Source organism: Staurois parvus, unplaced genomic scaffold (genome assembly GCF_062004578.1).
Source record: "Staurois parvus isolate SC_StPar_1 unplaced genomic scaffold, SC_StPar_1.0 ptg000538l, whole genome shotgun sequence".
Lineage (NCBI taxonomy): Eukaryota > Metazoa > Chordata > Amphibia > Anura > Ranidae > Staurois > Staurois parvus.
In genome coordinates, this window is record NW_028318334.1 from 4,113,304 (window position 1) to 4,185,392 (window position 72,089).

The following is a 72,089-nucleotide window of genomic DNA, read 5'->3' on the forward strand; positions in this document are numbered from 1 at the left end:
TCACCCAACACTACTTCACCCATTTGCCTCTTGTTATCCACCATTTTGCATTGTTTGATGTAATGTTTTACACCATTTCATCTTGTACGACGGTTTACAATTTGCCCCGTCTGCAAAATGGGAAGCAACATGTTATGTTGCGGTTTTAACTGTTTTATGACTGTACATGCTTTTTTTTTCTTTGTTCCCAAAAAACTATTTTTATAAGAAAAGGCAAAATATCAAAGATTGTGAAAAATGCTGTGATGACAAAAGGATAAAGAATGGATGCCTTCTACTTCAGGGTAGGTTTTATAATGCTCATAGTTAAATGTCTTAATGCCCAACTCCAGTTTAGTCTAATTTTTTTTAATGCATTAGTAACTTTAAAATGTTCACTTTTTTCTACCTTAGCATCCCTTTGAGCCCCGCTTAGCAATTCTGAAACAAGGCAGGGAGAAAATAATTCAGGCTCATCACTAAAATAAAGTGTCTACAAAAAAAAACAAAAAAAAAACAAAAAAAAAAAAAACACCATTGCAGTGTTGTGCCTATACCCTTGTCCTGCTCAGAAGATTGAGAACATATCCAAATTGCTGATCAGAATTTAGACACCAAGTAGTTAAAAGTGTAACCATTGATATCATTAGGGCCTGGTTCACACTATAGACATACAGTCCAGATGCGCATTTTTGGTGAGTTTTTTCCCCCGCTGAACTGTAAATAGGGACATGTGCATTCCAGTTGCAGAAAACAGGCTGACTTTTTCCTGCACAGAACTTTACTGGAACACACTGGAACTGCAAGCACTGATGTGAGGTACAACACTGACAACCATATAACCTACTTTGTGTTATGGATGTAGAAAAAAAAAACCCACACTGAAAAAAACAACGCATGTAGTGTGCACTGGCCCCTAAGGGCCAACTCTGAGCACAGACCAATTTTTATGATTAACACACTTGCTTTCTAAAGACATAGGTGTCATGAAAATGAGAAATAGTGACAAAGTGGCCTTAGTTGACAAGGATGTAGCCTTCAGGTGCTTTTTAGATGCATTTCCAATGGGACAAGAAAAAAAAAAAAAAAAGCAACATCTTTTCAAAAGAACAAACTGTACTGCTACGAGGTGGAGAAGACAGCAGTATGTAATGTGCAATGAGAGTCGGTGAGCATTTATATTTTCCCTTGCATCTATGGATTATGCGCAACAGTCTTGTATTATATTCCAATATGCTGCCCAAAGACTGTCCCTTTAAGGACATTAAGGGAACCCTCCTACAGAAGATCACTTTACAGCTTATGCTCTGACAGGGAAGGAAGACTGACCTAGAACAGACATGGACAGCTGGAAACCCACCACAGCCACAGGGCAGGTACAAGAGAAAGTGAACAGAGGCAAATATTTTCATATATTTAATATGATACACATTCTATATGCCTACAGAAAGGACTCTCCATAATAGACAGTGTTGGAAACACCAGAGACTTCACAACTCCACCTTTCAAAAAAAAAAAAAAAAAAAAAAAAAAAAAGCAAGCTGTTGTGCGACCATCATGGGCCCATTGTGTCCCATAAGAGGGGAAGAGCTCATGAACTCTATGTAAGATGGTGAAACTGGTAAAATCTGGTGGCTGGTATGCTGAACTTGTTCCATGACACTGCGTGATCAGTTGAGTAGTTATCCACACCTGGGACTAACCTGTGCACACTGCACTTGCAAGTCAGATGAACATGTAAAAGCCATTTTTCCATGGTAAAGTAGAGTGCAGATTACACTGCAAAAAGCTGTGCTGGATTTACTTTGATTTCAGGGGTCGAATAAACCCAGAGAGTGCACCACCTGAAGGGGAGCACAGAGGTATTTTAGATCAGTTTTCTTCCCATGAATTAACCAGCACTTTGATAACCATTGGAGATGCTCATATGGACTCTCGTGGGATCGATACACTACTACACAGAAAAAGTTGATAATTTTTTAAATTCATTACTTCAAATTGAGTGGTATGAAGTTTTTTTTTTTGTTTTTGTTTTTTTTTTTTTTTAATAGCATGGAGCTTAATTTGGCAGGTTTTTTCTCTAAAGACAACAACCTTAATGTTGATGTGAAGAATGTCCCATATCCCAGCCATTGCACTACCAATGACATAACCAAACATTTATGGAAAAGGCCAAATCTCAAACTAAAACATATGCTGGAGCAATGGCACCACCCCAGTCTTCTGTTGGTAGCAAAAGATGCCAGTGGGAAGAGAGCTGAAGTTTGACTGGGGGTGGGAGCGGTTTAATATATTTACAGGGTCATGTGTCATACAGAGTGCCATTGTATCTGTTCCCTATATTTTGTAGAATATCCAATTTTGGTACAGCCCTGTGTGCTGACCTTTGTAAATTTGTATCTACTTTGAGTCCAGATAAGGGTACAGACTCAAAAAGGTGGCATAAAAAGTTGTAACAACCTGAATATTTAAGTTTTTTTGGGACATGTCTACAAATACAGGACTGGACTCTTCAGTAGCTACAGTACTTTTAGTTGGTTTTTAGTTTATTTTCAAGCCCAGGGTAAAAGTTCATCTTTTAGGGACAGCTCTAGGACTGGCCATGCATTATGCCATTTTCTTTCCTACAATCATAATTCTCAGAGCACTATTTTATTCAGCCGACAGGGAGTTCCCCACAAACAGAATACAATGATCACTGCCACAGGCTATAGCTGCCAACAGTGATTGTTCTGAAGTCAAATGATATTTTATATAGTCAAGAAAAACCAGCCTGCCAATAAGTTCATCAAAATTCATCCACTTCCTGCTAAACTGGCCAAATTTCAAGCCTTCTATGGCTGGCTTATCTGAACAGTGGAACATGCATGCAAAGCTCCATAAATGCAGCCACTCGTAGTCTTTGTATACAGAGTGCAATAGGCTGAAAATGGAGAGAGGAAAAAAAAAAAAAAAAAACGACAACTGGGAGAAGCAGACACATTACCCTATAGGGGACATATTGTCCTATAACTTGAAGTGCCTAGGCAAGACTTAGTTTTAAAACAAAATTAAATAACCAGATATTTTAGTAAAACCCATTTAAATTTTTTATGCACTTTAGTTGCATTTACACATTAAAGTAGATGTTGAGATCGGTGCAAAATGTAAAAACACATTTTCTATTGGGTTTTTGAAAGTGCATTGCTCTACTGAATCTTGCTTCCTGTGGAACCTCGAACTGCAAGGTTTGCTTAAAGCTGCAAGATGCTTTCTCAAGCGTGTGGGGGTGTGGCAATAGAATGCCAATGAGACCAAGATTAAAAACTTGTTGAAAGAAGCCTGGTAAAAAAAAAAAAAAAAAAAAAGTGCCATTTGGTTAGGCATATTAACATAAGCATATAATAAGACCTGGAGCACCCAGGTTCTGTCAGGCTGAAGCAGTTTTTAGTAAGTTCTCATTAGATTAGGGGGAAGTATTAGAAATAAATAGCAAAGAAATGTGTAAATAGTATGTATATTAGAAATAAAAAATGTATTATGTCTATATCTTATGTCACAGAAAGTGAGAAAGTGGATACCAAAACATAATTGTATTGTTTCCCCTGTGTAAACCCCAATTTCCATCTGCAAGCCTCACTGTTGAATGAAAGGAGAATACATAGCGATTGACTGATACACATGGAAAAAAAAAACAAACGTTCTGTAAAACATGGCACTATGTTCAAATTGCACTTTTAATGGTTTTAGAATTTTAACAGCACACATTGGCACCGTCAACATTCCATACTAGAAGAAAATATTAGTGTCCTTTCTGAATCAAGAAAACAGTCGTACGCATTAAGCCTAGTTTTATTAAAAAGGTTCAGCAAGGTTATTAAAAAAACCAAAAAAACCAAACTTATTCGTGGCTCTTACAGCTCTGAAGGTGAAGAGACTCCCACCGTAGATGTGGAGGCGATGGATATAGAGGACCAAAGATAAAAGTCTATATTGTAATGCCTCATGTATAAACATCTCTTTACAATGCATATTTTCCTGAGCTTATCTACAACTCCATCTTTCCATGTCCTCACATCCACTTGAGCATAGAGAATGCAGGACTACACGAGAAGTTTCTTCCCCAACTCAGGCTCATGATCCAGAGGTGTGCCAGAGGGTTCTGGCTCTTGCTAAATCTATTTTTTTGCCCTGACAGGTAGGGCAAAATCAAGGGCTTGAGCTGGAAGTCCAAGACTGACAGACCATCCTTCATTGTCTTGAAATGCTAGCATTGCAGCATTTAGAGACCAGCAGTCATCCAAATTATGACCATTAGTATTGTACAAGTCAATAGAGTTTTACACAAAGCATTGTAATTCGTGTCAATTTACATAGACATCAGTTTCGTTATTCAACGGATACATCATTGGTTGAGGACCCGCAACACCATCTACTTTGACAGGCAATATACATCAGCATTATTAAAGGGGGTTGTCAGGACTTCGAAAGCCCAACAGATAGCTATAGTGGTCTTGGAAGGATGTGAGGATATATGGTTCAACACATTTTCAAAAGATGTAACATTTTGTTGAAAAGCTTTGAGAAAAGACAACTTGTCACTAGGGAAGGAGGCAAATGCATGATTGCCAATGACCCAGGTCAGCTTTATCAGAGCCAAGTAAAATATACTATTGTACTTTAGTATAAAAATTATTAAACTGCTCTAGGTTGATGTCTGTTAGTTAATGCTTTCAAATTGAGGGGCATCAAGGTTTTTTGTTCGTTATTTTTAGAGCGTGGCACATTGTCAGGAGAGAGTCTACTTTCCTTTAAGACAAAAACACCAAGAGCTACAGCAGGTTTTGCTGCAAAGAATGACCCACGCCCCTGCCACACCCCACAAGTAGCAGCGCAAGGAAGGTCAACCAATCACAGAAGAGGTCACATCTCAAGATTAAGCAGAGATACCGGAATGACGGCACCACCCCGTTGACAGGGTTCTGTCCATGGCAGAAGTTCTGGAAGATCTGGCATTTCTGCCAGTACTCTGCATGGCTGCAGAAGGACACATCAGCCAGTTTGGTGCCTGACGGTATTTATAAAAAGGAGGCTCATTACTTCCTCAAGTTGCTGGATGATCTCTAGCTCCCTGTGCCGTGTTCCCGTTTCCTGTGACTTTGACCAGTGATTTCTTGTTACCAACTCTGCTTGCTCCTGGACCCATCTACTCTGCCTTATTCCTGATCTTACCTCGGCCTGGCGTACGGCGATTCCCATCTGGTACCTAACCTTGGCTTGAACTGACTACCCAGTAAACATCTAAATCCTGGAGGGCTTGCATACCATGCACAGGTGCCTCCAGTCTGCAGACCTACCTCCATGCACCAGCTGTGCTTTTGAGTGGACCACCAACCAGCACTCCTACAGGCGAACTGTGCAACTTAACTTTGGGCCTGACTCCCACTGTCCCACTCTCAGTGGCATCCGCAACTTGGCAGCAAGGGAAGCCCTCTCTCCATTGGCCTCCATCACCAGATACGAGACCCCCGTTCTGCTGGTGGCCAAAGATGCAGTGAGGACAGAGCTGAAGTGCTACTAGAAGGTGGTGACAAAATGCATCTTCAGGGGAAGGGGCAGATAGACTGTCAGCTGAATTCCTATGTGCTTAACCAAAAGCACTCAAGAGGAGTTCTGCTCTCACATTTTAGGGTCATTTTTCCCCCTCTAAACTGCCCCCTCATTAGGTCCAATCAACTGTTACCCAAACATCCCATTTTCCCCCCCCACAACATTACTCCATCTTCCTGCGACTTTACTCTTGTCTGACATATCCTCCCAAAGTCTGCTCTTTACATTTTACCCCATCTACTTTCCCTTTTTACCCATTTCTCCTCTTCAAGTCTCCCTCATCTTGTTGCTTCTTTATTAAAATTCACATGCTAAAAAAACTAAAGAAAAAAACCCCCACACTTTAATTGTATCCCCCCCAAAACACACCACTGGGAGCTGTGTACCAGAGTGGAAATGAAGAAACGTCTATAGGACTTGCTAAAAAAAAAAAAAAAAAAAAAAAACCCACACGATCAACTGTGGATGTCCTTGCTCTACAGGCAGTCATCGATCAGCAGACAGTAACCACTGTACAGCCACTATTCATATTGTCAGGAGTGTTGCTTTTCCAAGGACATATGACCCAGGAAAGTGAATGAGAAACCTCAGAATTGCCCAATAGGATGATCTCCACCATGCTGGAAGTTTTAGCAAGATTTCTAATCACTGGACTATGCAAAGGAAGAAGCTCACACAAGACTTAAGGAAAGAGTGAAGGCAAAATAACTGATTAGGAAACCAAGAATCTGCACCCAGTGGTTGGTATGAGATCATGGAAAGGGATTGAGCAAAGAAAAACCCAAGATGGACTATTGTGCATAGAAAATGCAATGAGTCCCACCTCAAACAGAAGATGAACATGCAACTAGCCCATGGCCCCGGTCATGTAGACTTTAAAGGCAATGGAGAGAAACATTGAAAAGGCAGCATGGTTTATTCAATATTCCAGAAATGCATGTCAGGATTGCATAATGTGCTAAAAATAACCCAGGAAAACCAACTAGAGTGACAGACATTTTGCCAAGCCACTATTCCCCTTCCAAAGACTTCAGATTGACCACATCCAAAGCTCTATTTGTGTGAAAAAAAAAAAAAAAAAAAAGGATGTAAATTTCGTTTGGGTGCAGCATTGCATGACCGCACAATCAGTTGAATTAGTGCAGCACCAAGTAGCAAAAAGAGGCCTGGTCATTAAGGGGGGGGGGGGGGGTAAATCCTCAGGAGCTCAAAGTGGTTAATAAAGATCGTGTCGGGCCCATTCAGATACACACTGGCACTGTTTAATCTAAGGGATGCTTGTACAGACAGACAACGTACATACTGCTGGGAGCTGATAGCATGTAAATAATGTGAAACTCACTCTCTGAAGCAAGCTTACGGGGGGAGGACAGAAAAACTGGTTTAATATAGGTTAAGAGGGAACTTTGCACTCCAAGCAGGATGGACATTCTTGTGTATGGACACTCCCTATACATTGTTTTGTGGGAGGGGATTGACTTGGCCCCATGCGGGGGGGGGGGGGGGGTGTTTTGTAAGAAAAACAGGAGTCTGGTGTTAGACCCGGGCAGAGTGGATTCCAACTTTAACCTGGGAGTATCGTCAGATTTATTCCTGGATTACTGGAGCTCCATTTCCCCACATCTCAAAAGGGCTAAACCTTTGCATACCGGTTGGAGGCGCAGAAATCGTGGAGCTAAACTGCAGTCGCGGTAAGCGGAGAGCGCAATACGGTTTGAAGTTCGCACAGCTTTATGGGGGATTGATACGCATCCAACTGCGGGCACTCATGGTAAGGAAAATTAATTGAAAGCGAATTTCCAAGACATGTGGCGAGCCAGTGGATTCTAACGCGAATTCTGCGATAGCTAACCGAGTACGAGGGGGGAACGAGCTATCATGAACTAGCAAAAAGTATGCCAGCACATTTCAGGTCTCTACCGTTAAGAGGATTGCTTTTTTGTGTGTTCGTGTGGCTAATTTTGCTCTGTTAGCTAACGCGAATTCCGCTTAGCAAGGACCTAGCCCTAAAATTTTGATTTTTGGGTGAAAGACAAGGGTAAAAGCAGCAGAGGGGTGGGTTTGGTTGGCTGGATTTGGTCAAGTTTAAAAATCTTTCAACAAAAAAAAATTAAACGGGTATATGTTGTAGCTGGTTAAAAGTTTTTGCATAGTTTAGATAAGTATTTGCGAGTTGTAGGTACTGTGTTAGTTGCTTTACCTCCCTCCAGGTGAGGTAATTATTACAGTGCTGAAAGGTTTAGATTAATCGTTAACTGTTGTAAGACCTTTGTGTGCATATAGTCTGCAGTGTTTTGTCGGTACTACTACTCCCAGCAAGCATGCAGCGGGTCTTTTCAGTTACATGCGCATGTTAGTGTGATATGTCGGCTTTTCTATGTCTGCTCTGTGATTGTGCCAAATTGTGTTGTATATGTACTGTATATTGCTATGTAATTGCCCAGTGTATGCTTTGTCCAAAAGTCTGTTTTATGTAAGAGGTTAGAGGAAGTTTAGAGGCTAGAGTCGCAAGGGTTTTTGTATCAACGGCCATCTTGGTGACTACCATGTGTTTCTTTGTTGGTGGCCATCTTGGTGACTGCCACGTTTGTTTGCAGCCATCTTCTGGTTAGCACGTGTCTTTGTTAGCGGCCATTTTGTGAATGCCATGCGTTTCTCCGCCATTTTGTTTTTTTAATCACTCGTGAATGCAGTTTTGCGAATTTCGCTTTGAGTTTCAGTAATCTCTATGCAATTTTCTATATGCATTTCACCTACATTGTGTTTTAATCCAAATTTACACAGTTTTGCATTTTACTATTCCATTGTTATTTCCTTTTGGTTCAAGGGGGGGGGGGGCGTTTACCCACGAGGGCAGCACATCTAGCTCTGGGTACACTACCGCCTTTAATCAAAAGCTTTAAGTGGTTTGCTTTTAGCTTTAAAATTTGCGTATTGCCAGCCAATTTAAAGTGTTAAGTGAGTTTTTCCCTCACGTGTTCCACATTTAGTGAGCGCGGCGAAGTTTGGGTTTTTGTGCATAGATTTCTTGTATAGGGATTGTGTTTTTCTTGTTAAACGTAGTTCTTTTGTAAAGCGGGTTTGTTTTAAGTTGCTGCTTCGCATGTTTTGCGCCGAGTAGACTTTTCGCGTAAACGGCGTAGGCGGTTGCAGCGAAGATGACATGTGCAGCCGGATCATTTAGCTGCGCAGGTAGGAGCGAATTTTGCGTTGGCAACCAGGATTTATTTGGGCGCAGTTTTTCGGTTTACCTCTAATTGTTTTACTGCAAAACTTCCTGTGTTTTTTCATAAGGCCCCACTTTGTCCTTTTTAACGGTTTTTCTGGTTGAAAAGGGGTTTTTCTGTGTGTATTAGCAACGTTTTTTCCTTTACACGATTTTCCTAAAGGTCAGTTAGCAGGTTTCCGGGCAACCAGTGACCCATAAGTAACATCAAAGAACCCCTTTTGTTTTGACTTGTGTTAGCTACTGTGTGCAGGGAGAGAAGCCACTTTCATCATTGTGTGGTGTGGTGTGGCCTGCCAAACAGTGGGTGATGAGAACCACAAATTGCGCTGTGCAAGTGGGCGGTCCAGGGAAGTTAACGCTTAGCCTGGCTACCACAAATGCTTCGGGTGATCAGGATCACAAGTTGCACTGTGGGAGGTGTGCTCTCAGTCTGACCGCCACTTGATGCGCTTTGGGTGATCGATAAGAATCACATAAATTACGCTGTGCTGGGAAAGTGGTGGAATCAGGCCTCGGTAGGACCCCACCGAGTGCTCCAGGGGGTAAACAGGTACCCGGACGTGGGATATATACCAGTGACTAATCACGATGGGCAGTAGTCACCCTGAAGAGGGCTGGTTCCCCCTCTTCATGGACTGAGGACAGCTGCACAGCTGATGAGGGCGAGTTGGGGAATTTTACAGAACCCCTCAAAAAGATGGAATAAATGGTCGAAGGGTACCAGATGGGAAATTCCCCAGGAAGGTACATTTGACGCATGGAGGTGGGAAAAATTAATCTCTGAATTTGAACCACGGATGAAGGCGTCAGAACTAGACATTGCACAGCTATGGCTTTACAGGTCAATCCAATTAGGGAAGCAGGGCATACAGAAACTGGTGTCTGTCCGGAAGAACCAGGTGATTTATTCCCTGTGGAGGCCAGGTATACAACAGGAGGATCCGGTGTCAGAGGTGGAGGAAGCTCTTTCAGGGCTGACTAAGGCAGGCAGGATCAGGGTCTGCTGGGATTCCCAAACAACAGTGGCTGAGAAAAGTATAACTGCACCTGTCTCTTCTGCTAGTGACGTCACTCTTGACGTACCTTCCGTGTCTTCTATATCTATGCCTCAGCCTCTACCTCTCTCTTCTCCCTGCTTCACCCCAGCTCCTTCTGTTTCCAACTACGAAGTCTTCGCAACAGCCGATTTGCAGACTATCTGCGAATCAAGGGGTATAGACACCCGGTTAAGAAACAGGGCGGATTGTATCAAAGCGCTTCGAGCCACTGATCAGACTCCTGCCCCCCAGCTATACCCTGATCTGAGGGACCTCAAACCTGAAGGTGCAGTAAGCGAAGTGGTTAATCCAAGCCCACCGATTAAGCTGGACCAGCCCTTGCACTCTTCCCGGACCGAGACCTATCCAGTCAGGGTACAGCAATTTGAAGGTCCTCCCAATGCACAGGGGGAGCGGACCCTAGGGGAACAGGTAGTTTGGCATGTCCCCTTTCAACCCGGCAGAGATCCGCACTATTCTGACTGAGCTCCCGGACTATTGGGTCAATCCGAGAGGATTGGCTCGAATGTTTGGACAAAACCAGTTCAGCTATGGTATGAGCGGGTCGGATTGTGCGCAGATCCTGCGGGCAAAAGGTGGGCATGAAAGTGGCCAGTGCAGTGATTGCAGGGTGCTCTATAACCACTCATGAAGAGATGACTTCAGGGGGCAAAGAGTTTTGTGCACAGCTAGAAGGCAAAGCTTCCAGAAATGTATGGTGCTAACTACTACGGACATGATGAAGCTCACTCAGGGTCCTAATGAGGAAAGCGCCTGCTTCTGGTGCAGTCTCAAGCAGACTGCACTGGATGCGGATCTGGAAGTTGGACCTGATGCTCCAACTGAAGGGGTAAAGGTGACCGCGACGCACATTCTGTTGCGGGCCAAATTTTTGGAAGGCATCAATACTAAAATTCAGGAAAGGCTGGTTCTGGCCCGACCCGAATATGAGATGTCTATCCCTGCTATCCTTTCCACTCTTGCAGCAATAGAGAGGGAAATGGATAGGAAAAAAACAGGACAAGGCAAAAGTTCTTGTATACCAGACCCCACACGAAAAACCAAGGGATCTGGGTCACAGGAAGGATAGGCCCCCTCCCAGGTGTTTCCAGTGCCACCAAACAGGGTATGAGGAGGAGCTGTCCCCAATTATCTAAAGGTCTGTGGCAGTTCATTCCTGATGAGTCCTCCACCCCTGTCACCACCATGGTAAGTAACTCATGACGTTGGCAAATCTGTGTCGGCCCAGGTCCATCTTTTTCTCGAGGAATTAAAATATCCCCTCCCTTGCCTCATCGACACCAGTGCAGCCAGAACGGTCTTGCGAAAAGAGGACATCCAAGGCAAGGTACCCCTCAGGGGAAAGTACACCGACGGTAGGTCTCACATGTCAAACTGTCTCTACAGTCCACCAAACCACTCCGTTGCAGGTTAGGTCCGCACACTGAGGCTGTCAGGTCAGTGCTGGTCTCAGATGACGTCCCCATCAATCTTTTGGGAGCAGACATCTTGACAGACATTCAAGCTGTCATTGAGTTCACCCCATCGGGTGTTGTGGCGAGTAGTGCCCTGTCGGAAGACTGCACATTGTCGGCCCTACCTTATCTCACCGAGGCTACATATTGTCTGAAGTTGGACGTATTGGCTGAAGTTGACCACAAAGTTTGGGCGGTTAATAAATATGATGTGGGTCTCCTGCCGGTACCTCCAACTACAGTCAACATCAGGCCAGGAAGCGTAATACCACGACTACCACAAGACCCTTTAAGTGTAGCCCAAATGGACAGCCTAAAAACCCAGATTGACCATTATCTACAGATAAAGGTCCTCACCACAACCCTGTGTAACCCCATTATTCCCAGTAGCCAAAAATACAGCACCAGGTCAACCGACCACCTACCAGCTGGTACATGACATGAAAGCAGTAAACAAAATCAGTGATGCCCCTTTGGTGCCCAACCCACATACCCTGCTGGTGACCGTACCACCCAATGCTAAATTTTTTACCGTCATTGATCTGTCAAACGCGTTTTTCCTCGGTACCCCTGACCCCCAGTGCCAGTACCTTTTTGCCTTCTCCTTCCAGGGCTGACAACTTACCTGGACCAGTCTCCCCCAGGGGGCGGTAACCAGCCCCTAGGAGTACAGCTGCAAGCTGAAAATCGTGTTAGATCAGTGCACCCCAATGAATCCAGAGGTGGTGTTACAGTATGTCGATTACTTGCTACTTTGCTGTCCCACTAAAGAGGATTGTTATCAGCATACTGTTTCATTACTCAAACATCTGGCGTCAATGGGCAACAAGGCCAGCAAGGAAAAACTGCAACTCTGCCAGGAGAAAGTCTTGGGGCATTGTATTTCTCAGGGCACCAGGCACCTAACAACGCAAAGAGTGCAGACACTGCAAGACCTAAAGAGACCCAAAAACCACCGTCAGCTGAGAGCCTTAACTACTGCAGAGATTGGGTCCCCAACATCTTGGCCAAACTTGGACCTCTGTACGAGCTGACATCCAAAACACCGTTTCAAATATCAGACGACTGGTCAACTCTTCAAGATTTGACCCAGGAACTCTAGAGCACCAGCCCTAGGTCTACCCAACTATGACCAACCTTTCTACCTTTTCTGTCACGAAAGTCAGGGCCATGCAACTGGAGTACTAACCCAACTTCACAGAACCAGGTACCGCCCCATCATGTACCTATCGACTGCTCTGGACCCAGTCATCAAAGGGTCCCCGGGTTGTGTGAGGGCAGTGACTGCTTGTGCTGTCCTTGTCCAAAGTGGGTGACATTGTTTGGGATTCACCTCTCACTCTACACTCGGTGCAAGAGATCCTAAAATCAGGTCCAAACTAAATATCTCTGCAGCAAGATTGACCAAATACGAGGTAGCCCTCCTAACCTCACTATCAAACGATGCACTATTCTTAACCCAGCTTCCCTTCTTCCTGTGTTGGAAGACGAGAAGGGGGGGGGGGGGGTTGGAGGACAGGAATGACTGTGCTAAAATCTTGCAACCCGACTAATGCTAACCCCTCTTCTGCTAACATGTCTTTTTCCACTACTAACCTCTCTTCCAAAAGGACACGACTGCATTTCTTTGATGGAACTGGAGTCAGCAGCGATCAGCCCGATGGACACGCCACTACTGGAAGCGAAAAATCTTTGTCGATGGGTCCAGGTACTACACCCAAGACTGTAAGCCACACACTGATTACGCGGTCACGACGGAAAGTGACATTGTGGAAAAGGGCTCTTTGAACGCACATATGTCAGCTCAGGAAGCTGAGCTATGGGCACTGGCCAGGGCATGCGAGTTGAATGAAGGTCAGAGGATTAATGTTCATACGGATTCGAGGTATGCGTTTGGTATTGCACATGGCTTTGGTCCCATCTGGAAAGCGAGGGGATTCCTCACCAGTTCAGGTAAACCGGTGAAGCATGCAGAACTGATTGACAGGTTATTCATTGCTTTTGGCCTGCCACGGGAGATAGCTGTTCTTAAGGTGAAGGCTCATACTACTGAGACTAGTGTGGAGGCATGTGGAAACGCTTTGGCAGATCGGTCCGTAAAGGCCGGTGCACTGGTTCAGGAAAGGGGGGTTCTGATGCTTGTCATTCCTTGAGGTTTCGTTAGAAGAGTTTAAAAAGCTGCAATCGCAGGCGGGTTTGCAGGAGAAGGCTAGAGGGACAGCAGCGGGAGCCTCCCAAGGGTCGAATGACATTTGGTGCCTGAACAAAAGATGGTGTTTGCCAAAGTCCCTTTTCCCCATGATGGCCCACTTGGCTCATTACCCTGGGCACCAATCTAAGACGGCTATGTGTGCATTGGTAGACGAGCATAGGATTGCACCTGGGTTCAGTACTGCTGCAGCTACATTTGCAGCTTCTTGCCTAGTTTGTGCCCTACACAACCCTGGTAGAACGGTAGTAACGCCCCAAAGGCACTCACCAAAACCCGAGCGCTCCTTCCAACGCATCCAGATCAATTACATCTTGTTACCAAAGCGTGGGCCGTACGAATACACCTTGGTCTGTGTAGATGTTTTAGGCTGGCCTGAGGCGTGGCCCATTACGTGTACCAATGCTAGTACCACGTCGAAGAAAATCCTGTCTGAGGTTGTGTGCCGCTGGGGTCTACCTGAAACCATCAAGTCCGATAGGGGGTCACACTTCACTGGACAGATCTTTGCAGAGGTATGTAAAGCACTTCACATCAACCAAGGGCTACACACCCCGTATCACCCAGAGTGTAGCGGTAAGGTTGAACGTCTCAACGGAATCCTTAAAAACAGGATCTCCAAAATCATGGCTGATAACCAAAAACCTTGGCCTGAGTGTCTCCCCATTGCCCTCTATTCCATCCGGAATGCCCATCAGCAACCACATGGGCTGTCACCCTACGAGGTGTTTGAGGAAAGTACAACCCTGTTTTGGCAAGTCCCCCAAACAGTTGTCTTTGCATTCACAGCTTACGTGCAATCTCTGCAACGGTAGCTGCAGAAGATACACCATTGGGTTCGCGAATGGCTCCCTGATCCAAATGCAATAACAGGTGTTCTTTCTATTGAGCAAGGTGATTGGGTCGTCCTAAAGAAACAAAGAACCGGACTTGAGCCACGATTCACCGGACCATACCAAGTCCAGCTGACACCTACCTCACTTAAGCTCGAGGGACGAGACAACTGGGTGCACACAAGCCACTGCAAGAAGCTTTTCAGCTACACCAGAGAATGAGGGGTGTCATTTTACTTTGTACGTCTTACGTGTGTGAACGGAGGAAAAGACAGCAGATACCCCAACCTTTTATTTAAAACGCATCTGCGATTAGCCAGAGCCGCCAACAAAACCAACTGTTGGGTATGCTCTAAGCCCCCACCCAGTCACACGTCCGCAACGGCCGCTGTTCATGCCCTATATGACATCCGTGTCGGCATGAAAAAGCAAGGGACCCCTGGTTGGCCCCCACGTAGACATTTGTCTGTAGAACTTAGACACATTTTTAGCAGGTAACATCAGTTTCAGTACCAATATTAGCTCTAGCTCCTGTAGGGCCCTCAAAAGTCCATTATGGGTAACTGGACAGCTAGGCAGCCCTAAGGTGTGCTTTAACATCAGCTTTGGTTAAGGTAACAAGTTTGTTGAGACTACCACCTGCGAGAGAAGTATAACTATCAGACTAACCAGACTTCCCTTCTGAGTAACCACACTGACCGACCAGACCACGTTTGTTGGAAGGACGGATGTGATGTGCAGACTGAGGGAACAATGCCCCAGTATGTGCAACTGTTACTCAGTGCCAGAGGCTGAACAAAGAACTCTTCCTGCTCTGCTAGGTCCATACTATTTTCTGTGTGGTTCGGCAGCCTATAGATTATTTCCCCAGAACGCGAAAGGTTCGTGTGCCCTCATAAAGCTTGTCCCCGCATCCTATGTAGTGATGGATCATGAAGAGTTGATGGTCCACAAGAAGGTAGGGATGGCAGGGAGCTGTTCTGAGGGCAATCAGGCATGGGCTTTGTTCCCCTCATGGACAGGTTGGGGAATAGAACTTATGAAGCGCCTGAACAATTTTTCTGTTATCGTGGATAGTATGTTTAATGAGACCGTAGAGGCGGTCAGAGAAATTCCCCAAGAACAAAACGGCAGATGGGAATTTTAGTGCTTCAGGAGAAGACGGCCCTTGATTACCTTTTAGCCGCCAAAAGGGGGGTTCTGCGAGTTCATCGGAGAGGATTGTTGTACCTGGATAGAAGACACTGATGACAAGGTCCAGGTCCATATGGACAAAGTTAGTGAACTACAGGGAAAAGCTATAGCTAGTGAGGGTTGGAATCCGTTCAAGGGTTTGGGAGGATTGGGAGATTTCCTGTTCCACTTCCTGCAACCAAGATCCGATGGAGGAGTGTATGTCCTGATGCTTCTTTTTCCTTTGCCTCTTGTATGCCGCGGTGAGATGTTCCTGTTGCCTCATCAACCGTGTAAGCCAAGCTCGGGCAGACGACCACATCTCCATGCCCGCTCCTGGGATCCCACTCCAACCACTGATCGGAGGAAGACCTCACCAACCAGCCACCTTCTCTGCAGGTTATGTCCTGGCTTCCCTCTAATTTATCTCCCTGAAAACCATGTTCTCCAAGACCTCCAAGCAAGCTTAAAGCCTCATCGTTGTTTGTGTATAAAGCTGCAAGATTGGTTTGTTCCGCCTTTTGGAAACCAGTCTGGGTCGAGACCAGCCTTGTGTGGCCCCGTTTGCAGGGGCAATTTGAGAATCTGCTGCTGGATCTCCCTGTACCACCGTGGGATCACAAGCCGTGTTTATACCAGAAGTCTGGTTCCATTTGCCGGAAGTTTGAAAAAGTTCTGTTTGTGGTTTTTGCAAGAGCCTTCCTGTAATGAAGGCACCAACACTCTTGAGGATCATTGCTTCAATCAAGCCTGTCTGCATCGAATCTTCTTGTTTCAGGTACCCCGTGGAGCTTTATTCTCAGGGACAACTACAGGAACTCTGGTCTAAGACCAACTCTAAGGTTTTGAGACTACACATATCAAGCTGAAGATAAAGAAGGGACACAAGGAGAATATGATAAAACAGGAGGTTATGTCATGGAGATTTTCTATTACAGGTTATCCTTTAAATGTGTCATATTAGTGTTATTCATATGTCTTGTGTGGCTTAATTAAAGCTCTGAAGGCTGCAATTAGGCCATGCAAATTTACAATGTATACATTACAGTACTCGGCTCGGTAATGGATGAGATGGAAGATCTGCGCTTATAGACCGGCGTGTATGCCGCCACGGCATTCAATGCAAATGCCACCGGCGGTAGGCCGCGGGTCTGTATTCACATATCAGCAGCATAGTACCACATGGACTTCATATGGCCAGGCAGTGCGAACTCCGCATGTAGGCTCATGTACATCTCTACAAGCCGCTACCGACCTGAACTGTATCTGGATGGATGTTTTAATAAAGATCGTATCGGGCCCATTCAGATACAGACTGGCACTGTTTAACCTTTGAATACTGGTTGGAGGCGCAGGAATCGTTGAGCTAAGCTGCAGTCGTGGTAAGCGGAGGGCGCAATACGGTTTCAGCGAAGTTCGCACAGCTTTAAGGGGGATTGATGCGCATCCAACTGCGGGCACTCACGGTAAGGAAAATTCATTGAGAGCAAATTTCCAAGATAATGTGTTATAAAGAAAATCATTTCTAGTCTAGAATATAGTTTGTTAACCAATTAGTTAGGAATAGTGTGTGATCGTATATTCTCAATTATAGCCGATTATGTTTATGCATTTGTGATCACTGTCCTTGAGTTGAAGGTTGAACCTGTAAAAAGAATGGAGTTATGTGAACCTATAGTATGGGAAGATAACAGTCTAAAGTAAGTTACGTTATCTGTAAAACACTTCAGTTGACAGAAAAACCACACTAAGAACCATATATATGTTTAGAACACTTACAAATATGACTAATACACATTTAGCTCACACTGAATTAGAAAATCTGTATAGTGGGCAGACTTCTTTGGTCTCTTTGACAGTATACAAGGAGGCACTCAAGTCACAGACATACATTGTAAGAAATCAAATTTATAATTCGGCACTTATATCGATGGCAAGCTTGCAAATTATTTGGTTTTTATGATTAATCATTAATATTAATATGGGTGAATGGTCTTGACAAATGGTAGTATTAAAATTCTTCAGATATAGCTGAGACTGAAAAATATGAATAAGTTAAGCTGAGACAGTAAAATAAGACAGGAGTTAGCTGAACTAGTTATCCAGCTGAAGGCTGAGTATTCTATATTTAGGCACAGCTGGTTAAGTCTAATAAAATTAGAAAGGCAGTAGGAGTGACTCAGACTATTAATGTATTTTTTATAGCATCTGTGTGTATTTAGTATAGGTTTCTAATATTGAGATATAGATATATATATATAAATTAATGATTATACATTGATATGTTGTAAAGATATGTTCTTAAGTTATATCATTTAAATATGAATAGCTGAGGTTACATCAGCTTAGAGTATATGTACATCAGCATACATATGTTCCTGTCCATCAAAAATACATTGTGAGTGTCGTTCCCTCCCTTCTATGCCATACAAGGTATTAAGAATCTCTCGCTACGACACTCATTCTGCATAAAAGGTCCATAAGGGACAGGACGGGAGCTCACACACGCTAACACTGACTCTTTCATACATAACACACGCACACACGTATGAGAAGCTGGAACAGGTGCTTGCTGCAAGACAAGAGCGTCACTTCCATCTATTTCCAGTTTCTTCCCAAAGTCTAGTGAAGGACAAGATGGACGTTGCACATGGTCAGACAGTTATGAAAAATAGTGACTTTAAACTTCTGTTTGATATTTCTACAGTAGTTTTATCTACATGGAACTGTTCATGATACGCTTTACATTGTTATTGTAAGCCATTGTGTGATTAAATAAGTTTTTTTTTTTTTTTTTATTCTACCGGCTCTTTCAGTCATAATAGCCTCAAGACATTAAAAGTAGTAATATATGTGTCTACAATCCACCACACACTGAAGCTGACAGACATTTTTGTTTAAGGCCTACAAGCCTTGATACTTACATTTATTTTCTTCCCCGACAAGACTGAAATACTTTCAATTTACCATTTCACAATAGAACAGGCAAGAAGCTTGATATTTTTCTAAAGCTTATCAGGTCTATAAGCTACAACTTGTTATATTTTAGTTTATATTTTGTATTCATTTTATGTTGCCAAGTGTGAAATAAGTCAGTTTTAGATCAGCCTGGTACTAGAACACTTTACCTCAAATGCCTAAGAAGGACACTTAAACGTAAGTGCCACAATATTTAATATCTTGGCTAAGCCAGCCTCTGCCACAGTTTCTTCGGTTTTCCCATTTCCTTGATAAGGGGCAGAGAACAGTTCTGCAACTGATCAAGTCTGGGAAACACAGTAAAGAACCTAGAGACAAGGTGTTTGTTTCATCAGACGTGGACAAGAGGTCCAGTGACTGAGCTGGCTGTAAAAAAGAAAATCTGATTATGGCGAGTAAAAAAAAGTCATGGATTTTTCTGAGAAACTAGCTATAGAAAGCAAGTTAGAGTTTAAAGGATAGTTTCTTTATATCCTGATGGACATTTATGGCAATACATGTACAATGAATATTTACAGGTCAGTATTCAGATAGATAAATCTGAATTTACTGTAAACAAACCGCATAAAAAAATAACTTAAAGTTGGTAAGAATATTCAACAAAATGATTTTGAATGTTGACTTACCTGCTAAAAAATGTACACTAAAGCAGACAGAATGCAACACTGTACAGAATACAGCAATGTCCCACGATTCTGAATTGTCCAAACTGAAATTGTGTCATTACATAGAGAACCTTGAGGAACAAATTGACTCCAGAACAGAGCTTTTGGCAAGATTCCAAAAGTACAGTAAACGGGTTGCTGTAACAAAAAGTGACACAAAAAGACTGATTCTAAAAAGTCAAAGCCCCAAGCTTCCTGCATTCCTGAAATAGGGGAGGCTGAAGCAGATGACGAAACAGAAGTCAGAAAGAAACTACTAGACCGTGCAGCTAAATTAAAATTACAAATACATGATCAATTACAATTTTAAAAGACATCCCAGCATATGACTCAAAGACAGATGCTTCTTATAACATGGATATCTTCAAGTCTTACAGATAGTTATCACCTTACGGTGAAACAGCATAACCGCATCTATTATCTTTGGCTCCCTGCACATTTTGCCAGACGACTTGTAAATCACCTGTTGAAGGTCAGGAGATGCATAGTGACGCATCAGACATTACAACAATTGTTATGTACCACTGGTGAGGAAGTAACTTCTTTAGAAGTGCTAGACCCATTACAGACAAGTTAGAGAGAACCCTTTTGAATTTAAAAATTAAATTCTCAAAGGTCATGCAAAATGGTCTTGGTGTAGATGATCAAAACTATACAGGTATGATAAAAGCATTTGTAAAAAAAGTAAATAAATTGATCTGTCAATAGCTATTGTGCAAGATAAAAATTGACGGAAGCTTGTTCTTTCATTGATAAAAATTAGAGCCATCAAGTCTAAGATGCTCTAATTAAAAATGACACTTTAAATAGGAAAGGTCAGACTACAGGCAAGACGGGAATGATTTCCCTTAGTAAAGCGACAGGTGCAAGCAAGTGAGCCAATAACGTGTTACTACTGTCAAAAACCAGGACATTTAAAATGGAAGTGAAAAAAATTCTTAAAGGATGTGCAGATAAAGGATTCAATATATTTAGGTAAAGAAAATGGACTTCTCTTGAACCATCTGTTCCTCTTTGAAAGACTCCTCCTTATGCTCCTCTGATAAAACAAAATGAGTGGTCAGCAGCACTATGACTGAAAAGAACTTGCAGTCAACTACTTAATTCAGCTACATTATTGCCTACTCTGACTAGAGGAAAAAAAAAAAAAAAAAAAAAAAAGGAAGGTCTCATTATCTAGAATATGTAGCACCAAAATGTCTAGATAAATGGATGCCCTTACATTAAAGCAAAATTGAAAGGACAAAAGCTTAAGTTTCTCATTGATACAGGTGCTGAAATCTCCATTACTGGTGTAAGATTACCTCTTGACAGATGCAGCAGTATGTACAGTTGTTGGATTTAATGTATCAGGTAACCTGAAAGCTTCAATGTGTAAAAAAGGTTATTTGAAGTCCCTGATTTGAATACAGAGATTGATATTTGGTATTGTCAAGGTGCAGAGAACATTAGGACAGATATTCAAAAAAAAAAAAAAAAAAAAAAAGGTTGGATAAATGACCTTGGCAATGGCATTGTATGGAAAGTTTCCATTAATCGTACTACTGTGGTAATTCACACAGCAGATTACTGTGAGGTTGGCAGCATCTAACAGAAGTGATTGCTGCAGACCATAAATTGCCAGATAGTGGTGATAAACAATTAGAATTGCTCAAATCATACAAAAATCTTTGGAGCCAAGGCAAAAATGAAGCATGTCTATTTAAAGACATAGCATTAGACGTGCAAGGCAAGGATCCACCCCCACAGAAGCAATACAAATTGCCAGACTATTGAACCAGTATCAATAGTCATACAGGAACTTCTGCAACAAGTTATCAGGAAAACAAATTCTGTAACAAATAATCCATTATGGGTAGTACCTAAACATGATGACCCTAAATCATTCAGGCTTCTGCTAGATCTCAGAATGCTGAATAAATATACCACAAGTTGTGCCCCAATAGTGGCAGATACACCTGATGTCCTAAATCAGGCATGTCCAAAGTCCGGCCCGCGGGCCATTTACGGCCCGGGGGTCGGTTTAATATAGCCCTCCAACAGCCCTCCCTGGTCTGTGTAATGTGGCCCTCCCTTCTATGGCAGACAGTCTTCTGCTTGAGAGCAGAGGGCAGTGCGCATGCCTGACTGCGGCGCATTCTCCCTGGTCTGTGTAAATGCGGCTGTCGCACGGCCCTCCCTTCTGTGGCAGACAGTCTTCTGCTTGAGAGCAGTGCGCATGCGTGACTGCGCCGTGCTGGGAGCGACAGAGGGCAGTGACGTCAGGGCCGGGCTTCCAGCGTGAAGTGTGTTTATTAGAGATGAGCGAATCGAACTAGGCGAACCGGAATTCGAGTCGAATTTCAGGAAATATTCGATTCGTGTCGAAACCGAAATTTTGCCTACTTCGGGTGCGCGAATCGAACATTTCCCGATCAGCCGGCAAAAGTGTCCCTGCAGTGAGCTCCGCTATTTCTGACAGTTCTCTGACAGAAGGAACACATGTTTAGCGGTTGAAACATTGTATCTATTAGTTTACATTTAGGATACAGATGTTTCAACCACTGTACATGTGAAGAAGTTGTGAGAGAACTGTCAGAAATAGAGGAACTCTGCACATACACTTTATGCCGGCGAGGAAGAGGAAGAGGAAAGAGGAAAGAGGAAAGAGGAAAGAGGAAAGAGGAAAGAGGAAAGAGGAAAGAGGAAAGAGGAAAGAGGAAAGAGGAAAGAGGAAAGAGGAAAGAGGAAAGAGGAAAGAGGAAAGAGGAAAGAGGAAAGAGGAAAGAGGAAAGAGGAAAGAGGAAAGAAGAAGAAGAAGAAGAAGAATTCCAAGCCGGCAAAAAGTGTATGTGCAGAGTTCCTCTATTTCTGACAGTTCTCTCACAGCTTCTTCACATGTACAGCGGTTGAAACATCTGTATCCTAAATGGAAACTAATAGATACAATTTGTATCTATTAGTTTCCATTTAGGATACAGATATTTCAACCGCTGTACATGTGAAGAAGCTGTGAGAGAACTGTCAGAAATAGAGGAACTCTGCACATACACTTTTTGCCGGCTTGGAATTATTCTTCTTTTCATTCTTCTTCTTCTTCCTCATCCTCATCCTCTTCTTCTGAGGATGAGGATGAAGAAGAAGAAGAAGAAGTAGGATGAAAAGAAGAATAATTCCAAGCCGGCAAAAAGTGTATGTGCAGAGTTCCTCTATTCTGCAGATACACTTAGAGGAGCTCTGCACATACACTTAGAGGAGCTCTGCACATACACTTTTTGCCGGCTTGGAATTAATCTTATTTTCATCCTACTTCTTCTTCTTCTTCTTCTTCTTCATCCTCATCCTCAGAAGAAGAAGAGGATGAGGATGAGGATGAAGAAGAAGAAGAAGTAGGATGAAAATAAGAATAATTCCAAACCGGAAAAAAGTGTATGTGCAGAGCTCCTCTAAGTGTATCTGCAGAGCTCCTCTAAGTGTATCTGCAGAATAGAGGAACTCTGCACATACACTTTTTGCCAGAAACCGCTGTATGGAGTGAATGTCCCAGAACTGTCAGAAATAGACTATTTATGACAGTTCTGGGACATTCACTGCATACAGCTGTTTTAACCGCTGTATGGAGGGAATGTCATGGAACTGTCAGAAATAGACTATTAATGACAGTTCTGGGACTGTCCTTCAATGCAGCGGTTGAAACATTGTATGTATTTGTTTCCATAAATGGATCCATTTATGGAAACAAATACATACAATGTTTCAACCGCTGCATGGAAGGACAGTCCCAGAACTGTCATTAATAGTCTATTTCTGACAGTTCTATAACATTCCCTCCATACAGCGGTTGAAACCGCTGTATGGAGTGAATGTCCCAGAACTGTCAGAAATAGACAGAAACTGTCACAGAACTGTCCTTCTCATCCTTCTCCTTCTCATCCTTCTTCTCATCCTCCTTCTCCTTCTGCTCATCCTTCTCCTTCTGCTCATCCTTCTCATCCTTCTCCTTCTCCTTCTCATCCTTCTCCTTCTCATCCTTCTCCTTCTCCTCATCCTTTTTCTTCTCATCCTTCTCCTCCTTCTCCTTCTCCTTCTTCTCATCCTTCTCCTTCTTCTCCTTCTCATCCTTCTCCTTCTCATCCTTCTCCTTCTTCTCATCCTTCTCCTTCTCCTTCTTCTCATCCTTCTCCTTCTCATCCTTCTTCTCCTTCTTCTCATCCTTCTCCTTCTCCTTCTTCTCATCCTTCTTCTTCTCATCCTTCTCCTTCTCCTCATCCTTCTTCTTCTCATCCTTCTTCTCCTTCTCATCCTTCTCATCCTTCTTCTTCTCATCCTTCTTCTTCTCATCCTTCTCCTCCTCATCCTTCTCCTTCTCATCCTTCTCCTTCTCATCCTTCTCCTTCTCATCCTTCTCCTTCTCATCCTTCTCCTTCTCATCCTTCTCCTTCTCATCCTTCTCCTTCTCATCCTTCTCCTTCTCATCCTTCTCCTTCTCATCCTTCTCCTTCTCATCCTTCTCCTTCTCATCCTTCTCCTTCTCATCCTTCTCCTTCTCATCCTTCTCCTTCTCATCCTTCTCCTTCTCATCCTTCTCCTTCTCATCCTTCTCCTTCTCATCCTTCTCCTTCTCATCCTTCTCCTTCTCATCCTTCTCCTTCTCATCCTTCTCCTTCTCATCCTTCTCCTTCTCATCCTTCTCCTTCTCATCCTTCTCCTTCTCATCCTTCTCCTTCTCATCCTTCTCCTTCTCATCCTTCTCCTTCTCCTTCCTCATCTCCAAGGGCATTTAAATTAAAGGTACAGTGTTCTGCACTAATTTAAAGGCTCTCTGAAGCCTAGAAACCCTTTAAATAAGTCATCTTCGTAGCGGAGAAATTCGCATCGAATCGAATTTCACACTGGAATTCGCCGAATCAGCCGAATCGAATTTTTCATTTCTTCGCTCATCTCTAGTGTTTATCTTCCCCTCCCGGCTGCCGAGCAGAAACTTCAGCTCCAGCTACCTTTTTCACCCTTCACATTAGTGCAGGTAAGTTTTTTTAAATTTATTTTCAATACATTGTGAAAACTCAGCTGTCAGTTGATCTTAATGTTATGAAATGAAAAGTATGTCGTTTGCAATTAACTTGGCATAAAATAATTTATTTGCATTTAATTGTAATGGTTCAAAGAATGTTCGGAAAAATGTTCTGCCCTCCACCATGTTCACTTCATCCAATCTGGCCCTCTTTGAAAAAGGTTTGGACACCCCTGTCCTAAATTGATGCAAAAAAGTGTTCTGTGATTGACATTGCATATGGATTTTTCTCAAACTTCTTCAAAGCTATAGGCAAATATATATTGACAGCTTTTGGATAATGTGCACTATACCTTCACCAGTCTTCCACAAGGCCTGCATTTGAGTCCAAGTGTATTTCATCAAGCTTTAGCGGACGTCCTAACCAAATAGTCTAGGCCAGATTGTATCCTACAATATGTGGATGATGTCTTGTTAACCACTTCCAGACCGGACACTTTTACCCCCTTCCTGACCAGGGCAATTTTCAGCTTTTAGCGCTATCACACTTTGAATGACAATTGCGCGGTCATGCAACACTGTACCCAAATTAATTTACCATTTTTTTGAGCTAGATAAAGCTTTATTTTGGTGGTATTTATTCACCGCTGGGATTTGTATTTTTTTTGCTATGTAAATGAAATGTCCAAAAATTTTGAAAAAAAGTGTTTTTTTTATAAAATTTTGCAAATAAATAATATTTCATCATAAATCTTAGCCAAAATTTATTCCGTTATCTTTTTAGTAAAAAAAAAAAAATCCAAATTAGTTTATAAGAAAAAATTATAATTTTTAAACATTTTTTTTTACATTTTTATTTTTTTATATTATTTTTTATTTTTATTTTTTACATACTGTCACCCTAGCAGTACAGTGTCACCATGGTGACACTGTACTACTTGTGAGGGGTGATGAAGATTTTTTTTTTTTTTTTTTTTTTTTTTTTTTTACACTGAATGCTTTTACACCCATATAGGATGTAAATGCAATCATTTCTCTTTCTCTCTGTGTGCATTCATGCACTCATTGAGAAGAACTGAGTGAGCTGTGATTGGTCACATCCTGTCACATGGTACAAGGCTTTTGTGAATAGCCTTGTACCATGTGACCTCTGTGATCATTCACAGATTTCACACATAGTAAGCAATGATGTCACAAGTGACATCTTGCTTACTACTTTGCATGTGATCACTGATTGGCCAATCAGTGATCACATGATCGGGACCTCGTACAGAGGTCCCGTCCGACGATCGGTGTTTCACTGTGTCCGGAGGACACAGCGGGCACCGGATCGCGGTGCTGCGCGCTCCCAGGGAGCGCGCACAAGCAGGGTGCGGGGAGGCCGTTTATTGACGGCCACCCGACCCTGCAGTGCCACCGTCCGGCCGTTTATATACAACGGCCGGTCGGCAAGTGGTTAACTGAAAGTGAGAAAGAACATTTGACCCTTTTGGCAGAATTGTTTGATCTGCTGCAAGATGCAGGTCTCAAGCTAAATACTCATAAGGGTCAGCTCACGAAACACAAGGTAAAGTTTATCAGTATTCAGATCAGTCTGGGTAAGCGCCAACCTCTGCAAGAAAGGGTTAATGTTATTGCTGCATTTCCTGTAATAGGATTCAAATCACCAAGACAATTCCTAGGATTAGAAGTTCATACAGGAGGTTTCTGGAAAAATTCACTAAAGAATGAGGAAAATGGTTTTGGTCCTTGGACAGAAGTTCAGCAAAAGGCCTTTGACTCTTTGGAGAGAAAAAAAAAAAAAAAAAGGAAGAAGACTTGCAGACAGCACTGGCCAACTACAGCAGAAAAGCAAGCACTGTTTTCTTTGCAGGTGCATACATCTGAAACTGCTATTTCTTCAGTGTTGCTTCAATTACAAGGAGGAAATTGGAGGATCCTAGCATATTTCTCTAGGCTTTTAACACCTGTTCAGAAGTTGACACGTGTTAAATTGGTAGGAGTTCAGCAAGTAGTAAAAGCAACTGTAAGAATTGTTGAATCCTACAATGTGCTCAAACACCTCATTCCACCCTGAAATCTCTTTGGAAACACCTGGGATGTTTATTTCAATCAAAGATTTTCGCAATGGTTGTTGGCTTTATCACCCAAACAGATCCAGGTTGAATATAATGCCAAATATGTACTCCCTCACCTGATGGAATATAATGGATTAGAACGAGTGTTCATAGGTTGATGGAGGAGCCTGTGCATGGCGCCTAACAGGAGTTCAGTTTAGAGCTCCCGACACCGGCCCTCTTCGTACTACAGTGGATGGAGGACAGAAAAGCCGCAGACGACAACATGAGTGCCGTCCCCTAGGATAGAGGAGAGCCCTTGGAGCATGCCAGCGAGTTTGCCCTGGAGAACCGATAGCTGGGGAGAGGAGATGCGGCTGAGAGGGAGAGCGGAGATTCCTGGGAGGATACGAAAGCTGAGAGGATGCCGAGTGATCACGTGGCCTGACGCAGATGAGTACTGGGAGAAGAGAAGCTGGCCGGCTTCTGTCTCCCAAAGAGCTCTAAATAAAACTGCTTTGTGCAGCTACAACAGAGGAGCCACCCCCCCTTCTTTGAGCACATTACTCGGAGAGCACACTGAGGACAGCAACCCCAAACACCCCCCCCCCAAAGATCACACAAAAAATAATCCAGAAATATTAACAAAGATAAATTAAAAAAATAATCACTAGTAAAGGTTAACTCTAAATATATAGTATTAAATGTTATATCTTTCCAAGAAACGTGTCTTGCCTTCAAAATTAGGCTCATGTGAGACATGGGTCAATATATGAACCACATGTCCCACACGTGTCCATCTATAATAAGATTGTGAGTTAATAATCACTGATGAAACACGAGAGATCAAACTCTTTAAGGCCTGTGGGGGCCAAGCCTTTCACTGATCTCTTTAACTAGATTATCACCTCTCCAGTGTTTGATATGCCTCTCTATACCCCAAAATTCCAACCCAATGGCTTGTTTGTGAAATTGACGAAAGTGTAATGGTACGTTATGGTATTTATACCCCTTGTTTATGTTATAGACATGTTCTTTGATCCGTTCTTTTAATGGTCTTTGTTCTGCCAATATATATTTTATTGCAGGGACATTTCAGCGCATATACTCACTTTCTAGTAACATAGCTTTCACACACATCTATATATCTAATTCCTAGTGGCTCACAGGCAATCTCACTTTTTTTGGTTTTATACACTCATACCTGTTAGAAGAGACGAGAGATATGTAAGGTGGAACAGATGAAGAATTTAAAAAGTTAAATGAGGTTATGGCAGCATAATGTAAATAGGTGTATGCCTCCCTCTCTTTTGAAGAGGTGAAGCCCCAGGAAAAATTAGGGAAAAATGCAGAGGGGGGTAAGGAGTGGGGAGAGGTGATTGATAGGAGGGGGGGGGAATAAGTGGAATGATATCTGTATTCTAAAAGTGTGGTCTCTTTAAAAAAGTTGGCATAATTTGCCTATTTGAAAATCAATAAATATTTCAACAAAAAAAAGAAAGAAACGAGTGTTCATGTGAAGTGCAAGATGCTTCCTCTTTTCTGTTTCGCAGAGAAGCCTGATGAACCTGTGGATGGTTCATGTTACTGTCTCAGGGGAGTATTTTTCAGGTTATGCAATCTGGTCTCCAAAGAGGATATGTCATACTACACAGACTTCTGTGACACTTCAGCACAAAAAGCCAAACTGATAGCCACAGAGACCGTGTTAACTGTAGACAGAGAACCAAGGTCCACTAGTGATTTATAGTGACAGTTCATATGTTGTGTGTTCTCTTACGGATTCTCTTTTAATTTGGAAAAGTAGAGGTTTTGTAGATGCTTCAAAGCTTTAGTACACAAATACTGGAATCAATTTTTGCAAGAGCAGAAAAAACCCTTGTGCCTATGCAATTGTTAGAGTACCAGCGCATAGGAAAGACAATGGTGAACTGAGCATAGGCAATGTGATAACTGACACATTAGCAAAAGAAGCAGCTGTTAATGGTCAGATTCCATCTGAATCAGTTTCTGTAAACAGTCAGAAAGATACACAGATCCCCTCATTTGCAGAACAGAAAAAAAGATCTGTCCCTTTTTGCTTCTCAGGTTGATCCAAAATCTTTGTGAAAACGGGATTTTGTGTCATGCCTTAAACAGGGTTCTGCATCCTGTTATACCAAAACATTTACAAGTGGACTTCACAAAACACAATCATGAAAGTTTAGGCCATGTAGGCAAGCAGAGACTGCTAAAGGTTCTCAAAGATAAAATTATTCGGGGGGGGGGGGGGGGGGACACACGAAACTGCAGGCAATGTAAATTCAATCTTTTCTTATTTGTGCGCAAGTGAACCCCGGGCCAAAAGGGACAGAAATCTTTACAAAGAACTCCTCCAGCTAATGGTCCATATTACAACTTTACTTTATAGGACCACTACCAACAGGAAAAAATGGATTCAAATATGCTCATAAATTTTTCAAAATAGCTTGAAATGTTACCTGTACACAAACTATGCACTAAAAAAAATCTGCAAGAAAGTTAAAAGGTTTCCTACTCGGGTGATCCCAATGGACATCAGTTAAGATCGTGGATCTCATTTTACAGGTAAAGTAATGCAGGCAATGTGTAAAATTTTGGGAATCCAGCAAAGATTATGTTCCATACCATCCGCAGGTATTGTGGACAGAATGAACAGGACTACCAAATCCAGAATTGCTAAAATGTTGCTAGACAAAGGACATACATGGGTAGATGTCATGCCTTTTGTTCTGTTGAATATCAAAGTATCCTCATGTACACAATACAGTCCATTTGACCTGACAGGTAGAAAAAAAAAAATGCCACTTGTCTTCCCACATGACCTTTGTCTACTCTGCAGAAAGCAGCAATTGAAAAAGAAAAAAAAAAAGAAAAAAAAAAAAAAACCACACGAACAAACATGGTTACAGATGTTGGAAGACAATCTGAAACCATTTTTGCCACATGCAGCTACTCGCAATCAGAAAATGATCCCTCCACACTCACATTTTGAGAAAGGTGGACAAGTCATAAAACAATTTTGGAAAAAGCGGGCTGTGGCAAAGTAATTGGGAAGGTCCTTTTGAAATTCAACACACTAGGTGTCATGATACACGTACAAAGACCTCATTTCTGTTAAAAATGCACAGAGACAAAAAAATATGGGTTCACACTGATCAATGCAAGTTGTTTATGCCAAGATAATGATACTGCATTTCTTTTGCAGAAATGAAATCTGATAAACATGGAGGAGGAATATCAAAAACTCCAAGAAGAAATATTGACATCAGAAAACCAAAAAGATAAGAAAATTTATCACAGGACTTCTCATTGACATTTTTATTCCTAAAAACTTAGGACTTTTTCCAGCCCAGCAGAGAACAAGAAGTCTGAGACCCTACATAAGAGAGTTGCCTTTATCCAGAAACAAGACATTTTCCAAGATAGTGACATTGACAGCCGTAGACATGTATGGGCTTGCTTGTATAGGTTATGGAGCTACTTGTATGCAATTGTATTTTCTTCATAGTAACTATTGAAATACAAGCTAGAATAGAATCCAAAACAAAAAGTCTACAAAAATGCAAGGATCATATGTACATAATAAAACTGGTACATATGAATGGAATTTAGCCGAGATGAGATTCTGGTCCAAAGTTTTAAAAAGGAAGAGTCTACAATTTGGACTGGCGAAGTAACAAGAGAGTAGGTTCTTCTGTAGGAAGATCCAAAACAGATATTTGGTTTTTGACCCAATATTTACAGTTTATGGATCCTGAACACTTATAGGAGATAAAGATGTCATAAGAGTATGGTATTTTCAAACAAGAGGTTTAGCTCACGTTAAGGTGAGTGACTATTTCAGGTGCAGATTTGATTATTCCAGATATAAAAAGTATCTCCTCAAAATCGTTAAATTACTGATTTAAAAAATGTAATATGTACTACGCAAATATACTTACCTCACAATTCCCTATTAACCTGGAAAAGAAATGGTGAATTGTTGGGTAGTCTTTTCCATAGCTCAAATTAATTCGTAAGAGTAATCTTGGAAATACAGATTAGACTAATAACAAACACAGTAGTCCAAATCTTAATGACACAGAGGGATATAGATATATATAGAAAATCCTTTGAAATGTGATACTGCAAATGTTATAATTTCATCTGAGAAAATCAAGCATCCTAATGAAAAATGCAGTCCTGCTAGTTTATTTCAAATTAACCATTTCCATTCCAGATATCTCTTGAGCACATTTTGTGATTATACTTTTAGTATACTTTGGAAATGTAATGTTTCTGAATGGAAATGAAAAAAAACAGGAATAAAACGAGGTATCAGAAGGAATTCTAGGAGGAGTTAGTACTATTGGAAGTATTACCAATAGTATGGATATTGATAACTTAGTCTAATCTGGAAACAGCAGGCTTAGTGGGAAGTAAAAATATTAAAGTTCAAAGAAATTTAAATTAGAAAAATGTTAATGAAGACAGCAATGGTTATAGGCCCAGCTGTAGTCCATTTACAAGAGGTTACTTTAAAATTTAAATGGACAGAGCAACATTCCCACATAGCCAGAACATTTCTAGAGAGACAGTATTCTACGAAATGTAAAATTGCACAAGCATGCCAAAGTGGAATAACTCCTCTTAAGTCTTTTGCAAAGTATACCTAATGATTATTAGCACAAAATCATACAGATTCATGGTTAAATAAGTGGGTAGGATGTAATCAACATGACTGTTATGGTACCTCAATATTCCCATAGCTAGGAAAGAACAAAGGTTAGTTCCAAGTTCAGTCTTAGAACTGCCAGTTAGTAATACCCAGTTGTTATATCAACTACAGTTTGCAGATTTTGCTTTGGATACCAATAGATCTGAACTAGAACTAGATTTAGCTTCTTGTTTACATTTCCAATCAAAAACTAATCTGTTTGCCTAAACAGGACAAAAAAGTATTTTCATTCTTGTTTACATAATTCATTATGTACAGCAAGAACAGCAAAAGTGAAAACTTCATTCGACTTAGTCACTCTTGCAGGAAAAAGGCCTGTTTTCAAGTAATGACAGGCAATGAAACCGTTAAAAGCTTTCTTCCTATCCTGCACACAAAATATATTGAGGCTTGTATTGTATAGAAGATCTTACAGGAATTTGATTAAATGGAATAAGAGTAAATGTTAATATGCTTATGAAAAATAAGTGTTCTACCTATACAATATATCTCAAGTAGATGAGTTCCCATGGATGGAATGGGCAGACATCCAAAAAGATAAAAGGGATTATGAATTGCTCTCTGAAGAACTTCAGAAAGCAGAAATTATATTTAAGCATGAACAGGGAAATACTAGATAGAACAGGATTGGTCTGAATTTTCAGGTCGTTAATGTTGGTCAAAGTTTAACCTCCCTGGCCGTATTCCTGACTGTGGCTCAGGGTGGAATTTCAGTACCATTAGCGGTAACCCCGAGCCACACTCGGGACTGCATCGCTGGATCCTGGAAGAGATTTACCTTGTCCCCGGGATCCCGCAATGTACGGCAGCCGGATCTTCTGTCCAATGTTCTGTGTGCCCTGGCTTCTGTTCCCTGCGAGCGTCACGACGCGGGGGGTGGGGAACCGGCAGTAAATTCAAAAAGTATAGAGCACAAACACACTGATACATTGTAATCCTATTGGATTACATTACTAAATTGACCTTAGTTTGCCCCCCAGTGCTTTCTCCAGTGCCCTTGCCTGCAGTTTAACTGTACTTTGTGTCTGGAAACTGCAGAATGACCATGGCATCAAAAAAAGCGCGCCTCCACCTCAAAAGCAGTATATGACCTTCTAGAAAACAGCGACACAGAATCGCTTGCAGAATTGAGTGATAGCGATTTGTGGGGAAGTTAGTCAGACAAAGCGATTTCAGCAATGATCCTGCGACTGTGCCCAGCGATGTGCAGACTTGGTGCTCAATTCACTGCGGTACAGAGCACGTAGCGCCCCCAAAATTCCAGTTTACTGGAGCACCTGGTATCACAGTGGATGTTGAGGACGACAACCCCTTGGCATACCTCCAACTCTTTGACCGATGAGCTTATTGGGGAAAAAAAAAAAAAATTGTTGTGGAGACAAATATCAGTACCAGGAGCAACAAGATGCTATGCATCAGAAGTTTAAGGAGCAGAAAGTGGGAAACCGTGACCAAAGAGGACATCTGGAAGTTTCTGGGCCTAATAATTCTGGTGGGGAATAGTGGTGGGGAAACCCCTGCAGAAGTGGTATTTGACAACCAACAAATTACTAGCCACTCTTTTTTGGCACGGTCATGTCAGAATACAAATTCTCTAATGAAACATTTGCACTTTACAAATAATGAAGAATTTGATGAGACTTCTCATCCAGCGCCAAAACTCAAAAAGAGTTGGGAGGTTTGTCAAATTCTGAAAAATTTCCAGACGTATGTACCAGATAGAGACATTAGTATCGACGAAAGTCTAATGGCCTACAAAGGAAGACCCAGATGGATACAGTATATGGCGTCAAAGCACGATTTGGCATAAATCATTCATGCTATGTGAATCAAGCACTGGTTACATATAGGATTCCGTCCTATACACCGGAAAAGGAACCAAATTCAACGAACGATTCAGTAATTATGGAATGGCAACTGCTTCGGTTCTTACTTTGATTAGGCCATTGCTGAATCAGGGCTACTGTGTAACCACAGACAATTTTTACACTTCTCCAGAACTCTAGGAGTTCCTTCTACACAAGACGGATGCATATGGGGCCGTTAGGGCTAACCGGCGTCACATGCCGCCAACCTTTGGCAACAAAGCTCAAGGCAGGAAATATTTGCTTGGCAGAAAGGCAAATGATGGCACAGATGGTGCAACAAAAAAAGGTGTGCCTAATGAGTACTATTCACAACACCTCTGTCATGGTAGACACAAAAAGGTGGAAAAAAAGACATAATGAAACGAAAAGTTGTGATGGATTACAACACCATGGGAGGTGTTGACAGATCTGACTAGGCCATGAAATTTTATCCAGCGATAACATTCAGGCATCTTCTTGAACAGTGTTTGTGGAACGCATTCAGCTAAAAAAAAAAAAAAAAAAAAAAAAACCAGCAAGCCTGTAGTTCATGAGGACTTTGTTTGGAAAGGTGCCAAACTTAGCACCAACGACTGTAAAATAGATCTGGAGGTCCTGCTGCTGGCGTTATGAACCCGGAACTCCTGACTGGACGTCACTTTATGGACCACATTCCACCAATGGAAAAAAGTCTGCACCCACAAGGATGTGTATGGTTTGCTGCTCTAAGCGTGACACTGGAAGGAAAAAAAAAAAAAAAAAAAAAATACGGCTGTATGATTGGGAAGGCCCAAAGCATAGATAGAAAAAATTTTTAATAAATGAATTTTTTTTTTTACCCAAGATGTCTACTAGACTCTGGTTTGGACGGATTTAAGCGAGTTATTCCTAAGAATTACAGGCCTACAATATAAAAACGCCAAACTTCCATGCAAAATAATGGTACTGCTTTCAGCACCAAAAATCTGAAATAATCATACCGCTAGGAAGGTTAAAAATAGTGTATTATGTGGGGGGAAAACCTCAGTAACAGCTGCTGGAAATTACATCCATTAGATTTATGATTTTATTTCAAATCTGTATTATGATTAGAACGAAACCATTTTACAAATTGATTAAGAAATGAAAGAAAAAAAAAAAAAAGTCAGGTATTCATAGATTCAGAATTACCTCTGGCTTACCTAACCTAGTTATGGAAAGTGGTGCATCTGGAACAACCGATTCAGAACGTGTGTAGTTGGGCCATGAATGAAGTATGAAATTATAATTTAGGGTGAATATTGTACAATATAATTAAGCTTATAACAGACATCTGTATTCTTTATATTTGAGTCCCCAAAGTCACTTTGAAAGTGAACATTAGCTAGTTCAAGATTAACCATGCTTGTGAATGGCTTAACAGGTGTCCAAGTGTACCATAGTATTTCATGGCTAAGAGGTCAGTACGTCATGGAGTTCTCATCTTAAAATATATAAAGAGCCAAGTATTAGGTCTTTTATAAAAGAAAAACTTATTTCTAGTCTATAATAGTTAGATAGTCATAGTGTGTGATAGTATATTCAATTGTTGATTATGTTTATGCGTTTGTGATCACTGTCCTTGAGTTGAAGGTTGAACCAGTTTTAAAAGAATGGAGTTATGTGAACCTATAGAATGGGAAGATCATAACAGTCTAACGTAACAGTATTATGTTTCTCTGTCAACTGAAATGTGTCTTGCAGATAACATCACACTAAGTGTATATCTATCTCTATCATTTACAAATATAGCCATTACACATTTAGCTCACACTGAATTAGGAAATAGCGGTATAGTGGACAGACTTCTTTGGTCCCTTTGAAAAAGTATGCAAGATGCACTCAAGGCAGACACATACACTCTGAAGCTGACAGACATTGTTGTTTAAGGCTTACAAGCCTTGATATGCTAACATTTGTTTTCTTCCCTGACAAGACATACTTTCATTTACTATTTCACAATAGAACTGGCAAGAAGCTTGATATTTTTGTCAAGGTGTAGAAGACATTATTGGGACAGATATTCAATGGAGGTTGGATAATTGACCTTGGCAATGGCATTTTATGGAAAGGTTCCATTAATCGTAGGTCTGTGGTAATTGACAGCAGATTACTGAAGTTGGCAGCATCTGTTTAACAGACGTGATTGCTGCAGAGCATAAATGGCCAGATTATATTGGTGATCATCAAGAATTATAATTGGTCAAATCATACAAAAATCTTTGCAGCCAAAAAGGCAAAAATAAAGCAGGTATATTTAAGACATAGAAGTAGATGTGAAAGTCAGGGATCTGCCCCAAAACAGAAGCCCCCACAGAAGCAATACAAATTGCCACCAGAATCTATTGAACCAGTATTGGTTGTCATACAGGAACTTCTGCAACAAGGCATTATCAGAAAAACAAATTCTGTATCAAGCCATTATGGGTAGTACCCAAATGTGTTGAGCCCAATTCATTCAGGCTTCTGGTAGACCTCAGAATGCTGAATATACCCCAAATTGCCAACAGTGGCAGATACACCTGACAATGTCCTGAGTGAATGCAAAAAGCATTCTGATTGACATTGCCAATGGATTTTCCTCAATATGTCCAAAAGCTGTCAATATGAATTCACTGTTAGCTTTAATAACGAATATATCTTCAATTGCCTTCAAGGCCTTTTAGTCCAAGTGTATTTCCTCAGGCTTTTGTGAAAGTCCTATCCAAATTTTCTAGGCCAGATTGTATTCTACAATAGGTGGATGATATCTTAACTGAAAGTGAGGAAGAGCATTTGACCCTTTTGGCAGAATTGTTTGATCAGCTGCAAGATGCAGGTAAGGTTCAGCTCATGAAACGTGAGGTCAATTTTATCAGTATTCAGATCAGTCCAGGTAAGGCAACCTCTGCAAGAAAGGGTTAATGCTATTGCTGACCTTCCTGTACCACCAACATTCAAAACATTAATTCCCTAGGATTAGTGAATTTTTCCAGAGAGTTCATGGAGTCATTTGCTGATAAAGCAAAACCTCTATGAAATTCTAAAGAAAGCGAAATAGGTTTTGTTCCTTGGACAGAAGTTCAGCAAAAGGCCTTTGAAAAAAAAATAAATCAAACAAAAAAAACTTGCAGACAGCACCAGCCCTAACTACAGTAGAAAAGCAAGCACCATTTGATTTACAGGTGCATACATCTGAAACTGCTATTTCTTCGGTGTTGCTTCAATTACAAGGAAATTGGAGGATCCTAGCATATTTCTCTAGGCTTCTAACACATGTGTTAAATTGGTAGGAGTTCACTATGCAGTAAAAGGCAACTAAGCACATGGTAAGATAATTGTTAAATTCTACAAACACCATTCCACCCCGAAAAGGTCTCCTTAAGAAAAACATTCCAGGTGTTTTAAATCAAAGATTCACAATGGTTGTTGGCTTTATCACCTAAACAGATCCAGGTTGAACATAATGCCAGATATGTACTCCTTCAATTAATGGAATATAAAGGATTAGAACATGAGTGTTCAGCACAGAGATTACTCTCCTTTTACGTAGAGAAGACTGATGAACGTATTTGTGGATGCTTCACGTTAGTGTCTTAGGGGAGTATTTTTCAACTTATGCAATCTGGTTTCCAAAGAGGATATGAAGAGAACCAAGGTCCACTAGTGAATTATAGTAAGAGTCAGTAAGAACGCACAACATATAAATTATCTTCCAACTCTAAAGAGAGGTTTGTAGAAGCTTCGAACAAAGCTTTGGTACACAAATACTAGAATACATTTTTGCACTAGCAGAGAAAAACCCTTGTGCCTATGCAATTAAAGTACCAGTGCATAAGAAAGAAAATTGATGAATTGAGCATAGGTAATTTGATAGCTGACACATTGGCAAAAGAGGCTGTTAATGAACAGTTTCCATCTGAATCAGTTTCAGTAAACAGAAAGACACAGATCCCCTCATTTGCAGAACAGAAAAAAGGATCCGTCCCTTCCTGCTTCTCAGGTTGATCCAAAATCTTCCTTTGTGAGAATGGGATTGTCATAACTTAAAAAACGCAGTTCTGCATCCTGTTACACCAAAACATTTACAAGTGGGCTTCACAAAATTCAATCATGAAAGCTTAGGCCACGTAAGTAAGCAGAGACTGCTAGAGGTTCTCAAAGAAATTGGGGGAGGGGAAATACACCCCTTCCTTAACAAAGAATTCCTCCAGCTGATGGTCCAAATACAGCTTGACTATATAGGACCACTGCCAACAGGAAAATGGATTAAAATATGCTCATAGTTCTTGATTTTTTAAAACTGGTTGAAAAATTACCTGTACGCACAGACTATGCACTAATTGCAAGAATGTTAATCGTGATTTTTTTTTTTTTTTTAAACTTGGGGGATACCAATGGATATCAGTTCAGATCATGGATCTCATTTTACAGGTAAAGTAATGCAGGCTATGTGTAAATTTTTGGGAATCCAGCAAAGATTTCATGTTCCACACCAACCACAAACTACAGATATTGTGGAAAGAATGAACGGGACCATCAAAACCAGAATTGCTAAAATATTGCTAGACAAAGGACACATTGGTATACTTCTGATACTCATCAAAACAAAAGATACAGCATCTAACAGCCTCATCTACACAATACAGTTCATTTGAACTGACAAACAGGTAGTAAAATGCCACTTGTGTTCCCACATGAACCTTTTGTCAACACCGCAGAAATCAACTGAAAAAAAAAAAAAAAAAAAAAACAAAATGTTGCAAGATAATCTGAATGCCATATGCAGCTTCTTGCTTGCAAAAAAAATTCCCACCGCATTCCTCAATTTGAGAAAAGATGGACAAGTTATGATTAAAACCTTTAGGAAAAAGCAGGTCCTTTGGATTTCTATAATTACACCTAGTTTGTCAAATTTGAAAGACCTTCAATTCTGTGAAAAATGCATGGAGAAAACAAAATTTATATCCATATACATTTTTTTTCACATTGAACACATTGTTAATGCCAAGGTAATGGAAATGCATTGATTTTGCAGATATGGCATCTAAAACATGGAACAAACTCCAAGAAAAAAGAAGAGTCTGTATATTGAGACACGGCATAAGCTAGCTTAAAATTAACCATGTGAATGGGCTCTGTAAGCAGGTGTTCAAGTACACCATGGTATTTCATGGCTAAGAGGACAGTGGGTCAATGGCTTCCCATACTAAAATATACCACTTGGAACACAGTAAAGAATTAAAGATAAGAAAATCTTTAAAAGAAAAAACATTTCTAATCTACAATATGGTTAGTCATTTTTACATAGTTAACTAGTTAGAAATCGTGTGATCATATATTGTCAATTACAGTTTATGCATTTGTGTTTTCCTTTTCTTAACTGAAGATTGAACTTGTTTTAAGAATGTAGTTCTGTGATCTTATAGTATTGGCAGATCATATAACAGTCTAACTTAACAGCATTGTAGGTTTCTGTTGATCTATGTATTTTGTAGATAATGTCAGCTAGGAACCATACATATGTTTAGAACACTTAATGTGGCTATTACACATTTAGCTCAGACTGAATTAGGAAATAGCTGTACAGTGGAATGACTTTATTCTATGAAAAGTATATAAAGAACCCACTCACGACAGTCAAGATACACACCGTTTACTTACAAGCCTTGCTACTCCAACTCCTGTTGTCTTCCCTAAAGAGTCATGTGCTACTTTGCAATAGAACGGGCAAGAAGCTCAGTATTTCTATAGCTACAGCTTTAATATTTGTTTTACTACACTAAAACTATTTTATTCCCTTGTATCCATTTTATGTTATTGCCAAGTATGAGTTAAAAAAGTCAGTTTTTTTTTTTAATCAGCCTGACACTAGAACAATTTACCTAAAAATGCAGAAGGACACTTAAATAGGATTGCAATTCATGAGACATGACTGCTTCTATCTGCCAGGTAAAGGAACATCTAGAACCAACATTCTGAAAGACTTAACATTTAGTGTTTGTTAGACTTAGACAATGGGTCAAACACACCACACCTTCTTGCTGAAACCTGAGAGCAAGAGGAATTGTCTGACAATTCCTACTATCTAGGGGAAAAAAAAAAAAAAAAAAAAAAAAGAAAAAGAAAAAGCTATTCCTTGCCCATCTGAGACACAGCCACCATCTTGCTCAAGCATACTCCAGAACGTTATCCCTGGAAGGTGGTGTGATCTGCGCTCATTACAAACTTATTTCCAAAAATATTGCTATAATATATTATACCGGTTATTATGTATGGTGAATTAAGTTGCTAACATTTTTCCTGTAGCTTTACATATCTTGTTGAATTCTCAAAAATGGTGTATGGTGAGATTGGATGCCAATCTGTCGTAAAGTTAAAGGTTGTTATTGATGGCAGAAGCTAGTGTTTCTCTGATACACTGCAAGATTATCTTTAAAGGATGCAGTTAATTGTATTTCATTTTTGTGTTTACATCAGAAGTAGTCTCCTCCCTTCCTTTGGGCACAGTTGTGGAAACTTATCCAAAAAAAAAAAAAAAAAATTAAACATTTTGCCAACCATTGGTTAAATGCTTTTTTGAATACATTTGAGGTTTAAACTAAATTGCATTTTAATTGTTCCCATTTCTTTTCATTATGTGTATGAACAAATCCCCAGTTTTGAAAAATTCTTATCCAATTTGGAGATCTGTATATCTAGTAAGAAATCACATTAAAAAAAAGGGGGGCTCAGGAGCGTTATATTGAAGAATTCAGACACCCTATTAAAATATACCACAAGTTATATTCCATAATGGTTGGACAGTTTCATAGTTCTATGAAATCTATAGGCCCGGTACCACATTTTTATTCCTAATAAGTAATTAACCGCGCTCTAATATTACAATTAATAAATACTGTATCAATATCAATTCAACAACTACCTGAATCCAATATTACCACAGTGTTTAGTAAAACATAAAATTCAAAGTGTGTGATTAAATCCAATAATAATTTTTCAATATAAATATCTCATTAAAAATATATAAATAAGTTGATATTGACACAGTATTTATTAATTAATGGTAATATTAGAGCGCAGTTACTTATTTTTATGTAGCTCACATCTTATGAGGGTGAGAAAAAACTCCAGTGATCTAATATACTGATCTTTGACTCCAGTGGCTCACAAGTTTAATAATATTTGTCTAATAATCTCATATACTTGTTAGTAGACAGCATGGAGGTATTTGCATTTCTAGAAGACATAAATTTAAATATAGACAATATATTCAATAAAGACGAGAGACTGGATATTAACATACATAATTTAGAAAAACTATGCACACTATGGAAAAAAGTTGAGTACATGGTGGATTTAACTACATTAGAGAAATATTTAAGAGAGAATTATCCCAAAAAAAACTAAGATGGGATTTACCAATAGCAGATCGTTTATTAGAAGAGGAAGATATAACAGAATGGTTTAATTTTTTCAGTGAAAAAAGTATGGAACTGTTAGTATTTCTGATAAAGCGGAAACAGAGAAAGATGCGGAAAATACACAATTTTGAAAGAAAAGAGAAAGTAGAATCATAAAGAGCATCCAGATTTCATCAAATATATGAATGAATTGAACAAGAATGTTAAAAACAAAGATACAGAAATCAAAGAAAAATATCAGGAGGGTAACACAAGAATACAATCTCAAACAAATTTACAAATGGCAACAAACAACCATTAATGATATAAAATCTACAGAGAATACCTCAGATAAAAACATTGAAAGTACCAAACCATCAATTAAACCGGGCGTCTCCACTCACAATCCACCAAAATGAACGAATCATCATACCACCTAGGGCAGCGGTTCTCAACCTGGGGGTCGCGACCCCTTTGGGGGTCGAACGACGCTTCCACAGGGGTCGCCCAAGACCATCGGAAAACACATATTTCCGATGGTCTTAGGAACCGAGACACCGCTCCTCGCCACCGCCGTCTCCAGGTGTGGGCGGGATGACATGCCGCCCCTGTCATCTGGACACACCTCGAGATCAATCCTCGCCTGTGATTGGCCGCCGGCACTGTAGCTCAGGAGAGGCACACAGGCGGCCAATCACCGGCAAAGAGGTGGAGCTTGGAGAGGAGGAGCCGAGCGGCACCGCGAAGATCGAGCGAGTGAAGAGGAGGAGAGCGGCCGGAGAAGGACGACATCTGACAGGTAAGTGTTGGTACCATGGGAGAGGGAGGGAGCGAGCGAACCCAGGCTGGAGCAGGGGTCTGCAAGGTAAGTATCATTGGTGTCAGTGGGAATAGTGCCCCATCATTGGTGTCACTAATACCAACGACGGGGCACTATTCCTCCCACTGACACCAACGACGGGGCACTATTCCTCCCACTGACACCAACGACGGGGCACTATTCCTCCCACTGACACCAACGACTGGACACTATTCCTCCCACTGACACCAACGACGGGACACTATTCCTCCCACTGACACCAACGACGGGACACTATTCCTCCCACTGACACCAACGACGGGACACTATTCCTCCCACTGACACCAACGACGGGACACTATTCCTCCCACTGACACCAACGACGGGACACTATTCCTCCCACTGACACCAACGACGGGACACTATTCCTCCCACTGACACCAACGACGGGACACTATTCCTCCCACTGACACCAACGACGGGACACTATTCCTCCCACTGACACCAACGACGGGACACTATTCCTCCCACTGACACCAACGACGGGACACTATTCCTCCCACTGACACCAACGACGGGACACTATTCCTCCCACTGACACCAACGACGGGACACTATTCCTCCCACTGACACCAACGACGGGACACTATTCCTCCCACTGACACCAACGACGGGACACTATTCCCCCCCACTGACACCAACGACGGGGCACTATTCCTCCCACTGACACCAATGATGGGGCACTATTCCTCCCACTGACACCAATGATGGGGCACTATTCCTCCCACTGACACCAATGATGGGGCACTATTCCTCCCACTGACACCAATGATGGGGCACTATTCCCCCCACTGACACCAACGATAAGGCACGATTCCTCCCCCAAATGACACCGATGGGGCACGATTCCTCCCCCCACTGACACCAACGATGGGGCACTATTCCTCCCACTGACACCAATGATGGGACACTATTCCTCCCACTGACACCAATGATGGGACACTATTCCTCCCACTGACACCAATGAAGGGGGCACTATTCCTCCCACTGACGGGGCACTATTCCTCCCACTGATACCAATGACGGGGGACTATTCCTCCCACTGACATCAATGAAGGGGGCACTATTCCTCCCACTGATACCAATGACGGGGCACTATTCCTCCTACTGCAAAATTACAGTTATGAAGTAGCAACAAAAATAATTTTATGGTTGGGGGTCACCACAACATGAGGAACTGTATTAAGGGGTCGCGGCATTAGAAAGGTTGAGAACCACTGACCTAGGGGGTACATAATAGAACACCAACACATCAGAAAGAATTTAGACCGCCACCTAGCAGACAAGCACCATCACAACAACAAAATGGTGGATATAGGAACCATCAGAATAACTCAGTTAATTATAATAGGGTTCCGGTACCCTATTATCAAAATAGACCCCCTCCACCTTATTTTCAAGAGGAAGACATTACAACAGAAATAGAGGATACCACAATAGAGGCTCATATAATTATTACAACCAAGGGAGACCTTATAGGACTGAATACAGAGATTAGTATAGAGAAGAATTCAGAAATTACAGAAAAGAATATTCACCAGAACACAAGAATGTACATTACAATCCATCTACCAACCAAAGTCCACATACACCTCAATCTTATAATATCCCAGTACAGAATAGATATTCTCCTTTAGAATCAGAAGCTTTACACTCCATTACCCAATCCTTTTTTAGAATGGAGCCAAAATCCCAACACAGAAATACAACAGGAAAAAATCAAGAAAGAGGAAGAAAAAACAAAAAAAAAAAAAAAAAGAAGAAGAAACCAGTAGGAGAAGGGATATTTAATTTAAGTGGCACTCCCCTTAAACAGGAAGAAAATGTATGTATTAGACCATGGCCTTAAATTTGCCCCCAAGGACTAAATAAATTTGAAACATCAGTTTACAGAAATTAGTCAGAAAACTAATTAAAAAATATGTTCAAAATCCTATAGCACAAAATTATTCTAACATAACCAATACTTTACACAGTAATCCAAGAAACAAATCTACATTTAACCCCAAAAATGACAGCACATATCAATATTTTTAAAAAATTGGTTGTAAGATCTGGAGAAATTGAATGTACAAAAATGCAAGGAAGATAAGTCTAAAAAAAGGGCATTAAAAGCCTAAATGAGGAAAAATATAGTAGTTAGACCAGCCGACAAGGGTGGGGGAATTGTAGTGCTGTCTAAAACTTATGAAAAATTCCATGAATGCTATGTTAAGTGACACCAACACATATCAGGTGCTGCACACTAACCCATTAAGAACATAAAAATGAACAAAACTAGTGAATTATGGAAATAAAACAAACATGTATTAAATGATAAAGAAACTCAATTTCTATTACCATCAACATGCAAATTACCTATAATCTATTCAGTTCCCAAAGATCCTCTAAATCCACCAATGAGACCAATTAATGGCATTGACTCACTCACAGCCAGAATGGGAGAGTATATTGAGTTATACTTACAGCCTCTGGTGGTACAAACTAAAGCTTATTTAAAGGACACCAGACACATCATTCAATTGACAGAACTTATACCTCAATGAGTAAGTACAGCAGATGTGTCTTCGTTATATATACGAACATAGACCATAACGGTGCAATTAAAGTGGCAGAAAGGGCCCTCAGAAAACACTCTACATTACACAAACAGAAATATTTAATTAAATGTTTAACTTTGTTTGAATCATAACTATTTTTGGTATTCAAACACATTTACAGGTAAAAGGAGTAGCCATGGGGGCTAGTTTTGCCCCCAGCATAGCAAACCTCTATAGGGCTAAATGGGAGGAAGAAACTATTTCACAATCAGACACAAGAACTAAAACTATATTACAGATTCATAGATTATATAATATTTTGGAGTGGAGATTAATTCATTAATCAACTTTTATAATGATCTAAATGATCATAATATAACCTTAAGTTGGAGTATCAGTAACAAAGCGATTAATTTTTTGGACATCTGGTTAATCAAAGGAGGACCATGTATTCACACTAAACCATTTTAAGCCGACAGATAGAAATGCTTATATTCCAGCTCATAGTTGCCATTATAGACCGTGGATTAGGAACATACCAAGAGAACAATTCTGGAGATTAAGACGAAAATTGCACTAGTACAACAGATTATCAAGAACAGAGCAACATTCTGATGAAGAGATTTATGGAAAAAGGGGTATAAGAAAGAAAGAGAAAAGTAAATTTGAGACACTAGATAGAAATCATCTATTAAGAGACTCACAATTCAAGGAAAAAGATGAGAACAGTGCAATAGCTATGATCATGCCCTACAATGAATATAGAGATACAAAAAAATAGTTAAACATTGGGATGTATTGAAATTGGATAAAGATTTAAATAGTGTATTGGCAAAAAACCTAGATACATATATAAAAAGGCCCCTAACATTCAGGATAAAGTTCCCTAACATTCAGGATAAAGTTGTTAAGAATGTATTAAATCCACCAATTAAGAATATTAATCTCACGCTCAAGGAAAAGGTTTTCAAGTGTGGTAGGTGTTACAGTTTCACACAAATAAAAAATAATCCAAAGCATAGAGTGGATTTTGAAAATCCTATCAATGGAAAAATATATAAAATCACAGTTTATATCATGCGACACGAGTAGTATATGCTCTTAAATGCCCTTGTAACAAAATTTATACTGGGAGAACCAAGAGATTGCTTAAAGAACGCATTAAAGAACATGTCCATAACATCGTTAAAGGATACCAATACCATAATGTATCATTACATCTCCGTCAATTCCATAAACAAGCTGAAGGCTTACAATTCTGGGGCATAGAAAGACATAAACACCCATTGGAGAGGCGACAATTTAGTAAGAGAAATCAGTAAGAAAAAATCATATTGGATTCATTAAATGAATTGCCTAGCCCCGAATGGCCTAAACAAAGAATTTGACTTGTCATGTTTTTTGAGTGACTATTAAATTTGAAGTCTAAAAACTAGAATTATTGATTAAGCATTTTGTTCAGTTTTTACATTTTCAACTCAATGTTTATTCTATGAAAGATTACTCAAATATTAGGGATTGATGGAACGTATACATCAATATATTTTGGGTTAGTGTATGGATGAAATAGTCCTGCACTAATGCATAGGGGATAATGTATGATAATTAATAACAAGAGGAAGATGACTAAATAGTCCTACATTAATACATAGGGGGTAATGTAGGATAATTAACAGGAGGAAGATGAATAATGCACATTAATTTTTTTATTATATTTATTTAATATTCATTTAATTTAGATTTTGAATTTCTTCACTATTCTTATTTAAATTTAATAAAATTTTATTTTATTTTTATTGTTAATAAAAATTAATCCAATTTTTTAATATAAGGATCATAAAATAAACTGACACATTTATATTTGTACAATTATTATTAATCATATATGAACACATATTAGAGCAAAAGCGGAACAATGACAGATTACATATAGATAAATGCATTTTCTGTATATACTCAATATGTACGTACAACTGTTACAAATTTGTATATACTTTGTATCATTTTGACCAGCCTCTTTGATGCACTCTGTCAAAGCCGTAGATCTGTGCGACACTAACTAAATAGCAATAGATATGTAAATAAGTTAATTCTCGATCAGTCTGACCCCAAAAATATGGCAGCGCTCAGTAGAGCTACAACAAAATGGCATCTAATGATATATAAGGAGCTGAGACCTGGTGATCGCTCTACTACATCCCCCCAGACGAAGCTAAGTTTTTCCCTGTGGCGCAACGCATTGGGGAGGGGCAGTGATGTCACCACGTATCGGATCATTATGGCGAGTACTGAAGGAGTGTGTCAAACACTCCTGCGAGGCTGATCATTACTGCATCCTGCGGCTCAAATTTCATTAGGTGCGTGCTTATTGTTGGAATAATGTGAGTGCAATATGGGAGCACATTAAAGAGTGTTCATATATACCTTGGATAAAGCACCATATTTCTCATTTTCTCTCTATGGGTCATATGAGGATATATTGAGCATTGGCGTGAGGAGAGGCTCTAGGAGGGAGGAATCCTTATGTCGACATAGGCTTACAGGACGATCCGTAGGTCTCCACCATATCAACATAAGCGGCTTGAAAGGAGAGTATAATGTAGTCATCTTCTCCCTGCTGAACTTTAAAAACCTTTTTTGCACATATTTGTTGCTGAACTTTATGTATTTATATAAACAAAATTTTTAATATATATATATATATATATATATATATATATCTCTATCCATCTCATTTTTTGCATTATTTGTACATTGGACTTTATGAATTTATTTTTAATGAGATATTAATTATTTTTGTTTTGCACACCTTATGAATTTATTTATATATTTTTAATGAGATTTATATTGAAAATTGGATTTAATCACACACTTTGAATTTTATGTTTTACTAAACACTGTGGTAATTAGATTAATTCAGGTAATGCAGTCAAGTTGATATTGACAGTATTAATGGTAATATTAGAGAGCAATTACTTATTTTTATGTAGCTCACATCTTATGAGGGTGAGAAAAAACTCCAGTGATCTAATATACTGATCTTTGACTCCAGTGGCTCACTTCATTTTAATAATATTTGTCTAATCTCATATACTTGTTAGTAGACAGCATGGAGGTATTTTCATTTCTAGAAGACAGAAATTTAAATATAGACAAAAAAAAAAAAAAAAAAAAAAAAAAAAAAAAGACTGGATATTAACATACATAATCTATTTAGAAAAACTATGCACACTATGGAAAAAAGTTGTACATGGTGGGATTTAACTACATTAGAGAAATATTTAAAAGTGAATTATCCCAAAAAAACTAAGATGGGATTTACCAATAGCAGATGGTTTATTAGACGAGGAAGATATAACAGAATGGTTTCATTTTTTCAGTGAAAAAAAAGTATGGAACTGTTAGTATTTCTGATAAAGCGGAAACAGAAAGATGCGGAAAATAGAAAAATTTTGAAAGAATATAAAGAGCATTCAGATTTCAATCAAATATATGAATGAATTGAACAAGAATGTTAAAAACAAAAAGATACAGAAATCAAAAACTGGAAAAAGAAAAAAGAAATATCAGAGGGTAACACAAGAATACAATCTCAAATTTACAAATGCCAACAATCTACAACCATTAATGATATAAAATCTACAGAGAATACCCCAGATAAAAACATGGAAAGTACCAAACCATTAAACTGGGAGTCTCCACTCACAATCCACCACAATTAACGAATCATCATACCACCCAGGGGGCACATAATAGAACACCAACACATCAGAAAGAATTTAGACCGCCACCTAGCAGACAAGCACCATCACAACAATGGTGGGATTTAAAAACCTTTTTTTGCACATTTTTGTTGAACTGTATTTATATAATTTAACAAAATGTTTACATACATACTATATCTCTCTCTCATTTTTTGCTTTGCACTATTTGTACATTGAACTTTATGAATTTGAGATATTTATAATTATTTGTTTTACACATTTACACAGCACACCTTATGAATTTATTTATATATTTTTAATGAGATATTAATATTGAAAAATTATTGGATTTAATCACACTTTGAATTTTATGTTTTACTAAACACTGGTAATATAATTAGATTAATTCAGGTAATGCAGTTGTTGAATTGATATTGATACAGTATTTTATTAATTAATGGTAATAGAGCACGGTTAATTACTTTTTATGTAGCTCACATCTTATGAGGGCGAGAAAAAACTCCAGCGATCTAATATACTGATCTTTGACTCCAGTGGCTCACAAGTTCATTTTAATAATATTCACCTATTTTTATTCATAATTCATACTGATCACCATTAAAAATAGTTCAAATCACTAGCACTGCACAAAAATCAAAAAACACAACAAGTGGCAGGCACATGGTGAACCAATGAACATGGGCTCATAATCCACCGGTTGAGAACCATGGTTCTACAATATTTTGTATTGAAGCTTCCAAAATCCTGCGTTCAACATTGTTTGCAGAACAGTTAAATCACTCATTTTCAAGGCTGTCATTTAAATTCTAATATTAAATATCTAGTTAATATGCCTTTTATCTCATTACAGATGGAGCTTCATCCTGGTACTGGTGTGTACGTGTCTGTACCACAGTAGAATGCAGCACAATGTGGTAGAAGATAGTTTAATTGTGAAACCGCAAGGCCATATCCTGAACTGCTTAGAAAGTTTTAATAGTACAGAAAGTGAAAGAGTAAATATATGCATTGTGATGTAATTGCCGATATCTATACCCTGTAAGATAGTTTTCAAAAGGCACTTAGCTTTGCAGACATGAGTCTAGTCAAGTCAAACCAGCTTGTGAATAAAGAGTTATCCTCAAGTTAGTGTCTGGAGTTTTACCTGAAATTCCCAAAGATGCCATTACACTACAATATTTTGAATTTATACATGCTTAATATTGTTAAAATGTCATTCACTTGGTGGTATCAGTTACGTGGCTTTTTGCTCACAAGGAAAATCTAAAACCTAATTTCCATTTTTTAAAGCTGCAACTTTGGCAAAAAAGTTTCCTAGGACTTCCAAGATTTAATAAATGATGCTCTTAAACAGAAAAATTAGAGATTAAATTGCATGAAGGAAACCGCAGAACACATTTTATGTCATTAATGCAATTTACCACCACTCTAATAATGTGGTATATTGTACTGTTTTTTTTTTCCCACATCCAGAAAAGGTTTTGGAATTCAATGGGTATACATTTTTAAATGTAGTGTACATTTGAAACACTGGAAATATATTTTGAAAATCAGAAATTTCTAATTATATAGGCCTACAGTACATAAAATACAATCTATAAAAGCCTTTCACAATAGGAATGTATATTTATATATTTTGCATTCAGTACATTTAACACATTCCAGAACATATTGAGCATATTTCACAATGCATTCCAAAACGCACTTAGAAATATTTTGCTAAATGCATTCAGAACACTTAACATGTATTCCTGAACATTTGCAGCATATTTTACAATGGATTCAAAAATATTCAGCATGTATACTAAATATATTAAAAGATTTTAAATCTATTGAACACAACCAAAAATATTTAATATATTCTTCCCAAATATACTGATGTATAATGTATTGATAGAGTAAACATTTTTTCTTCCACGTGGGTGACAAGGTGGTGGCAAGATATCCCAGGACAGCTGAAGATAGGTATACATTGTTAAGGAATCCATAATTAGTACTATGTTTCTCTTAAGACAAAAACACTCAACCTAGTAATGCATATAGAATGAATCCCGATTCTCTCTAAAGGTATATGGTTTTAGGAGGGAATGTGTAATCTCCATCAAATGTAAATTACCTTTTATAAAAAATATTTAAGTTACAAGTTTAGAGGTATTCAATATTGGTATACATATGGAAAACATGGATTCATATTCAGTAGTGTGATGTATTGATTAACCAGATGAGTATAGAAATGTTTTGATGTACTGGACACATCAGTGCTATTTATCAGTGATAGTGTTTGCAAGAAAGGACAATTAGAATCATGGCCTTATCCCAGGCGCTGCAGGGCCAATGTAATTATCTAGACCAAGCCATTTAAAAATAGCTTGTTTTCAATATATCCACTTCAAAAGGGCTCTTTAGATATGCAATGAGGATGGTCATAAGTCCAGGAATGAGAATATATCCAATGTTCCCTCTGAAAAAGAATGCGCTAGTGAAGGGGCAGATTTATGCTAAGTACAGTGGATGGGTAAATTGTCCGATCCTGGATGAGAATTGATGGATGAGATTGTTCCACTAATCAGGATGGCCCCATATGAGAGACAAGTCTATTAGTTTGGGTTTAGAAAACCAGAGAAGAAGATCTGAAGAAAGTCATAGGGGCCCCCTCATGATATACAACTGGTAAATAGACATCTTTGACACTTGCATGTATACATGCTTGTCTTAGGTGTTCAGTTTTGTTTGTTTGTGTACTAATGTTAGTTTTCCAATAGTTAAAAATTTCAACATAAAAAAAAAAAAAAAAAAAAAAAAAAGGGGATGTCATTGTTTGGGAAAATTTCCGAATTTGACATTGTTCCATGAAGTTTTGCCAGCAGTTGAAACGGTTTTGTAGAACTAAAAGCTTGGAGTTACCGTAACCAATTTTTGTATGTACTTTAAAGATTTTAGCTCTTTTCACAGAAGTTAGTTTGGGAGCATTGGGTGGTGTCCAAGATTTTAGCATGGTTCTACAAGCTGTCACAGACCATGCTGGGATCATAATTGGTTTTGAGGATCCTAATTGAGGAGAGTTAAGATATTCACTAGACAGATTTTGGGATCCTTTTCAATGCATCCTTGTTATAGAATGTAATTTCAGATCTGGTCTCAGAAGGCAGATGATTTGGCTACAACCCTACATCCTAGGAATTAAAGTGGGTTGTAAAGCTCCACACCAGGAGCAGATCGAGACCGATGGATCAGATTTATTAATCTGGAAGGGCATGAAAGCACAATGTAGTAGTTTAATCATTAGTGAAAACTGAAGGAGACCCAAGTTAAACTGCAAATCTTACGATTGCCTCCAAGGAAATTATTTAAATCCTCATCTGGAAAGTCCTTCATCCACCCTCAGTAGCAAGTGTCTATAGTGTGGTTGATAATTCAGCATGGAATAAAGGTCAAATAATTAATATTCTGATTGTTAATTGCATGATCATGGGATTACTGGAAAGGCATTATAGCAAGACTTTATATATTTAGGTAAGATTGTAACATCTGATCTTCTCGCAGACTCCATTCTGAGCGTTCTGAATGATTTTAATTGTAAAAGATTCTTGATGGTAAATAGACATCACTGTTCGTGTAAAAAAAATAGGAAATCTGTTTGGAAAGCAAAAAAAAGGGTATAAAAATAAATGTTGGGCTTAATGTAAGGGTAGGTATTTAGAAATCATTTTACGGTAATTTTAGAGACCTCCCAATAGTCAGCCATGTGACAATGGTGTCCCTTAAGAGTTGATTGTTTTGCAGCTCGGTAGGCAAACTTTTGGGATTACAAAAAAGAAACTTAAGTTCCAAGGAGACAATTTCTCCTAATACTGTATTAGAATTTTCCAGAATTCAATCTATACTAAGTCAATAGGCAGGCTAGAATATAAAGCCTAATATTTGGTAGGTCTAATCATCCTTCACTTCCTTGACGGTATAGCTTGGCAATGTATATGCATTTTTTCTCTTCACATTCTAAAAGGTTCTTGCTTTAATATTTACCATCATGTCTAAGTAAAAGTGGAATAGTCTGTAGTGGCAAAAAGACCATTTTGAAAAGATGGCACTTTCCAAATAGTAAGATTGGCAGACTCATCCATGCTTCCAACTCAGACAATTTTAGAAATAAGCAAAGGATAGTTTAATTATAGTGATGAAATCTACCTATTTTTATACCTAAATATGTAGAGATGCAATTTTAAAAATGGAGAGATAAGGGTCCAATTTCACACTTTGTTATTTTTAACCCTGCACAGCCCTTAAAAAAAGGTATTAAAAGATAATCTTGTAGTATGGGCATATCTTACGGGGTTCGAGGTAAAAATCAAAATGTCATCCACAAATAAGCAGACCTAAGTGTTGAATTGCCTATTTTAATGCCAGATAAGGTAGAAGTAATTTATTACTCTAGATCAGGTTTCAATGGCTATATTAAACAATGGTGACAGGGCATCCTTGAGTCCTTTTATATAAGGGGATGTTGTCTGACATTCATCCTGAAGTAATTAGATGAGCTGTAGGAGATTTATACATACTGATAATTGTAAATGGAGCCAGTAAAGCCCATCTTGTTCCATGCCAAACAAACATTTTAAATTGATATCAAATGCCTATTTGCTCCTTCAAAGTAAAATCGCTGTATCACTATCTGGATATGTTTTGACATGATCAAGAGCTAGGATTACTTTTTGGATATTTAGTGTCACTGATCTCCCCTTCTACAAATCCTGTCTGGGCCTGAAGTGTTGTGGGTAAGACTTCTGCTAGTCAAGAGTCCACTATTTTTGAAAATCTTTACATTCAGATAAGCAAAAAATAGGCCTATAAGCCTGCCAAATTTAGGTCTTTATTTTGCCATTAATGCTTGTTTCTCTCCCTGGGGTTGGACATATCTGGGTCCTGTGTTCACCCCAAGACTGGTCATTTTGAATCCCAGGGTTCACCACCTTACCTGTGTATATGTTATGCAGTCTGATATAGCTAAAAAAAAAGTATGTATGTATAATATCATGTACACAAGTCCAATTTGTATTTTTGTTTAATAGCCTCACCTTCTGTCATACAGCCCTGTAGAAACTGCAACATAAGCTAAAGGTGTTGACCACGAGAACTGGACCAAAGCATCTTTATTATATAGATGTGGTTTGTACCATTTACAGTAAGGTGTATTCAAGTTCTCTACTTTGAGGGGATCCCCATATTGAGCGGAATCTGTAAACAGCTTTACATATTTAATCTTTATAAAGTTTGAATCATCAAGTATACATTTAAGTATTTAGTTTACTTTATGCTGTGCCCTTAAAGTTCATTTACCATAAAAGAAATCTTGTCAGTTTGTTATTCTGACCTAGTACAGGGTAGCACAGAGAAAAAAGGATTTTGGAAAACAAAAAATATAGAATTCACAGGAATGGCAACAGTAATGCAGCACTGGTGCGCTGTCTTACAGACAGGCCAGGCATAAAACTAGTAAACCCTGCACTGGAGGTGTAGGATCATAGGAAGACAAATTTTAGCAGTAGTTGCATGCTGAGCTTAAAGGAACTCAGACACAATATGTACAGTATAACACTAAGGTGCACAGGAGATCCAGTGAAAGCAGGTACACTGCATAAAGTTTAGGTCCATCAGGAGTCTAGGACAGGTAGAAGACCTATGGGTACTACCTGGAGAGAACACACCATGCCCACACATACAGCAGAGGTGAGGGCCCTTAAAAGGGCCAAGGCGCAGAGTCTAAGAAACCACCTGGTCTTCTCCAGAGCTCCTGAAGGTGGAGATGGGTTGCGCTGCAGATGGTCCCCAGGTTGCGGTTCTCAGACTCACCCGAGCAGGCAGCCAATGCAAGATTAAGACCAATAAACTGATCAGAATCTCTTGCAGTGCTTAGGCACAGGGATCACCAGGTAGTAGGGAGTACTTTCCTTCACAAATGAGGCTTGAGATAGCAGCCATCTTGCTGGAACTCAGTAACAATTTGTGATTTACACTTAAGACAGCTGGTAACCTTATTATAAAGTGATGGATTTATGGGTGGTTACAGTCTGTTGAGGATATATTTGAGAACACCGATCAGGACAGGGTCATGCATGTTGTCTTGACGATTATACAGAGCTATATTTGCCTAAAGTGCAAGGGCATTTGGCATCAGAGGAAGTCCTGTCAACCAGCCCGGGGGACCTCTAAAACCTCATATGTGAGATTATTCATGGGCAATTTTACATCAGATCTACCATCAAGTCGTGTGTCCTACAGTGTGCCAGGAAGCTGCTATCAATGCAAATTATGACCCATTTAGTAGGTCATTGAACTGTGGTAAGCCTCCAGACATTGGTGACGATTTGATGTCTCAGTAAAGAGTAGGATCACATGGACCGAGCTATGCATTTATCAAATTTTTTAATTTGGTCTCTAGTTATATGCCTGGATAAAAACATAGGTCCCTTTAATTGGATGAGAATGGAGTAAGGTTTTAAGCTAAAGTAATAACAGATGTGAATTGTGTCCAAATTGGTAACTTTAGACCTAATGCTTGATGTTTTAAGTTTATATTTTCTTAATATTCCTATGCAATGTACAAGGGGTGCTGATAAGCATTGCGCCATACCCAGAACAAAAATTGAGCCAGGAAGCTGTAAATTGCAGGGTGTACTGACAAAAAAAAAACAAAAAAAAAAAAAAACTATGTATCTTTTTCAGGTCCAAAATGACCATGGCAGCACCTCCAGAAAAGTTCAATTTGGAAGAGCACAGGACCATAATCAAGTTCCTGTTTCTCCAAGGGAAATCAGATCCATGCTGAAATGTCACAAACTTTGGGTGACCGTGGCCCTTCATATGTAACAGTTAAATGTCAGGTTGTTAATTTTAAAAACTGGACATTTTGGTGTTTAGTGAAAAACCCAGTGGAAAGCCTGATCCTGTGTGCCTGCAAATGTGAAAGCTATCCATGACATGATCATGGAGGACCGCCGAATATCAGCCAAAAAGTATTGCTACATATTTGGGAATATCACGTGAGAGTTGGTGCCATTATCCACAACGACTTGGAAATGAGAAAGTGGATCCCAAAACTTCCCAACTGAAGAGGAAACGTGGAGACAGTTTTGGAACATTTGCAATAAAAAAGGTCAGATTTCCTGGACAAACCAGTAAATTGTGACGAGACATGGATCTACTGTTATGATCCTGAGACAAAGGAACAGTCCAAGATATGAGGCACAGTGGTTCCCCCAGGCCAAAGTTCTGTGTGCAAAGGTCAGTGCAGAAGCAAATGGCAACAGTTTTTGGGTGAGGGAGCTCTGCTGGTGGACTACCTTCAACCATCAATGCAACATATTACTGTGCTTTGACAAAGTTGAGGCAAAACCGGAAAGAAAAAAAAAAAAAGAAAAAAAAAAAAAGGGGGGGAGGACGGGACACTATTTGGGAGTATTTCAGAGGCAACTAATGTTGCAAACTAGTGGTTACACCAGCAGTCGGAAGAATTTTATTTGCAGAAACTTAACCTGCAGTATAAATGTCACAAGTGCATTGACTTCCTGGGGGAATATGTAGAATAGTGTGGAGGCAGTTACAACTTCCTAGCTCAATTTCTGGGTAAGGCTCAATACTTAGCACCCCCTTGTATGCCTAGTTATGATTTAATTTAAATTGAGATCATATGCATTTCTCAGTGTTCACTTAGATTTGTCTGGATAGCTCAATTATGCTGTGCAACACAAGAACCCTCTGAACCCCTCCTAAGTCCCTCTTGCTGTTCAAGGGTAATTAGCTAGGTTGAGATGTATTCACTCAAGTTACATGCAGACAATCCCCATAGATAGCTCAGAGTGGGAGGGAAAAGGGAGTGGTTAAGGTGGTTTTTTGAACCAAAGCTTTATGCTGTTTGTCCTGTGTGGGTGCTTCCAAGCCCAAGGAGACACTTTAAAATCGCACACTTTTCTTACAAAAGACTTATTTAATTTTAAGCTATATTTTTGTATTCAAAAAACTATTGTGTGATCAAATATTCACTTTGTTAGCTGGCTCTTGCAGAGGATTTCCTACAATCACATGATTAGACTTTCACAACTCTAGTGCTAGCATTTTGGAGCAGCCAGCCCTCAACCTATTCTGAGTCTTGACTTTCCTAGCTTGCTCAGATTGGGAGATATGAATTAAGTTTGACTGATCAAGCTTCAGAAAAGATTGCAGAACCTAGACAGTTACTGTGATTGTGGAGATCTGAGTCCCAGAGCCAGCACATAGAGGAAACTTGTTATATTCGGTGAGCAGAAATAATGGAATTTGAGTCATTAGAGTTTAGCTAGCCATGTTTCTGATACAGGTTTGTGTTTGAGCAGTGTTTGCACGATAGCTCACTTTACTAGAAAATCTAGTTTTATCAAATTAAAAATTGAACATAAAATAGAGCTAGTGGGAGTTTAATGCAATGGTGTTTGGGGAAAAAAAAAAAAAAAAAAAACACTGGATTGTGTTGTGTATAAAGGCAGAGAGTGAACATGTCTAACAGCACAAAAGATCATGAGAATAGATCTGCTGCAAATTCAAATAGTAAAAACTGAATTTTGTAATTCTATTGAGCATCTTGAGCAAGAAATTGAAGCTCAAAATGTTGCAATATCAAGGAACATGCAAATACCCATAATCTCAAGGGGAAAAAAAAAAAAAAAAAACCCCCACACACAACATGCAGCAAAGGCTTCCTTTATTCCAGAGTCACCCAGGGCAACAGAGGAACTTAGTTAATCTGCTGTCCAAAGACGCAAGTTGAAGCTGCAAATTCAAGAAGTCCTATCTAGTCACTTCTATCAGTTAAAATTTTGAAGGATATGCAAGCCTATGATATGAAAGCTTATACATTCCATAATGCAGAAGTTTTTGAATCTGATAAATTTAACCCAAATGACGAGCAGAGAAAGAATTGTCTTTATGGCACAGCATTTAATCAAGATGCCATATCTTGAGGGGGAGGTTCATAATGCATCAGGTTTTGCTACATACAACTAGAGAGGAAACTCCTCTGGAAATCTTACACCCATTAAGAGCTACGATCAATGATCCTTTCATTTTAGAATTACATTTTCCAAACCATAGAATGGTATTTCATTTTCAAAAATTCTTTAAAGTCCAGGTTTGCAAACTGAAATTAACATTCAGTATTGCCAAGGTGCAAACACCATTACTGCTACAGACATTGTCCCAAAGATGCTACAGGACATGTTGTCCAAAAGATGGATGGATAAGCGATTTGGCCAATGGAGTGATTTGGAAAGGCCCTGTTAATCATAAGCCTGTGGTAACTGACCCAGCAGAGTGTGAAGTTAGCAGCATCTGTTTGACAGAAGCAATTGATGCTGACTATAAAATGGCAAGATATGGGAAATTTGGAATTGAAAAAGCTGGTACAATCACAAAAAAAAAAACCTTTGAGTCAAAGCAAAAAATGAAGCACGACTATTTAAAGATATTGAAGTGGATACCAAAAGGCTATGATCATCCCCATATTAAGCAATACAAGTTACCACCAGAATTCGATTAATCTGCATCAAATCCGCTATGGGCAGTGGCTAAGATGTAGGACCCTAGCGCAGACTGATAGACCCAAGAATGCTAAACAAATACACCAAGTTGTACGCCTATTGTAGCTGAAACTAAAAAACATTGAGGTTTTTTTTTTAAATAATGACAAATTGCCAATTTAAATAACTTTTCCTTTGATCACAGGAATGTACAATAGGCTTTTAAGGGCCTCTCACTCGTCCATTATATATATATATTGGAATTTTGTCTACACTGCAAACCAGCAATAGAAAATAAAAATACATAGCTAAAATGGTTACACATGTTGCAAGACAATCTGATCATTTTACCATATGCAGCTACTTGCATGCAAGAGACTGTTCCTCCACATTCTTCAAAGTTTGCGACAAAAAGGGAGACAAGAATGAAGGCTTTCAATGCAAAATTGGGTCATTGAAATACTATGTTATCAGATTTGTAATGTACTAGGTGAGATAAATACAAAAGTACATTTTGGACTATGGGTGCAGTTTTTTTACTTACTGTTTGACAGTTATACTTTACTATGTTACATGTTACTTATGCAAAATGTTGGTGTGATTACAGTAAAAAGTAGAGCAATGAGAGTATTGTTGATACTAGACATCTAGCAATACATTTAGATTTCTTTGCAAAGTATCCTGACAATAGCTTGTGCTATTCAATTATACACTGCTCAAAATTTAAACGGAACACCTTGAAAACAGATCAATGGGGGAGAAAAAAAAAATGTTATGCTGGATATCTATATTGATATGGACTGGGAAATGTTTTAGGAATGCAAGGATGTCCCATTGTTTGATGAAAATTAAAGTTAACAGGAGAAAGGAATTCAAAGAATCCCCGGAAATCAAAGTGAAAAATGCAGCAGGCTAGTCCATTTTGCTGAAACTTAATTTCAGCAACTCAAAATGGTACTCAGTTTATATGGCCCCTCGTGCTTGTATGCATGCCTGACATCAGGGCATGCTCCTAATGGAGACATCAGATGGTGTCCTGGGGTATTTCCTCCCAGATCTGGGACCAGGGAATCACTGAGCTCCTGGACAGTCTAAGGTGCAATCTGGTGGCGTTTGATGAACTGAAACATGCTATCCCAGAGGTTTTCTATTGTAATTAGGTCAGGCGAGTGTGGGGCCCATTCAATGGTATCAATTCCTTCATCCTCCAGGAGCTGACTGCATACTCTCACCACATGAGCCCAGGCATGGTCGTGCACCAGGAGGAACCCAAAACCCAATGCACCAGTGTAGGGTCTGACAATGGGTTTAAAGATTTCATCCTCATACCAAATGGCATTCAGGGTGCCATTGTCTAGCATGGAGAGGTCTGTGTCCCTTAATAGATATGCCTCCCCAAACCATCACTGACCCACCACCAAAACAATCATACTAAACTGTTACAGGCAGCATAGCATTCTCCATGGCTGCTCTAGGCCCTTTCAAGCCTGTCACATGTACTCAGGGTGAACCTGCTCTCATCTGTGAAAAGCACAGGGCGCCAGTGGTGGATCTGCCAATTCTGGTGTTCAATGGCAAATGCCAATCGAGCTCTGGTGCTGGGCAGTGAGCACAGAACCCACTACAGGATGTCAGGCCCTCAGGCAACCCTCATGAAGTTGGTTTCTGATTTGGTCAGACATTACCTCCAACAGGCAACTGGTGTGCATTTTGTAGGGCTCTGGCAGTGCTCATCCTGTTAACCCATCAGCAGAACTGGTACCTGTTCCTTTCTGCAAGGTGTAAGGACTTTACAGCCCTGTCCAGCTCTCCTAGAGTAACTGCCTGTCTCCTGGAATCTCCTCCATGCTCTTGAGTGCTGGGAGACAGCAGAACTTCTGGCAATGGCACAGATTGGTGTGCCATCCTGGAGGAGTTAGACTGCCTGTGCAACCTCTGTAGGGTCTAAGCATCACCTCATATGCTGCCAATAGTGACACTGGCCCTAGCCAAATGCAAAAAAAGTGGGTGTGGGGGTGAAATGCCAGTAGCCTTCACCTGTAAAACCATTCCCGTTTTGGTGGTCATCTCATTGTTACCCATCTAGTGCACTTGTTAATTTTATTAACACCAAAGCAGATGAAACCGATTAACACTCCCTATGCTACTTAACTGACCAAATCAATATCCCAGGAGTTTGACTTGATGCTATACTCTGATTAAGAAAAGTGTTCCTTTCATTTTTTTGAATAGTGTATATGCATTATATTTTATTAGCAGTATGCTATAGAGTTAGGTATATATATTTTGACAGGCACAATTTTAGTTCTCATGTATTTACCAAAACAATCAATAGTTATATAATAGATATGGGCAGAAAGCGCACTCAGGTTTAATTTGATGGTATGTACATTCAAATAAGGGTTAAGGAATTACAGCTCTTAAGAGTAGCCATCCTCCCTTTTTTCAACGAACCAAAAGTAATTGGACAATTGAATCAAAAGCTCTCATGGCCAGGTATGGGTTACTGTTATTTCTTTATCAATTAAGCAGGTAAAAAGGTCTGGAGTTGATTTTAAGTGGGTATTTGCATTTGGAATCTACATCATGTGTAGAAAAAAGGAACTGTCCATGCAACTGAGGCAGGCCATTCTAAGGCTTCAAATGAAAATCCAGAGAGATAGCGGCAACATTAGGAGTGGCCAAATCAACAGTTTGGTACATTGAGGAAAACTCACTGGTGAGCTCAGCAACATTAAAAAAAAAAAAAAAAAAAAAAAAAAAAAAAGGCATGGGCGTCCACAGAAGACAACAGTGGTGGATGATTGCAGGATCCTCTCTATGTTAAGAAAAACCCATTCACAACATCCAGACAAGTTAAGGACACTCCAGGAGGTGGACGTATCGTCAGTCTACAATCAAGAGAAGACTTAGTAGCAAATAGAGGGTTCACTACAAGGTGCAAATCATTCATAAGCCTGAATAGAAAAGCCTGATTAGACTGCCAAAAAAACCCATCTAAAAAGACAGACCAGTTCTGGAAAAGCATTCTTTGGATGGATGAAACTAAGATTAATCTGTACCAGAATGACAAAAAAAAAACCCACACACACGACAAAAGTGGAGAAGGCTTGGAACAGTTCATGATAAAAAAAAAAAAAAAAAAAAAAAAAAAAAAAGCACACAATGTCATCTGTAAAACATTGTGGAGGCAGTGTGATGGATTGGGCATGCATGGCTTCCAGTGGCACTGGGTCATTTATGTTTATTGATGTGACAAACAGAAGCACCCAGATGAATTCTTCAGTGTTTAGAGATACTGTCAGCCCAGGTTCAGCCAAATGCAGCAAAGTTGATTGGATGGCTTTTCACAGTACAGATGGACAATGATACAAAAAAAACAAAAAAAAAAAAAAACAAAAAACACTGCAAAAGCATCCCAGGAGCTTTTGACGGAAAAGTGGAATATTCTGCAATGGCCGAGTCAATCACCTGATCTCAACCCAATTGAGCATGCACTTCACTTGAAAGCAAAACTAAAAGAAAGACCCACAAAGAACTGACAGCTGCAGTTAGAGCCTGTCAAATCATAAGAGGAAATCCAGTCTTTGCCTGAAGTCTGGAACCCATGGATTTTACCAGTCATTGCCAGTAAAAGATTCTTAAAAATATTAAGGAACATTTAATTTAGGATTATATTCATTTGTGCAATTACATTCGAGTTCCTGAAAATGGAGGGACTGTATATAAATGGTTGCAGTTCCTAAAAATTGTACTTGATACTTATGTTCAGCCCCTTGAATTAAAGCTGAAAGTCTGCACTTAAAATTGGATTGTTGTGTTTTAATTTTATTTTGGTGGCATACAGAGCCAAAAAGTATGTAAAATTGTGCCTGTGTCCAAATAAATATAGACCCAACTGTATATCAATCCCTCTGTTTTCAACTTTTACAACTGCTTATCTGTACGACACTAACTTGCAATAAAAAAAAAAAACTGGACAATGGCAAAGTAATTGGGAAGGTCTATTGACATTTTGAACGAAGGAGTAAATGGCACAACTTCAAAGACCTCTCGATCCAGTAAAAATGCGGGTACACACTGATCAATTTAATTGTTTATGCCAAAGTAATGATGCTGTGCTTTACAGACAAAGTCAAAAATCTGGAAAGCAGAAATCATGGATTCCAACAAAAAATGACAAAGGAACAAAATAAAAACAGACTTACTGGATTCATCTTCTCTAGTGACAATTCTACCAATGGTAATATATATCACAAACTGTTCCAGCAGTGTAGGAGGTTAACAAGATTGAAGCCCTACACAAAAGACATTACACTTATTAGAAACAAAGACTTTCCAAAGAACAGTGTGACAGCTGAAATATTTTATTTGTGTTTTGTTGAACTCCATGTCAAGCAGTCAGCTTGTCTGCTTAATTAAATCGGAGTTCTGCCTCACCGGAGGTGGGAGAGGTTGATCTCAGTAGGAGGCACAGACAGCACAGCTGGAAAAAGCCAGCCAGGCACTTGAGGTTTGGTTGAATTGAAGAGACAATATATTTTTCCTATGCTCACAGAAAGGCTCAGGCATTTTCCTGAGTTTACTCCTGTGATGGAAACACAGGAGCTGAGGGTTGAACATCTTCCTAGAAGGAAATTAGAAGATAAGCAGAACTGTTACGAAAGATAGTCTTGTATGGGTTGTGCTCTGCTTTCTGAACTGCTGGGACTTCTCATATTGTCTATGTGGCTTCTTGGACACTGGGACTCTCTCCCCTACTGTTGTGCTGTGAGGTCTTTTGCTGTGGCCAGATCCTACAGATCCCTCTCCATTCCAGGACCTCTGAGGAGCATGGCTGGCCTGCCACTGCTACCGGCCCCTTGCTCTCTCCACCACTCGCCAGAGTCCTGCCTCCCTGTTGTGTGCCTAGACTGTGCTACAGACCAACTCACTTTGTCTACTGGACTTCTGCCCTGCAGCATGAACAACCTGTTATGGATTTAAACTCCCACACCTTTTGCCTGCCAGAACTCTGCTACACTAATAAATGCTATTATTCAATAAAAGTCATGTGTGTCCAACCTACATCACAAACCGTGATATTAAATACAGCTGAAGACTATGTATGCATGGGTCATGGAATTTCTTGTCCCACATTAAATATATTTTGAAAATACTCCTCCCAAATATCTTGACATATTTGAAATACTACAATTTTGGCCTACACCATGTTGAAATGCGTTTATATTTAATTTTTTAAATAAATTTTTAAATACTGCATGTCTTTAAAAATATATTTAATTTACATTTTTGGAATGCACTTACAAATGTGCAAAATTTGTTCTGTAAAAAAATGAATTTAAATATTTTGAAATATGGCTAAAATTGTAGTATTTCAAATCGATGTCAATTTGGGAAGAATAATATTTTAATATATTTAAAATATATTTGTGTGGTAGAACTGTAAATTTCATTGAAGAGCTAGCAGAGTAAAAAAATATTAAAAAACCACACGGATCTTATATACTTAAAACTAGTATATTTGAATGCAATTTAACTCATATGGGGCTTCTGGGAAATGGCTTTCAAAAAGGGAAATTAATTACCATTTGGCCAGGAAACATGAAAATGGGAAGATCTAAAGCAGATATTTGGGATCAGTTACAAAGTTATTTACAATTTATTGATCCCAAAAATCTGAATATAAAAAGATGAAAGGACAGTTAAAATTATGGGATTTCCAAGTAACAAGAGCATTTGCTCAAATTAGAGTGAAGATTGTTACTGTGGTAGATCGAATTTGTTCCAGAGATAAAAATTGCAATCTTTAAAGAATTATAGAAGGAGAGGATGATTTACATTTGATTTGTACACAACAAACTTCCGCGAAATTAACTTGGAAGAGAAAACGGTGAATTTGTGGGCAGTTTTCTTCACTATACAAAATACTGATATAAGTATTTTTGGTGGTTTGAATTGGGATAAAATTTTGTATCATCAAAACAATGCATCTCTAAGTGACTTGTATGAATGCTGTATTTCAATATTCAATGAATTGTGTACATATAAAATGTAATTGTCATGTCCCCTAGAAGAGAGCAGATAAGTCCAGCTAGTCCTTTCCAAATTAACCATTTGGAAACCAGAGTCCTTTTAAAAGAGTGAAAAGGTCATATTGTGGAATTTAATATTTTAGAATGGAAAATATTTACAAGGTTTCCAAAATGTCAAGGAAATCTGGTTAATATGGAACTGGGTATTGAAAAGGTTTTGGAATAATAGGAATCCTCACAGGAACAAGTGATATAGTTGAAGGTATTTTAGGAGACGTCTGTACTATTGGAAGTTTAATAGTATAAACATTAACATGTTAAAGTCTGATCTTGGGACAGCTGGCTTAGTGGGATACAACAAGTGCAAAGAAATTTTAATCAATTATAATATGGACCCATAGCACTGGCTGTTTTTTTATCTACAAAATATTAATCTTAAAAAAATTTAATGACAAAAGAATGTTCCCCATGTAGCCAGAGTACAGTTAAAGATTAATGAAATATTCCAATTTTAAAATAGTTCAAACTTTTCAGAACAGAATAACTTTGTATTTTACAAGATTTACCCAAAGAGTATGTATATGCAATAAATCACAGATCTATGGGTAAATAAATGGATGGGATCCAATCAGAATGTGTTATAGTTCAATGATTCCTGTAGCAGGAAAACAAATGTTGGTTCCAATTACTGTCTTGTGATTACCTATTAGCAACACAGTTGCTATATCAACTACAATATACAAATTCTGCATTTAACAGTCATAATTTAAAATTGAATTAGATCTGTCATGTTTACAAATTTCAGTCTAATGTATCCGCTTACCTAAGACAAAATGGGTACATTGCATTCTTGCTAGAACTATGCATTGCAGTCAGCAAGAATAGAAAATTGTAAAACCATTTGCATTAAATAACCATTGTAGATAAAAGGTCTGTTTCCAAGTCATGTTAAACTCAGAAATTGTTAAAACCTTTTGTACGCATACAGAAAACTGAAGGCGGTTTGTACAGTAGAGGAGATATCATAGCAAAGTGTTAATGGGATGAGAATGAATTTAACAAACACTTATGAAAAATAGGACTGCTTCTCATATGGTAGAATATATTTCATGTGGATGAATTCCCTTGGAGAGATTGGACAAATGTTCTACAAAAGAAAAACTGTTTATCTTGCTTTAGCTTTATCCTGCAGAAAGCAGAAATAGCTTATTACATTTTGACCACGAGTGATCTGAGAATTCAGACCACTCATGTTTGATTTCTTGCAAGTTACCTTGTTTGCGTTTGTCCACACAATTACAAATTTAAATTTTGTTGCTTCTGCAGGAGGAAATATTACATTCAATATTTATTATGCATTGTATTTCAATTATATTTAAAATGAGAAAGTTCTAAGCGAATTAGAAATTAAAGTTATAAAAACGGATTTTATTACAAAATATTCTTAAAAGAAAGGTTTTCTGCTTTTGCAGACTGCTACAAAATTAGAGCTTTGGAATTAAACCAAAACCTGTAAGAATGTGATACAAATGGTGAGCATGGAATAAAAATATTCATATTTCAGAGGGGCATAGAATATAATCTATTTTTATTTCGGTCTCCAGTAGTCTGAAGCTAACTTTAGAAGGTTTGCTTAGACATGGATGGTTTTAGGTTTATATTTTCTCACATATTCCTATATAAATGCATACCTTGTTTTGATTTAATTTAATAGATTGGAAAAAAAAACAAAAAAAAAAAATTGCTCTCAATGTTCAGTCACATTTGTCTGGAAGCCTCAATTATACCATGTAACAAGAACCCTCCGAACCCCTCTTGCTGTTCATGTTGATTAGCTAGGTTGACATGTATTCACTCAAGTGACATGCTGACAACCATAGCTAGCTCAGAGAGGGAGGTAAAAAGGGAGTGGTTAATGAACCTGCATCTGTTTAAAAACTTTTTTTTAGCTGTGGCGTTCAGGAGCCATTTAATCACAAGGGACAAACGCTTCAACACAGAAAGCACACATTTTTCATTAAGTAAAATTGTTTTACTAATTTTAATAAGCTACTTTTCTTGTATTTGAAACTTTTCTGTATTTGGTATGATCAAATAGTCACTTTTTTTACTTTCAAAGTCTTGAAAGATGTATTCCCCACCTAAAGCACTGGGGTCAAACTGGCAGCCCCAGTTGTTGCCAAACTACAACTCCCATGAGGCATTCCAAGATTGAAAGTTACAAGCATGACTCCCAAAAGGCAGAGGCATGATGGGACTTAGTTTTGCATTAGCCAGAGGTCTGCCAGTTTGATACCCCAGACCTAAAGACAAGATCAACATTAGTCTTTTCACAACACTAAAGGACACCTATATAATCACACTTTAACCATTCACATTTCTTAAAATAAATATTCTAAAGTGTTCTCTTGAGAAAACCAAGTTCACTAATGGAAAGTGTATTCCAGTCAGTCTTTTAATCAAAAATTTCCAATCCAGAAATCTTGAAGAAATTGTGATTATACTTTGAGGATACTTTTATGAATTTTCCATTCAGAAATGTTAGATTTTTCAATGTCAAGAATATTTAGTTATTTAAGTGGGTAAATAGAATTATTAAAAACAGAAATTTATGAGGTACTATATCAGGAATTTATGGAGGAGTTGGTAATATTGTAAGTATTACCAATATGAATATTAATACATTAAAGTCTGCTCTAAAAACAGCAGGCTTTGAGGGAAGTAAAAAAAAAAAAAAAAAAAAAAAAAAAGTGTTGAGAAATGTGATTTAAAAAAGGATGATAATGAAGACAGCTATGGTTATATAACCATCTATAGTCCATTTTATATGTCCGAAATATTACTTTCAATTGAAATGGGCAGTGTACAAAATTGCCACAGCCAGGACAGGTCTAGACAGTATTCTACCAATTTTAAAATTTCTCAAGCATTCCAAAGTGAAAACTCTTATGGGTTTTATAGATAGGATGTAATTAGCATGCTGTTATAGTAACTCAATGATTCCTATAATGGAGTGGACAAATATCAGTTCCAATTATAGTTTTAGGATTACCAGTTAGTGATACTAAATTGTTATATTACCAACGGCAGTTAACAGATTTTGCATAGGATATTTCAGAACCAGAGCAAAATTCATCTTCCTTTAAGTCAAAAGTAAACTGTTTGCCTAAGCAGGACAAAAAAGGTATTTTCCTTATTCATTATGTACAGCAAGAACAGGGAAAAAAAAAAAAAGAAAAAAAAAAACCACACACAAATTACACCTTTGACCTAGTCACTCTTGAAAGCAGACTTTTCCTACAAGTTATGACAGACCCTGAAACAGTTAAAGATTTCTTCCTTTCCTGCACATAAATCCTTAGTGGAGGCTTGTATTTTATAGGAGACCCTACAGCAGGGGTCCTCAAACTGTGGCCCACTGAGGACATTTACCTAGCCCGCCAGGCAGGGGCGTATCTGCCGCAAGACAAGGGACCAGGGGCATATTTGCCTAGGGCGGCACGGCAGCCCCATGGGAGGGACACTTCCGTGGGAAAGATACAGGAGCAGGGCCACCATGGCTGAGAAACCGGCTGCAAAGGAGAGCGGAGTGGTGGGTGGATCCCCGGAGTGCGTTCGGAGCACGTGAGGGGCAGGGCCTGCTGTCAGTGTGCCGGTATCCAGGTGAAGGCCAGAAGGAGGAAGCAGAAGAGAAAGAGGTCAGGGGGGGCGGAGCTGGCCTGCTCCTTTGCAGCCACTGCAGGAGATCAAGGGGGAGAAGGGACACAGGCACCAGTCCTGGAATGATCCTGACACCATCTGGAGGAGCCAGTGCTGGACAGCTAAGTGCTTGGAGGACTGGGGCTCCCTTGGTCCTGTGTCCTCTGATACACTGCCCCCCACCTGTTGTACTTCCTTCCCCTGTACCACTGCCCCCTATCCATCCATTTCCCCGTCACCCTGCCCCTCTTACCCTCCTGCCCCCCATCTATCAGTCTGCGCTCCTCCTCCCCCCCCTCCTCTCTATCTTTACATTGTACACAGATCTGACCCAACAAGGTGTCCTGCATTTACGGTATATTTTACTCCAAAAGACACACTTGGGGGGGGGGGGGGGGAAATGTCTGCGTCTTATGGAGCAGCCGGCCCAGTATTCCCACTGCTGTTGTATGTCCGCAGTCTCTGGTCATCTCCTGTACTATGTCTGCAGTTGTTCATAGTTTTTTTGAAACTATAGTGTGGCCCTCCAACGGTTGAGGGACAGTGAACTGGCCCCTTTTAAAATGTTTGAGGACCCCTGCCGTAAAGCAATCAAATGGAATCAGTCAATCCAACCAATATGGTTACAAGAAACAGTGTTATTCCTATACAATATAATCTCAAGTAGATTTCCATGGAAGGAAAGGGAAGACATACCCAAAAAAGAAAAAAAAAAAAAAAAGAAATAAAAGGCTTAATCTGAAGAACTTCAGACAGCATAGATTATATTTTAGCATTAATACAATGAAATCTACAAGAGATTGATCACCATGAATGATTTGAGAATTCTGACCATTCATGTTTTGAGTAAAACTATCAATGTGGGGAAAACCTCATTAACCGATGCTGCCAGAAATTGCAGCAGTTAGCCATTTAGTGTGATTTTATTTCAAAACCAATATTAATCAAAATTAAAAATTTAAGAACATTTTTGAAAAGTAAAGAAATTACATGTATTTTTAGGAAGAGAATTACTTCTGGTTTAACTAACCCAGTAATGGAAAAATGGTGCATCTAGAACTGATTCAGAGCACATTAAAGGGCCACAAATAGACTGTTTTAATTAGGTAATATAATTTTAGGGGACTGAAGGTTTAATTTTCATTAACCACTTCCTGTCCGGACACTTTTACCCCATTCCTGTCCAGGGCAATTTTCAGCTTTCAGCGCTATCACACTTTTGAATGACAATTGTGCGGTCATGCAATACTGTACTCATATGAATTTACCATTTTTTTGAGACCGATAAAGCTTTATTTTGGTGGTATTTATTCACTGCTGGGATTTATTTTTTTTTTACTATGTAAATTATTTACTATGTAAATTAAATAGTCCAAAAATGTTAAAAAAAAGTTTATAAAATTTTGCAAATAAATATGTCATCATAAATCTTGGCCAAATTTTGTTTTTAGTAAAAAAAAATCAAAATTAGTTTTATAACCAAAAATTATAATTTGTACTGAGTGAGCTGTGATTGGTCACAGCTTGTCACATGGTACAAGGATGTTGTGAATAGCCTTGTACCATGTGACCTCTGATCATTCACAGATTTCACACGTAGTAAGCAATGATGTCACAAGTGACATCTTGCTTACTACTTTGCATGTGATCACTGATTGGCCAGGCCACGACAATTCTTTTGGACAAAACCCCACTTTGAATATCATGGACCTGTTTAGAAATATAGGATTTTAATAACACAATGTAGCAAAGTATCTATTATCCTGACAAAATCCCATTTCTAGAAAGGAATTCTGATTAACAGTTGTGTAATCCCATTATATTTAGTGCGTTGAAAGTGCAGATGTGCTGCCATATTGCTACTCTAGTTAGGTATGAATTATTTGGTTTATAAGGAGATGGACATCCGTCTATAGCCTCTGCCCTCTATGTGCATGAATATTGTAATTACATATAAAAAAAAAAACTTCTCAAAGTATTATTCTACAGTATTTATATAGCGCTAAAAAGGTTTGCTCAGCGCTGTACATTATAGTGGGGGACAGGACATGAGACAATACAGTAACAAAAAATACAAGGGATTCAAGGGCCCTGCTCTTTCAAGCTTACAATCTAGGAGGGAGCGGATAGTGGTACAGGAGGAAGTGGCTGTGGGGGATGGAGTTGTAGAGATCGGCTGTTAGGTGAGGACAGGGTAGGCTTCCCTGAAGAGATGGGTTTTCAGGGTGCGCCTAAAGGTGAGAAGGGTAGGCGACAGTCTGATGGATTGGGGTAGTGATTTCCAGAGGATGGGTGAAGTCCTGCAGTCAGGTGTGGGAGGTGGAGACCAGGGAGCTAGAAAGTAGGTGGTCTTGTGAGGAGCGAAGAGTACGGGTTGGGTGGTATTTGGGTATCAGGTCGGTGAGGTAGTTTGGGGCAGCATTACGAATGGCTTTGTATGTCTTTTAGTAGTTTGAACTCAATGCGTTGGGCAATCGGGAGCCAGTGGAGGGAATAACAGGACGGTGGCAGAAGCTGAGCAGTTGGTAAGGTGGATGAGTCTGGCCGCTGAGTTCAGGATAGACTGAAGCAGGGATAGTCTGATGAGGTAGGCCGGTGAGAAAGTAGGTTTCACATTATACAACCGGACTAACATCCACCCTCCGAGACATTTATACAGTGGTCACAAAAGTATATAGTTTAGTTTGTGTTAATATTTTGTTTGTGGCCCATATTGGCACAGTTTTGCCTATTTTGAAGCTTATTCCTTCTGTAGGGAATAACTGCTGAAATTCTGTAAAACAAAGACTATTGCCTGATGTTAGATATTGTTATTTTTGTCTATGGGGAGCAATTGAATTTATTCATCCCTATGTAGCTCTATACACAAGCTATTGCTACAGACAAATTTTGTAGCATTTATACACATTTTCTTGGTAACTATGTGCATCACAATTGATTATATTGTGTTAGCATGCGAGTTATTGTAAATCTCATTTCATAATTTGTAGTACATATTTACACTGATTGAATTTGTGGTTTAAAAAATTGGTTTGAATATAACCTCAGAATTATAAATTGTTATATTTTGGAAGCACCTTTATCTCACTGAATTTTCCAGGTGTTTCCTTGCATAACTTTTGCACACACTGTAGTTGTATACTTTACCAAGAGAACGTTACACGAAACCTGCATGCCTGTCAAGGAAGGCGCATAGATGTGTGCGAGTGCAGGGCTCCTATCGGCTCAGTTCATGGCTGGTGGGTATGCATGCGGTCATGAGTTTGCAAGCATGGTGGCACTAGGCAGACTATTTAAACAGAGATGGGACTCATTTGGTCTTAACCCTGTACTCCTGTGTATCCTGTTTTATTATTACCGACTTGACCCGCCATTGACCTAGCTACAATGCACCCTGCCTCGTCCTCTGGACTTCTGCCTGCCGATTCTGTCCGACTTGCCCGCTTGATCTCCTTTTATGTTGATCCTGCTTCTACCAGCTTACCCTGCCAGTATCCTGCACATCTGCCTGAGTGCTGGGCTGCCCAACTGTAAGAAATCAAATTTATAATTCTGCACTTATATCGATGGCAATCTTGCAAAATATTTGGTTTTTATGATTATTCATAACAGTAATGTGTGAATGGTCTTTTGACAAATAGTATTACAATTCTTCAGATATAGCTGAGACTGAAAAATATGAGTGAGTTAGCTGAATGGCTATCCAGCTGAAGGCTACAAATTCTATATTAAAAGGTACAGGTGGTTAAGTCTCTAGTAAAATGTCAATGGTATTAGGAGTACTCATTATAGAATTACTATTAATGCAAGTTAATAGTATCTGTGTATTTAGTATATGTTTCTAATATTGATACATATATAGATTAGTGATTATATATTGATATGTTGTAAAGATATGTTCTTAAGTTGTATCATCATTTAAATATGAATAGCTGAGGTTACATCAGCGTAAAGTATTATGTACATCAGTATACATATGTTCCTGTCCATCAACATGTGAGTGTCGTCCCCTCCCTTCTATGCCATACAAGGTATTAAGAATCTCTCGCTGCGACACTCATTCTGCATAAAAAGGTCCATGAGGGACAGTGGACAGGAGCTCACACACGCCAACACTAACACTCTTTCATACATAACACACATGTATGAGAAGCTGGAACAGGTGCTTGCTGCAAGACAAAAGCGTCACTTCTGTCTATTTCCAGTCTCTTCCCAAAGTCTCATGAAGGACAAGATGGACGTTGCACATGGTCAGACAGTTATGACAATAATAGTAGCTCTTAAAACTACTGTAGAAATATCAAGCAGAAGTTTAATCTACATGGAACTGTTCACGATACGCTTTATATTGTTATTTTAAGCCATTGTGTGATAGCCATTGAAATAAAAAAGTGTGATTTTTATTCTCTCTCATTCATAATCTCCTCAAGACACTAAAAGTAGTATTATATGTGTCTAATATCCAACACCAACCAACCCTGCTCCTCTGCTGGTGTGCCATCCTCCAGCCGCTCCTGCATTACTCACATTTCCATGGAAATCCCATCAGGCACTTGTGCACCTCTGTGCTCCCTGTCACTCTGCCGTGGGGCCTGTGCCAGAGCCGCAAGGGAGGCCCTCCTCTACATTTCAGGTTCCACCATTAGGTGCGTGACAGCTTTCCAGTGACCTTTCAGCTTGGAAAAGTGACATTGTAGACTAACAGAAACATACCATAGTATGTTAAAACTAAAGTATAAGATAATGTCTGCTTTGGGGGGGGGGGGGGGGTTGGGGTTGAACAAAATGCTAAAAAGCTATAACACATTTAGCTCAGACTGTAGGAGGGGGTGGGACCAGATGCAGGAGAACATGGCTGCAGAGTAATAGAGCTCTCCTCCATAGCAGCAATCTGCAGTTTAACAGTGCTCCTAAGCCTCAGAACATGGTGGTTTTACTGCTCAGAGCATCGAGTCACATCACCCATCATGTCCAGGAAGAGGGAGGAAAATGGAAAACCTGGCAAAAATTAGACTTCTCAGCAGCCCCACCAACACTGCAGCCAAAATGGAGCCAGTAAGAACACAGACAGAACTCAAAGCTGCAGCCCTTAAAGATAGACCACAGCACTCAAACCGTAACAAAATGCCTATAGGGAACGGCTCTCTCCAAGTCATCTTCCTCCAGCCCTGTTAAAGCTAAAATCTAAATGATCAGACAGACAACTGGAGATAGAGGGAAACAATATTGAAAATTATCTTGAGAACTTCAGGATTCCATCACAGAATTCCCTACCAGAGGTCAACCTGTTCTAGATACTACATTAAAAGATATGCTGGTCTCACTGCGAAGTTCCATACATGCTGTTCTGTCATTAGCGCAGCAATTTAAATCTGAGATTGAAGTAAATGGAAGAGTTACACATCTTAAACATATTGATGAATTCTCATTTTTGTTTAATGACTTGATAGATTCCCACAATGACAGGGAGGATGAGCTATAGTGGA